The sequence below is a fragment of the Panthera onca genome, chromosome C1 (assembly GCF_046562875.1).
Source record: "Panthera onca isolate mPanOnc1 chromosome C1, mPanOnc1 haplotype 2, whole genome shotgun sequence".
Lineage (NCBI taxonomy): Eukaryota > Metazoa > Chordata > Mammalia > Carnivora > Felidae > Panthera > Panthera onca.
In genome coordinates this window covers 128,229,689-128,300,915 of record NC_138346.1, presented here as the reverse complement: position 1 = coordinate 128,300,915, position 71,227 = coordinate 128,229,689, and the positions used below count along the sequence as shown (strand labels likewise).

The 71,227-nt window shown below is 42.6% G+C and overlaps 2 protein-coding genes and 1 long non-coding RNA gene across 3 annotated transcripts; all 3 read left to right on the top strand.

Moving 5' to 3' along the window:
* The first annotated feature begins 16,297 nt into the window (after positions 1-16,297).
* Positions 16,298-19,776, top strand: LOC132673672 (uncharacterized). Its single transcript, XR_009608151.3, has 3 exons — positions 16,298-16,547; positions 19,239-19,428; positions 19,670-19,776. It is a non-coding gene; the product is annotated as an uncharacterized LOC132673672 (long non-coding RNA).
* A 497-nt stretch (positions 19,777-20,273) lies between these two features.
* GPR61 (G protein-coupled receptor 61) lies at positions 20,274-23,059 on the top strand. The gene is made up of 2 exons (XM_060626432.3): positions 20,274-21,899; positions 22,579-23,059. Exon 1 carries the CDS (start codon positions 20,289-20,291, stop codon positions 21,642-21,644), a length of 1,356 nt encoding a protein of 451 aa, XP_060482415.3. The 5' UTR covers positions 20,274-20,288; the 3' UTR covers positions 21,645-21,899; positions 22,579-23,059.
* A 2,774-nt stretch (positions 23,060-25,833) lies between these two features.
* Positions 25,834-64,555, top strand: GNAI3 (G protein subunit alpha i3). Its single transcript, XM_060626433.2, has 9 exons — positions 25,834-26,093; positions 46,736-46,778; positions 46,891-47,032; positions 52,115-52,272; positions 54,507-54,635; positions 57,742-57,871; positions 58,289-58,442; positions 63,080-63,293; positions 63,383-64,555. Exons 1-8 carry the CDS (start codon positions 25,976-25,978, stop codon positions 63,268-63,270), a joined length of 1,065 nt encoding a protein of 354 aa, XP_060482416.2. The 5' UTR covers positions 25,834-25,975; the 3' UTR covers positions 63,271-63,293; positions 63,383-64,555.
* Positions 64,556-71,227: the final 6,672 nt, after the last annotated feature.

Below are 71,227 nucleotides of genomic sequence, written 5' to 3'. Positions count from 1 at the left end.
CTTGCCTCACTAACAAGGCTGGGCTGGAGTGGTGATGCGGCAGTTGATACTATTCCAAGCATGCTTCTGGGCTCAGGGAAATTTCCATGCCTTTCCAGTCTGGAGACTTTCCCTTCCCAGATACTCTGGGATTCTAAATGGAGATGTTCCCACTCCTGCTTCACTTTGGAATTGAGAGACTCACCCCAGACAGACTGTTTGTGTCAGACCCTGGTGGGTGAGGGGAGCTGGCTTCTGGTAGAAGCAGAGAAAGGCTTTCAGGGAGGCTTGGGGGTTGGCCAAGGTCATGGAGAGATAGGTCCTCGGGGAGCACACTCTCCAGCACTTAGTATCCTAATTACATCTGCTGCTCCAACTGTTAGAACTGAGTGGCTCCCATCAGACCTGCAAGCAGAGAAGGAAAGTACTAAGAGCACTGGCCTGGGACTTGAGAGGTCTGGGTTCTAGTCCTACCCTTGACTACTTCTGTGACCTTGGACCTGCTTCTTAATCACTCTGGTCCTTGATTCCCTCCATATGAAACGAAGGTCAGGAGACCCTTGGGGCTTTGTCTAGCTCTAAATATAACTGTGTGACTCTAACTCTGTAATTTGGACTGTGATATTAGGAAAGCTTCTGATGCTTCGTGTCCACATTTCCAGACTGAGTTTTCCTTTCCCTCGTTTGGTTGCATTGTTCTCCATCTTCTCCTCCCACTATACCTGACTTCTCTCACTCTCCCAAATCTTGAAACCTTGTCTTGCCTAGAGGGAGAAGGGTGAGGAATACCCTTTCTGGGAAGATTTAAATTTCTAGCAGCTTGGGCTGTGTTAACTTGCTGAACCAGTATTATCAGCTTATGAAAAGCCAGGATGTGTATGTGACCAGTAACTGCTGCTGGCCTATTATGTTCAGAGGAAGAAATCAACATGAACCCCTGGGATTTAGGTCTATCCTGAGACTACAGGCCTTGTCACCACCTCCACACCAACCACAGAGTCCACTTGTAGGAAGTAGGACTGTCCCCTTTCCTTGGGGATACTCACCTCTACAGGCTGGGTAAGTCTCTCTCTGCCAGAGATCAGGTGTTAGACAAACCCGATGTTTCCATCTGATAAAGATAAGCCCATGAAAGAGCAAACTCTGGGCCACAGTCCCCTTGGGAAAAGAAAAGGGAGAAGGGGAGGCACTAATATATATCTGGGCAAAGGAGGAAAATGTCACTTTTAGAATAGTGAGACATTCTGAAAGATAGAGTTACAGTGTCCTGAGGTATCAAATGCATGTACATGGTCTTATCTGATGAGAAGAGCCCTCAGGTAGGGCTCATTCAACCTCAGAAGATTTCATTCAACATTATGCTTCATTGCTTTTTTTTTTTTTTAATGTTTATTTATTTTTGAGAGAGAGAGAATATGAGAGAGAGAGAAAGAGAGAGAGCGAGCAAGCAGGGGGAGTGCAAGTGCACAGAGAATCCGAAGCAGGCTCTATGCTGACAGCAGCAAGCCCAGTGTGGGGCTCAAACTCATGAACTGAACTGCAAGATCATGACCTGAGCCAAATTTGGACACTCAATTGAGCCACCCAGGTGCCCCGTTTTTCTTTTAAGTTTTTATTTTTAAGTAATCTCTACACCCAACGTGGGGCTTGAACTTACAACCCTGAGATCAAGAGTCACCCACATTAAGACTGAGCCAGCCAGGCACCTGATACTTCATTGCTTCTAAAGGATAAATTTGGGCAATTCATTTACTCTCTGTATTGGTAGGGTGATCTATCGATGTAACTGACAACCCCCATGTCTCAATGGCTCGTCACAATAGAAGTTGACATTCTCACTCACATGAGAGTTCAATACTGATGTTCAGTTGATGGCCTTCAGTTGATGGGGTGAATCAGGTACCCAGCACTGTCCATCTTGTGGCTCTGCTAACTGCTAGAGGCTTTGAAATCCTTTACAGTATCCCCTATATTCAGTCAGCAGGTGGGGGAAGAGACAGGGAGCCTGCAGAATTGTGTGGAAGGTTTATGGGCCAGGTCTGGAAATGACATTCATCAATTTTGCCCATATTCCACTGTCCAGAATTCTGTCATGTGACCACATCTGACTGCAGGGGAGGCTGGGAAATGTAGTCAAGCTATGTACACAGGAAGTAAAAGAAAATGGTCTGGTAAACAACCAGTCTCCAATATATCTTCTTTGAAGTTTTGTTTCCAAACTTATTGGTAAGGGCAAGGGGCTTCTACATTGTCATCTCCAAAAGTTAGCATGAATATAAAATAGATTATGAGAAGGCTTTAAAAATGCAGAATGAATGAATATATACATATTATAATTTGTCTTTCAGATTAATCTAGAAAAAACTTCATAAATATTGTCTCTATAACTCTATTGGACACATAAACAGTGCTCTACTATTGGAACAGATGTCTCTAGGTTATATGACGAAAATCTGAGTGACTATGAAATTGATTTCATTGTGTGATGAAAACAAACTCTTCAATAAATCTAATCCTTTAAAAAATTATGGAATGTGCTCTTCCTGTCCTCTTTCCCTTTGATCTGTATGGAGACCACATGGATGACCACATGGTCAGCAGAGTTGGGGCCAAGATTTGGCTGAGTCAACTGGCATGTTTGGTGAACTGGGCTAGAGAAGATGGCCTGTGTGGTTAGGGAATTGATTACAAGTAAAGGAATTAAGAAAATAGATAATATATTGAGGATAATGGGCACCATATTTGTCGAGGTTAGTGAAAGGAGTTACATTTATGGAAAGGGAATAAACCCCATGGTATTAGATCAGAATTGGGGTACCTTGTTTCAACTCATGTTTTTAATATAAATAGATGTGTGTGTGTGTGTGTGTGTGTGTGTGCATGTGTGTGTACACACATATATATTTCTAACTCTGTCTGCTGTGAGGTCCTAAAAGCAATGATAACCCAATAGCTGCCAGCACACCAAGCACCCAAATCTTGGTTTCTAAATATCATTTTCCACTAAAAAGAACCAGGACTGATCAGCCTGAAAGTACTAGATGAGCCTGGAGTATCTTGTTATGCTGTAAAGTGAGGAAGGGCTCAAAGAATGATGGGAACATGTCAAAAATATACAGAATCCAGGTGCCTGGGCTTAGTCAGTTGAGCGACGGACTCTCGATTTTGGCTCAGGCCATTATCCATGGTTTGTGGGGTTGAGCCCCACGATGGGCTCTGCACTGACAGCATGGATCCTGCTTGGGATTCGCTCTCTCCCTCTCTCTCTGCCCTGCCCCTGCTTGTGCTCTCTCTCTCAAAATAAATAAACAATAAAACATTTTTTTTCAATATACAGAATCCATGGGGCACTTGGGTAGCTCAGTCGGTTAAGTGTCTGACTCTTGATTTAGGCTCAAGTCATGATCCCAGGGTCATGGGGTTGATCACCACGTTGGACTCCACACTGACAGCATGGAGCCTGCTTGGGATTCTCTCTCTTTCTCTGCCCTTCCCCCACTCACACTCTCTTTCCTAAAAATAAGTAAACTTTAAAAAAATCCTTCATGAATTCTCATTTTGGGGTACCTATGTGGCTCAGTTGGTTAAGAAACCTACTCTTGATTTTGGCTCAAGTCATGATCTCAGGGTTCGTGAGCCCTGTGTCAGGCTCTGTGCTGACAGGATGCTTAGGATTCTCTCTCTCTGCCCCCACCCCCTGCACTCGTGCTCTCCCTTTCCCACTCTTTCTCTCTCTCTCCAAATAAATAAATAAACATTAAAAAATATACAGGGGTACCTGGGTGGCTCAGTCAGTTAAGCTTTCGACTTCAGCTCAGGTCATGATCTCATGGTTTGTGAGTTTAAGCCCCACATTGGGCTCGCTGCTGTCAGCACAGAGCCTTCTTCGGATCCTCTGTCTTCCTTTCTCTCTGCACCTCCCCTGTGGGAAGGCGCTAACTTACGTTAGAATGCCAACTGATAATTTTTTTTTTTTGCCAACTGATAAATTGGAACAGGGTCTCTGTATTAGATGGTAGTTTTGTATCAATGTTACTTTCCTAATTATAATGTGTACTGTAGTCGTGTGGGAGAATATCTTTGTTTTGAGGTACTATGCACTGAAGTGTTAAGAATTAATGGGGCACCAGGCCTGCAACTCACTCTCAAGTGGGTCAGAAATTACACATATATGTACATGAAAGAGGGGGAGGGGAGAGGGCAAAGGACATACTCAAAATGCAGCAAGTGTGGTAAAAGTAAAACAAATCAGGAGACTCAGCAAAAGGTATAGGGGAGTTTTTTGTACCTTTCTTGCAACTTTTCTGTAAGTTTGACATTTCAAAAAAAAGTTAAAAGGATCATAGACTATAATAGTGTGTGGTATACAGCAGGAGTATAGTACACGGAAGATGTGTACCTTCGGTCTCAGGCAGGAGAGACATTTGGTGAGGAGTGGATGTTCAGGGGAGGTGAAAAGCAGGAGAGTCATGGAAAGTAGACAGGAGTTGGGATAAATGACCCAGATTGTCACCTAGTAGTTGGGTGATCTGGGAAAAGGCACTTCACTTCTCTAAGCCTCAGAAAATGGTTTGTCTCACAAGAATGCCATGTGGCTTAAATAATAATATATGTGACAGTCCTTTGAAATTCATAAAATGATCCCAAATATAATCATTAATGGTATCTTCTTTCTCTCAGAAAACTACAGCTGATGAATGCAAAACTGTCCCTCACTGACATCTCTTTCAGTGCTTCATCTGGTTACTATCACAACATTGTTATTCTCAAAAACATTACTCCTTTAATAGTCTGAGAACTGAGGAGGTCTGGCACCTTGGAAGGGGGGCAGCTGATGGCAAAGCCACCAGGGATTGCCATGATGCACGTGTCTGTATCCGTGTGTGTCCACACACATCCTGGAAGCCTGGATTTTAGGTGCCTTCTCTGCAAGCAGAGAGACCCTGTGGGGACTGATGAATGCTGTTATAGATTCATAAACATCTGCTAGTGGGGCCTGGGAAGTCCCTTCTAGAAGGAAAGCTCCTTTGCTTCTGTCACTCCTGACAAAAATGCTTGTGCGCGCGGTGTTATGATACAAACCATTCTCTGGCAGCTTAGGATTCAGAGTCCTAATGCTACACATTGCTGATGAGCTGACAGACAGCAGCATGGGGTAATAAAAATCATCGTTCCTGTTTGTACACTTTCCAAAGCCTCTCACTGATATTCCCTCATGTGGGCCTTAGAGCCACAGCAACCCGTGCAGCAAACTCCTCCCTGTATCTTTTCACAGGTCAGGAAAGGCTGACGGTCCCAGAGGCCGGGACCGGCCCCGGTTCACAGAGCTAATAAATGATACTGATAGGACATCCCGCCGGGACTCCTTCCCATGACACTCTGACTGGAGATCGTCTCTCGCTGGCACCTCTCTCACTCCCTTTTCATGACCCCTTTCCTGCCTCGAGGCGCTGCTTCCTGCTTGCTCTGCTTCTCAGAGCTCTCTAATACAACGGTCCACAGCAAAGCCACCTATGCCAGAAGTTCTTTCTGTCTGGCCACTCCCTCCCCCCTGGTTTTGCTAGAACCAGAAGGATTCGGCGTCTTTGCACCTGCTGTCTAGAGCCAAGAGAGAAGAGAATAAGGATGAGGCTGTCCTGCCAGTGGCTTTGGGTCCCCGGGACCTCACCTAGTGCCCTCTCTGATTCCCAGGCCAGTTGCTGGGTCGTCTTCTGGCCCATGTAGACATCTCTTTCCTCACGGTGCCAGCAGAAGGAGCGATACTTGATTTCTTCTAATTCACTCCATCCCTGTGAATCACGCTGGAGGAAGTTCGAGCAATGCCACGTTATCACTAGGCTCCCTCTGCCCTAAGCACCTTTTGCACCTGTACAGACAGGCAGACAGATTAACATCAGACATAGCAGAGCCCAGCTGGTCTTTGCTTGATCCCATGAGTAGCAGCTGTTGCTGACCTGATGGAGGCTCGTGGGAGAAGAGGCTACTTCTGGTGGCGGTGGTGTGACCAAGGAGCATTCTGACGGGCCCCAGGTCCCCTCTGTGTTCTGAGAGCCCTGTGAGAAAGAGGGTGTGCTCTGGGTTTGTTAGAGATCGATTTGTTGGCTTTGTTTGGACCTGCTGGATGGGTCAAGAGTGACCCACTACATCTTGATCAGTGGCTTTTGGAACTTGTAGCTGAGGTCCTGTGGTGGAATGGGCCAAAACACGGTCAGGAATGGTTTGGGAGTTGGCAAACCTGTCTCAGATTTGCCTTAACCAGCTAGGCGTCCTTGAGCAAATCACTTCTCCCCACTGGGACACAGTTTCCTCATCTGTAATGTGAGGAATACATTTTAAAGGCCCTTTCTGCCCTTTCTGTACCTCTAGTTACTATCAGTCCGCTGGCTCTTCAGGGCTGGAGCCCAGCCAGAAGGAACCCAGGTCTGGAAACCAGACCTTCTGACTCTCATGCTCTATATTCACTGCTGATTCTGGAAACCAAGGCCACGGTGGGAAGTTTAGGGAGCAGAGGGCACTGCCTGACTTCTGTTCAGCAGGGCAGGGGAACTGCCCAGGAGCTCTGCATCTGGACCCAACAGGACTTCCTCCAATTGGTGCTGTTCCCCAAGGTGAGGCTAGGAGCAGGGGTAGAGGCAGGGTGGAGGGGAGTCCAGGGTCCATCAGTCTTCACAACTCTCCTGGTAAGTGAAGCCTTCACCAGTGGCCTGAGGACATGTGCCCAAGAGATCATGGGGCATGTTAGAACTCAGTATAGAACAAACAGGACAGGAACAGAGAAAACTAGGGCCACTTGATGGCAGTCAGCCGGGCATAGTAGAGCTTCAGGCATATTAGAGCTTGCTTGCCCCCTCTGGAGGATGGCTTGGGATATTTTGGAGGTGTCTTCCAGCCTTGACATTTTATGACTCCATAAATAAAAGGCTGGTTCCCTTCACCCTGAACTCTCCTCTGACAGTGGGCCTCCTGGGGACAGGGAGTGTGGGTAGTTTTCCTCCTGCTTGGGTGCCCCCCAGCTGACCTGCCTCCACCCCCCCCACCCCCTCCCTCCCGGCCAGGTAGAGAGAGAGAAAGAGAATGAGAGCTATCACCTCTTTCCTCCCTCCTTCTACCACCTGGAACCCCCAAGGAGCAGAGCATCCCCTGCGATCTCCTCACTCCAGAGGAAACCAAGCCGGTCGGAGCCCAGGGGCACAGAGAGGTGGGCCCAGGGCCAGCACAGGCAGCTGCCTGAGGTGTCCTCTTGCTGTGGGGGTGGAGAGGAGTTGGACTTTGAAGGTCTCCTCTGAGACCAGCGTGGGTAACCTGAACCTCTGTCCTGCCCTGCTCATGCTCTGAGAGAGAAGACTCAGAGGGCCAGGTCAGGGTCAGCCCAGCAACCCCGATTCTGTCCCTCCAGGCTGGAAGGAGTTGAGCTTTTGTTTGAGAACTCCAAGGAGCTCAGCTCCTGGCAGCCCAGCCCCGGAGAGCCGCGGCCCTGTGAGTGCCAAAGGAGGCAGGCACTGGGCTGCTTCCCCCACAGACAGACGGGGTATTGATCCTACTTGCACACCCCCTCCCTCTCTTCACTTCATGGTGCAGCTAATGGTCTGGAAAAAACTGGCCAGCTGTTCCCCAGCTGTGACATAATGAGCTCAGGGACGATCAATGCCCGTTCCGGTGTCTAATTAGGCCTGGGAGCCGGCTGGGGTGAGAGTGCGGCCTGTTTCCTGAGGGCACCACTCCCACCGCAGTCCCCAGCTGCTGTCTGCTGGCAGCCACCTGGGCCCGCGCATCTGCGCCCTGAAGGGGGGGGGGGGGGGGCAGGGCCCTCGAGTGGCCCTGGGGAGTCTTCTGACCCAGAGCTCCTTCTCTACAGCAGAAGGGGGCGGATAGGCTGGTGGGGAGATCCCGGCCTGCAAGGGAAGCTCCTGTGACACCCAGCTTGCTGTGTTGCTGTGACACCTCAGTGTCTGGGCCTGGCCTTGGATTCCAACCCTGCAACACCCTGCCCCTGAGACCCTGCCCAGGACCCTCCCCACCACTGGTCCCAGATGCCGAACCCTGGGACTGTAAGGAAGAGGCTGGGAGCAAGTTGGCTCCTGGCCCGGCCTCCCTCTGCTATTTATACCCTCAGTCCAGGGAAGGATGGATCAGATTCTCAATGTGTTCACTGCAGAGGAGGAAGTGAGGGTGGAGAGAGAGATGGAAAGGGAAAGGTGTTCACTGAGGCAAAGAAACAGAGAGGTGGGCAGCAGAGGCCCATTGTGAAGAGGTCCTGGGGCATGGAGAAGCCTAAGAACTGAGAGTGAATTCTCGAGAGATCAAAGAAGAGAAGCCAAATAAGAGACAGAAAAGTGAGAAATGGGGCCACGGGGAAGAAAGAGGGGATGGGACACAAAAAGTAGGATACACCCTGTGCTGGGTGGTGTCAGGCCCCAGGTGCCAGATCAGATGCCCCAACAGGGTAGGTGCTGGCCAGTGTGTCCAGGGGCCTGGTGTGAAATTATAGGCATTGAGAGAATGGCTGGGGTCAGAGAGGCACAGGGAATCTGGAGTTGGGCAAGGATCTTCCCCTAGAATCCGGGCTGTGAGCTCTGCTTTCTGGGGGTGAGGGCGCGGGTGGGGAACTGGAAGCAGAGGTCAGAGTAATGTGGGGGGGAGGAGAGGAGGCAGCTGCTGGAGAGTCTGGCGTGCAAAGGCCAGAGAGGGAGGGGATCTAGGCTTTCTGCAGTCTCCACGTTAGGCAGCCCAATCTGGCCCTGAGGCTTTTTGGGTAGCCTGGGCCTAGCGGGCGATACCCTTCAGGCAGCCTCCAGCCTTCTTACTGTTCACACAGTCATATACAAGTCAGTCAGATGGAGGCCCTTAGAGGGGTCTTTCTGAGGCCCAGCGGACCCTAGGAGGCCCTTCCTGGGTCTCTTGCCAGTCCTAGCACTGTATTTCTTCCTGACTGTGATTCCCAGAGGCATGACCAGTTTGCAGAGCAGAAGTGCCCTCTGCTATTTCCTGCACCTGCCCTCTGCCCCTGGGGCCCTGAATCTTTCAAGCTGTCAGGGCCCTGGAGAGAGAAGCCACTCAAGGACAACTGCTGACTCAGACTCAAACTCTAAAGCTGCAAAGGACCTTAGAGACATCTACAAGCCTATTCCAAGCCCTCAGTCGACACTGAGGCTCAGAGGAATTAGGAGAGTAGCCCCAAATGCACTGCTCACTTATGCAGATGCAGCCTCTGGACTCCAAGTTCAGTGCTCCTTCCAGGATGCCAGTCTGTCCGTCTCTTCCTAAGCACCTCCTAGGAGCAGGGGGGGGGGGGGGGGGGGTTCTCTTAGAGGCTTGTCCCTCTTGCCTGAACCCCCAGCAGAGATTGTGGGAAGTCAAAGAGGTGAAAAGGTCAGGACTCAGGACAGCAAGTCCCCCAAGAAAGACAAAACGGGTGGGGATTTATTTCCAAGGTAGCAGCAGCCTGTCCCCTTGAGGGTTCAGTCTCTGTGGCCAACACTGCCCTCTTGTGGCTATTGGCCATCAGGGCAGCCTGGGGGAAGTTTCCTCCTTCCCACCCAGGTCCTCACCATCCCAGGACCCCTGCCCCAGTGTGGGGCTGATTTAGAAGACCCTGCAGGGCTACCCTTCCAGGCTAGGCCATCTGAGAGACCGAGCTTTCACCTACCATTCTCTAATATGGTCCTCAGGCTGACCATTGCCACCCTCTGAGGGGCCATCTCTCCAAATCCCTGAGGAGCCCTGGCCTTCCTTGGACTGAAAGGCATAAGAATTGAATTTAGGGAGGGTCCTGTATTTTGGTGGATCAGGAATCCGTGGAGAGGACTTTGTAGAAAAGGAGAATGTCTGGGAAAAAGGCCACAGGGCCTGTATCCCTGTGCCTAGCAGCATCCAGCCTGCAGAAGGAAGGGTCAGGCTGCCTGAGGGTTCGGTGGGGCCGATGGGATCAGGGCCCCTCATTTAGCTGGGACTGACCCAGAAATGTAGAGTAGGGGTGCCCCCCCACCCCAAGTCAGAAAGCAGGCACTGCTAGTGTTCTCTGTGGAGCCCAAGTTGGGAAACCCAGCCTAGCTCTTTGTTCTTAGGCCAGAGCGGAGGACCCAACTGTGAGCTGGCCGTCCAGCACAGGAATGAGCAATGGGAGGTCCAGGGTGCTGTGTCCCTGCACATCAGGTCAGGCAGTTTCTTATGACACCGTGAATCTAGATGGGAGGATTTCCAGGCACTCAAATTATCCTACCGCTCCACATTTTACCTCCTCCGCACGGAATGGACACACAGGTCACTCTGAGAGCCCCACCTGGGGCCATGAATGTCACATGGTCTCATTTCTTCGTCTCTGATCTCCCCTTTCCTCTGAGTTGACTCTGTTGTGTGTTCGAAGACACCATGTCCTTGGTGACCTGTATGTTTTCCCTCCTTCTGGGCCTGAATGACAAGGAAAATTCCCAGCCTTGAGTTCAACCCCTCACTCTGGAACTTGTGAGTTCAGTAAATACTTATTGACTGACTCACTGAAAAGACAGGAGACAGCACATCTGAGGTCCTTCATTTCCCTGTTCAAAACATTTTGCTGTGTTGGCCTTTCAGTCTGGCTTACCCACAGCCTGACCAATCTACCTCTCCATTCTCACTTCTTCCCTTCATGTGAATTATTTTTCAGTCAAACTGAACAAGTCACAGTGCCCTGATATTCCCTAAACTTGTCTGTCCCCATGTTTTTTTTTTTTTTTTCTAGACCAACTCCTTCCTCCTTGACTCTTCTCTTCCTTGACCCCCTTCATTTACTGCCAGTGAAAATTCAATGCTCCCCTTTAAGACCCATGCCACTTCCTTCATGAAGTCTGCCCAGATTTCCTGAGGGAGTGGTTCACTTTTTTTTTTTTTTCCCTTTAAATCTCCACAGCACTCAGATTCTCTCTGGAAGCTTATAACCTGCATCATCCCTATCTTAGATGGTAAGCACCAGAAGGGCAAGTTTTGTTTTCATCATTTTCATTATCATTGCATCATTTTCCTTTCATCCCTCTCACCCCCTACACAGACATTTTCATAGAGTAGGTACTCAATAAACACTTCTTGTATTGGGTGAAAGGGAGCTTGCAGTTTGGGCTGTTGGGAGCTGAAGGGGGTGGGGGGGTGGTGCTCCAAAGCTTTAGGAGACTATAGAGGTGTGTTCAGAATGGAGAGGCCAGGACCTGAGTGTGGAAGTGAGTGGGGAGTCTAGGCATCCTCAAAACCTTGTTGGGGAGAACAGGGGGCTGGGTGGGGTTAAAAGGGCACCGGGTGTTAGGGGAACCACAGGTTGACCTCAGCATCAGGTTTGATGGACCCCAACTGGCTGCATCCTTAATGACAGGCCAAAAACAAAAAGGGAGGTAGGAATCTGGAGGCTTGGATTCTCATCTCCTTCACTGGTCAGCTGGGTAGCCTTGGGCAAGTTACTTCCCCTCTCTGGGCCTATTCATCTATAAAATAGGTACCTGGCCACCTATGACCCTTTGAGTTCTGCTATTCTGATTCCGTGTCAAGGTTCTGAAGTAGAGGGGTGCTGATCAGTGGGGAGTTGTATATGCCCCCTCCCCCCAGGCCTGAGCACCAGGAATGACCCTAACTAGGTCCTGAACAGTGTTTCTCAGAGAAGGTGATAGAGCCCAAGTGGTAGCCTGGCTTAGAGGGCGTGGAGGTGGGTGGCAATAGCAGACGGTGTACCCAGTTCCGAGCAAGTCGAGTGCCCAGTTATCAGACCACAGGGAAGGGTTTTCAAGGATTCCCCTTCCTTTGTTATGCTTCCCTGTCCTCTTCCTTGCCACATCCCCATCCTCAGTAGATACAGATCTGGGATGTGAAGCCCAGCTGCTCAACTGTGTGGCTCTGAGAAAGTCAGTTAACCTCTCTGAGCTTCAGTTTCCACATTTATGAATGGAGTTACTTAAATCTAACTCAGAAGATTGTTGTGGAACTCTGTGAAAGTGCCCAGTACTGTGTCCCTGCTGGATCTCCCTTCCTGAGCCTGGAAAAGGGCAGTTGATACAGATCGCTTCACAGGCCACAGGGAAAATGGGTAATGGTGCCCTGTGGGTGCACTGGGGGTGGGATGGGGCTTTCAGAGGGTAGGCAGATGGTGGGGAGGTTGGATGGGAAGAACAGGGAGAGGGGCATTGCCCAAGCAATCCCTGACTGTTAGGAAGACCCACTCCCCCTGTAGACCTACTTATTGTATAGTTGTCAAGGACCCAGGAACTGTCTGTAGTTTTTCTTTGGGGGTCCAGCCTTGAGCCGCAACTGATGGAAGAAGGGTGGGCCATATGGGGAAGGCTCCCCTGTCTCCTAGCAGGCCTGGCCTGCACATGCACTGTGGGTGTTCCTGCCACTCTTTTGAGCCTGGTTCATCCAAGGCCCCCAGTTTCTAATCTGGTTGGGAAGGATTTATTTTTGGGTCCCTGTAACCTAGCAATGGGCTCACATGACCAGTGGCAGCTGCAGGCTGAATATACCGTTGGATCCTGGCTCCTGGCAGGGGGTGTAGGCCAGACTGTGGGGGGAATAAAGGGAATGGAAAGGCTCTCACTCTGCTTTCCTCTTCAGCCCCTCAGCCTGGCCCCCAGATCGTGGGCACAGGGTGGGTGCCCGGGGAGCAGGCATGGCTGGTGCTGGTACAGGGGATCTGGACAGCCAGCCACGAGCCACGACGGGGAGGTCCCAGCTGTGAGCCTACTGTCTGTGTGGGGAGAGCTGGGTGTCCATGTGGATGTGGGGGGTGCAGAGAGGATCCAATGCTGGCATCCTGGGGGGCAAGCCCAGGCTGGGGAGTGGGCGGCTGAACTGACAGTCCACGTTGTGGGATCTCAGGGACACGCCTGGTCGATGCTGGAATCCCAGCATTCAGCTTCTTCCCTTTGTTCCCTGTTAAATTGTTAATATCCCTGGGAGAGGGAACACATTAGCTGCTATCAGCATGAGTGGATTTATCAGCCTCTTTCCTGAAAGCAGGTTTCAACAGAGGCAGAGAGAACGGAGGAGGGCCGTGGGTGCCACTAAGCAGGTGAGGAGTTACTGGGAGAGAGCTGTAGGCACATAAAAGGTATTTGATAGATATTTATTGACTAGGTGGATGGACAGATGAAAGGTACACTTGGTTCGCTTCCAGGTCTCCTCCTGAGGGAGTAGGAAAGGGCTGGGGGAGGCCGGGGAGCATAGGGTGGATGTGACCCTGTCAAGGGGTGCCCGTGGGCAAGGGTGAGTGGGACAGGGCCGCCCCAAGGAGCAAGTCTGGGATGGAGAAATTAGACCTTAGGACCAGGGAGCCCATCACAATACTGAGGAGAGGGGTGCCGCTGCCCCCAGTGTAACAGGAGCCCATTTCTGGGCCTGCATGCGGCATGGTGGGCAGTGGATTTCTGACGTGGTCTGTGTGACCACCCCAGTTTCTCCACCTTGGTCTGCCCCATCCTCCATTGCGCTAAACTCTAAAAAGAAGGACTGGCAGGATGGGACGGTGGCAGGTAATGTCAATAGCTATTCCAAATGCTGATTTCGATCATTTAACGAGATACAGCATAAGAAGTGCCTCCGCAGGCCGGGCCCTCGAAAAGTGGTATCTCCACCACCATCATCATATCATCACTGTTATTATTGTCATCAGCTGCCCCAGGGCCAGGACAGGAAGTTTTCCCTCCCTCCGTACTCCCAAACCAAAATGGCTTTCAGCAGCTGAGAGGATGCTCCAAGGTCCACTGCCTCCTTGGAACCACCTGTCCTAACAGCTCTCTGGGAGGGGCCTCAGGGCCTGGAGACTCTGCCTGCTGGCTGCCACACCAGTTGTTTGGCTAGCTCCCCCAAGCCTGAAAATAAGGCTGTGTTTGTATTTCAGACTTCCTATCCCTATTCGATAAACTAGGGGTTGGGGGGGGGGGTGTTAAGAATTTGTGCCCATTTTAAACAATTTTTTTTAATGCTTATTTGTTTTTGAGAGAGAGAGAGACAGAGCATGAGTGGGGGAGCGGCACAGAGAAGGAGACACAGAATCGGAAGCAGAATCCAGGCTCTGAGCTGTCAGCACAGAGCCTGATGCGGGGCTCGAACTCATGAACTGTGACATCGTGACCTGAGCCGAAGTCGGACGCTTAACCAACTGAGCCACCCAGGTGCCCCAATTTTTGCCCATTTTATAGATAGAAAAACTAAGGCACAGATGGTCAACTTACAGGCCAAGGTCTTACCACCAACCAATAGAGTAGAGCTCAGCTAGAACCAAGGTTTTCTTCCCGATCCAGTGCTCTTTCTATAATCCTGTTCTGATGAGCCTGAGTCTGCCCTGGTTCTTTCTCAATCCTTCGAAGGGGGCATTGGCTGGGCCCCTGTAGGAAGCATGTGGGTGCTGATTAGGTTTTACCTGATTGATCCCAGAGGGTTTGACTGATCTCAAGATGATCCTGCCAACATGTCAGCACAGGGTTTGATAAAAATCATTTGGCTGTCTACAGGTTTACGTTTGATATTTTAATTTCACTTCCCTGTACTAAGGTATATGTCGTTTTGTTTTAGGCTGTTGCTTGAAAGGTAGTGGCCACTTCTATGGAATAGGCTTTAGGGCTTCAGCCCAGAGTCTCATGTTAGGTCTCCAGAGGGAGCATGGAGGAAAGAGTACATGTCTTGGCTCCAAACAGACCTGGGTTCAAATATTGGCTCTGGCACTTCCTATGTGTATGATCTGCGGAAAGTCACTTAACCTCTGGCGCCCTTTCCTCATCCATAAAGTAAGGGGAATAAAGGCTGCCTCATAGAACTTGTGTGGGGAGTGGAGGTACTGTATGTAAAGGACCTGGCACTTGTAAGAGCTCAAGAAATGGTGGGGGGGATACTGGCGATCACTGCTCCAGCTCTGGGATGGTCAGGGGCCTCTTTGCAGGTGATCTGGGGCCTGGGGCAGCCACCTTGCTCTCTCTGGGTTGTTCTTATGGCTCTGTTGGTTAGGTCTGGTAAACAATTCCAGAACTCTCTTTCTTCCCTTTTGAGGACAAAAAGGAATTTCTGGATAGGCAAGTCTCTGGGCAGAGGGCTCTGGAGTAGCTTATCCTGTCTGAATTCCTGGTCCGATCTCATGTCTCTGCCATGTGTGGCTTTGGACAATCTCTTCACCTCTCTGGGCCTCAGAAACATGGATGCTTTGTCCTGTAGGATGTCTTAGAGCTCTGCAATATTAGGATCCTATCCTTGGGTGTTAGTCATATACCTAAGGGAAGTGATCGCTTCTTCATAGTGGGAAGCCATCCTTCTCCATCTCACCTCCAAAGGTTTAACAACATGGCCTTGGACCCTCCATGGATAATGTACCCCAGCTCAGTCCAGTCCTATAAATCCAGATTAACCTGAGCCTTCCCTAGTCCCTGGTGCCCGCTTTATCTTCAGGGAGAAGCATTGTGGATCCCACCCCCCCCCCCCCCCATCCCCATAAGTTTTCACAGCCCACACCAAAGAAATTTACAATCTAAGAAAACAATGGTAATTTGCCTGTTTGAGGGACAAATGCAGGGTTAGGACAAGGCCTTTAGCTCCCCTTCAAAACTGAATGTCTGGGGCGCCTGGGTGGCTCAGTCGTTTGAGTGTCCGACTTCAGCTTGGGTCATGATCTCATGGTCCGTGAGTTCGAGCCCCCGCATTGGGCTCTGTGCTGAGGGCTCAGAGCCTGGAGCCTGCTTCTGATTCTGTGTCTCCCTCTCTCTCTGCCCCTCCCCTGCTCTTGCTCTGTCTCTCTCTCTCTTTCTCTCAAAAAAAAAAAAAAATTGAAAACAAAATTGAATGTCACTCCTAAACCTATCCTTTGTACATATTTGGTATCTGCCAAAGAAGCCAGACCCTGAAGTCTTGGCCGCTGCCAGGCCTAACCCCGGCACCCTGTGTCTGCACTAACTGGCCTGCTATAAGGGCATCTTTGTTCTAATGTCACACGGAAGCACGGCTGTCAGGAGCCTCAGGATCATCTCTCCTATATTCTCTTTGAACAGATAAGAAATTTATGGCTGGGAATGGCAAGTGACTTGCCCAAGGTCATACAACTAGTAAGTGCCAGAGCCAGGCCTTAAACCTGGATTTTCTATGAGCACTGGGTGTTGTATGCAAGCAATGAATCATGGGAATCAACTCCCGAAGCCAAGAATACACTATAAACACTGTCTGTTAGCTAACTTGACAATAAATTGTATTAAAAAAAATACAAAATGGATTTTTCTGATGCTAAATACCCTTTATACTTCATCAAGCTGGTCAGGAGTGTCTCCCCTGCCTACGGTCACTTAGTCCCACTAGAGTTTTGAGATGCCAGTCCAGCAGCCTGAGAGAAGTGAGGAGGATTGGAACCACCCCTGGGTGTCTTCCCTGGGGGCACTGGTGCCTGGCTCCTTGCTTCAGAAGTGGCTCCAAGGGGCTGGGTGGGAAGCAGGAGGCCATTAGGACCCAGAAGCTCGTGGAGCATCTTGCTCTGCCGGCTGCCTCTCACTGCTCACTGCAGTGGTTCAGGCTTCAGCAGCCTTGGAGAAGCATCAGCTGAGAGGAGCTATCACATGGGAGCCGGGAGCTGCTCAGCAAAGGTAGGAGTTGCCGACTAGGCCAGGAATGGGGGCCGGTCCAATGGCCTGATGGTGAGTGCTGAGGTACTCTGCAGGAGGGTAGCTCTGTGTCCCAGGGACCAGCCCACCCAGCCCACCCTACCTTATGGTGGGCAGTTTTGTCAAGGGATGGGCTCCCAGGTATCTCAAAGGCAGTATTGGGGTGTGGGCATGTCTGAAGCCTAGAGATGGGGGTTGATCTCCTGCCAGCGGGAGTACCCACATCCCACGGGCAGACAGGGTTCCCCATCTGTCTTGCTCCATGTCATAGAGATGGGTACCCCACATCCTTGGAGTGGGTCCCTTGATATCTACGCTCATGGGCAACTCTGTGTCCTGGGCGTGGGCAACTCTGCTGGGGAGAGATGTGGTAGCCCCCTGGAAATCTCCCCTGGCTTACGAGGGGGCATGCTCTTGTCTGAAGAAAGGCTGGGCTCGGGTTCTTGAGGTGGAAGCTCTGTATTTGGGAAACAGGTGCATGCGAATCCCAACGACACCTCTGTGGCCTTGGGCTCGGCACTTATGCACATCTTGCATCCTGAAACAAGGATATTTGTAACTTGACCATGCCCTTGCTGGGAGACCAGACTTTAGCCCCTGTGGTGGCAAAGCCTGCCAGGTACTGAGAGGTGCTGGAGGTGAGGGAGGGCTTGCTGGAAGGAAGCAGTGGGAAGACGAGAGCATGTGAGAAGGCATGATGATGTGAGCTAGGGGTGGAGTGAGGCTCTCTGGGCTTCCCCTCTGACACCGTCATGCACAACCTTCTCATCCCCAACGCCCCCCCCCCCCCCATCAGTGAGAAGGGTGCTGGGGAGCAGGAATGTTGGTCCATCTGTTAGGAGGTAAATTGGAATCCTGGTATTTAGGAGTCAGTGTGGAGATACCGGCAAGGCCGAGGGGGCTATGGAAACGAGAAACGTCCAATACCTTCTTGCCTAGGGCTCCATCATGGCTGTACAGACTCCCCTCCATCTCCACGTGGATACCATGTCTGCTTCCCTCAGTCTGGGACCCTGGGTGCACCTTGCTGGCAGACTCTTGATGTCCATGCAAACACGGGAGGCCTATCCTTCAGCTCCCAAGGCCTCAGAGCCACATCTTCTGGGCCCCACTCCCAGGTGGAAGGGACGAAGAAGTCACGGCCTGGAGAGTAAGGGGCAAGGACACCTCCCCTAGCGTTGCTCTCTGCATTTTTTCCTGTCAGACTGTCTTGTGAGAAGCTGATGTCTCCACTTTTGAGCCCTCTCTTCACCTTCTCTGTAGACCCTGAGCCTATGTGGCCATTTTAATTGTGAAACGAGCTTTCTGTTATCCCCGGGGAAAGGCATCTCTCTAGGCAGTTGTCCAAAGTTAGGGCTGCCCCAAGTCCAGGAGCCCAGGTTACCCTTTCCAAAGCAGAGTCCCCTGGCTGACACATAGTTGATCTACTGAGTGTACTTGGGAGTACGTACTCAGGGGCAGGGATTTAACAGATAAGTTTGAGTTTGATATAATTGACAAAGTTCTATTGAGTACTTATTGCATGCATTAGTGCAAGGTTGGTGGTAATGCCAAAACCCAAGGGTGGTTGTAAGGCTGTAACTATGGAGAGGGAATGGGGCCTGTCTGCCTTACATGGTCCACTTCATTACGGTCAGAGAAATGATGTGTTTTTTTTTTTTTAAGTTTATTTATTTTGAGAGAGAGAGAGAGGGAGGGAGGGAGAGAATCCCAAGCAGGCTCTGCACCATCAGTGCAGAGCCTGATGCAGGGCTCGAAATTACAAACCACGAGATCATGCCCTGAGCCGAAGTCACGACTGAGCCACCCAGATGCCCCACGATGGGTTTTTTAATTGAGCAACCACAAGGCCCTTTATAGCCCAGGAACTCACAGAGTCATTAAGTGTTGTCAGATATGGGAATCTTGGCGGTCGTCCAGTTCAACCTTCCCATTTTACAGATGAAGAAACTGTGATCCATGGAACTTGTGACTTGTCTACAGACAGACCATCAGACTTGGCATGTCCATAGTTTGCCTCTAATTTGCATACCTTCACACATTATACTGAGAGACTGTAAGAATAGGATATGGAAATGAAAATAATTTATAATTGCATTATTATTTCAATTATATGCAAACTTAATATGGATAACGAGACACATAAAACATTTGATCTGCCCTTTGATCAGAAATGAGGGACGCTGAAACCCCAGACTTCGTCCTCTCCCAATTTCCTTCAGTTGCCTTCTCTGCTTTATGCTCCCCTATTTCCATGATAACAGTGACCTAGCCTCTCTCACCCCTGTGCCCCTCTTAGACACCTACTCCTCCCTCCTTACTCTGGATTCTGCTAACAGTCCAGGACCAGGAGGACTCTGGGCCAGGGATGTGCTCCAGTGATCAGAGACCTGGGACCTGGGGAGTGCGAGGTTGGGAGCATTTCCTCTCCCATCTGCAGGGGCACAGTGGCCTTGAGAAGCTAATGAGTGGGTGAGGAAGGGCAGCTGTCAAGTGACTTACCCCTTCTTGCTTGGGGGGCAGTGGAGGCTGGATGAGCTGACATCCCAGCTTCCTTCCAGCTGGGACATTTTGTTTTCACTGTTCCTTTTCAACACTCCCCAAATGGCAACTCTGTGTCTGGGGGGATGGTGATGTCACAGGACACTAAAGCAAGGTCCTTCCCCCTTTCAGGTGATCTCTTCCAAATGGGAGCCCCAGAACACTGACAGACATTTTTAGAGATGGTTCAAGTTCAACGACTATTCATCGAATGCCTACTGCGTTCCAGCCGCCGTGGGGGGCACCGTCTGGTGGGTAGAGTACTGGCCCTGGAGCCCGAGTGCTTGGGTTGCGGGTACACACGCAGACCTTGCCACTTTTGGTAAGTTATTTCCCCTCTCTAGGCCTGTTTCATCAATTGCAAAATGGGGATAAGAATAGCATCTACCTCATAGGTTGTGTGAGGATTAAAATGAGTTTATTTACATACAGTGCTTTAGAACAGGGTTTGGCATGTGGAAAGCACCACGTAAATGTTATGCTTATTGGTAGTATTGTTATGAAGTCTCACCGGACCCTCCAAACACAGTTGTGAAGTAGATATTATTCTCTTCATTTTACAGATGTCTTTGTGAGGAAACTGAAGTTCACAAGAGTCACAGAGTTAGCAATTCCCAGACCTGAAACTGGAAACCAGATCCTGTGTCCCTTCTACTCCCCAACAGCTCCTGCCATTTGGAGAGTCAAGAGATCGGGAAATTTACATAAGCAACTTTAAAACTGGGGCACTATCCTGGAGCTCAGCAGGACCCCGGGAGAGGGAGAAAGAGGATTTAGAATCTCTGGATAACAATCCCTGAGAGGGGAGAAGGGTATGGAGAACAGAGGAAAGGAAAAGAAACAAGGAGCCCGAGACCACTCAGAAGGTGGAGTGTTGAGTGAGTGAGGCTCCAGCATCTCTCACATCTCCTGCTTCTTCGATGTCACCAAAGTGGACCAGAGCCACCATCTTCCAGAAAGGAGAGATGAGCTTCTGAGCCCTCCGTTCTCTATGCACAGTCTGACCTGGGAGGCTGGCGGTAAGAGCCTGTCCAGGAGGCTCCAGCAGGAGGCGCCCTCCCCCCCTATCCCCACACACCAAATTGGGAAGCCTGGGCCTGGGCTGGCCATCCCAGGGTCACTGGACTAGGATGGGGGATGGGCCTGTGACGGGAGGTGCCCTGGGTGTCCTCTTCCGGCCCCATGGAGTCCTCTCCCATCCCCCAGTCATCAGGGAACTCTTCCACTCTGGGGAGGGTCCCTCAAACACCAGGTCCCTCTACTGCCAGTGGGGTCCCAGAGGTGGGGCTGCGGGACGTGGCCTCAGAATCTGTGGCCCTCTTCTTCATGCTCCTGCTGGACTTGATCGCTGTGGCTGGCAACGCCGCTGTGATGGCTGTTATCGCCAAGACACCTGCCCTCCGAAAATTCGTCTTCGTCTTCCACCTGTGCCTGGTGGACCTGTTGGCCGCCCTGACCCTCATGCCCCTGGCCATGCTCTCCAGCTCTGCCCTCTTTGACCATGACCTCTTTGGGGAGGTCGCCTGCCGCCTCTACTTGTTCCTGAGCATATGCTTCGTTAGCCTGGCCATTCTCTCGGTGTCGGCCATCAACGTGGAGCGCTACTATTACGTTGTCCACCCCATGCGCTACGAGGTGCGCATGACGCTGGGGCTGGTGGCCTCTGTGCTGGTGGGTGTGTGGGTGAAAGCCTTGGCCATGGCTTCTGTGCCAGTGTTGGGAAGGGTCTCCCGGGAGGAGGGAGCGCCCAGCACCCCCCCAGGCTGCTCACTCCAATGGAGCCACAGTGCCTACTGCCAGCTTTTCGTGGTGGTCTTTGCTGCCCTTTACTTTTTGTTGCCTCTGCTCCTTATCCTTGTGGTTTACTGCAGCATGTTCCGAGTAGCTCGAGTGGCTGCCATGCAGCACGGACCGCTGCCCACGTGGATGGAGACGCCCCGGCAACGCTCCGAGTCTCTCAGCAGCCGCTCCACCATGGTCACCAGCTCGGGGGCTCCCCAGACCACTCCGCACCGGACGTTCGGGGGAGGGAAGGCTGCGGTGGTCCTCCTAGCTGTGGGGGGACAGTTTCTGCTCTGTTGGTTGCCCTACTTTTCTTTCCACCTCTACGTGGCCCTGAGTGCTCAGCCCATTTCGACCGGGCAGGTGGAGAACGTGGTGACCTGGATCGGCTACTTCTGCTTCACTTCCAACCCTTTCTTCTATGGATGTCTCAACCGGCAGATCCGGGGCGAGCTCAGCAAGCAGTTTGTCTGCTTCTTCAAGCCGGCTCCGGAGGAGGAGCTGAGGCTACCTAGCCGGGAGGGCTCCATTGAGGAGAACTTCCTGCAGTTCCTTCAGGGTACTGGTTGTCCTTCGGAGTCCTGGGTTTCCCGACCCGTACCCAGCCCCAAGCAGGAGCCACCTGCCGTTGACTTTCGAATTCCAGGCCAGATAGCTGAGGAGACCTCGGAGTTCCTGGAGCAACAACTCACCAGCGACATCATCATGTCGGACAGCTACCTCCGGCCCGCCCCCTCACCTCGACTGGAATCCTGATGGGCTTCTGGACACTTGGAGGGAGATGGGGCTGGGGCCATTGACGACTGAAGGAACATCTTGTGGGATCACCTTTTCCCAGCTAGCAGGGGCTGGGGCTGGGGTCTCTGCACACAGCTTTTGCTTAGCGTTTTCTGGGTCAGGAACAATGCCAACAGGATGAATGTGTGGCAAAAGCCTTGGACATGGCTCTGATCCTTGACTACTGGGGGAGGGAACCTGGTGAGATGGTAATGAGAATAAACGGTCACCAAGGTGAGATAATGCCTTTCAACCAGTGAACTTTCCATGCCTCAGGAAGCAGGGAAACTCTCTAAGCGTAGGAGTTGGAGGGTATAGAGCAGCAGGCCAGGTTTGGAGTTAAACTGGGGATCCTTTAGGATATTTCATTTTTCAGTGCAATTGTCCAGGGCAGTAACTCCACTCAGGCAAGGTAAGAAAATGATCTTTGTCTTCTCCTTTCCTTGCTAGGTTTAAGAAGAACGAAATAAAGTACAGCCAAATGTTTCCATTTGAGTTAATGGCTCTTTTTCTAGTTTTAGACCTGAGGGCCAGCTGGATTTATTCCTTTCCTGAGTTTGGCCAGAAGCAAGGGGGAAATAGCAGCCAGGGTACAGAGAGTAGAAGGCAGGAAAGCTGACTGTAGCTCTCTCCCACCCTCGAGGAAGAGCCCTTCTGTTCTATTCTTCTGTCGCTCTACTTCACATGGGAGATCAAACTTGGGGCTTGATCTCAGCAAAGGCAAGGATATGACAGGATGGCTCTTTCTCCTCATTTTTTTAGAATGAAGAAGTGGAAAGATTGGGAGTTGGATGGCTGAAGGTGGGGGTTAGCATTTGAATGGCTAAGATGGTTGGATACAGAGAGGCCAGATAATCACCTTGACCAATAAAACTGTAAATCTTTTTTTTTTTTTTTTTTTTTCCCTTTCTAGGATTGGCCTCCCTGATCTCTCTCCTCATGGCAGTGACCCACCTCCAGCCCCCTGGACAATCGGGTACAAGAGACTAAGGTTGGGAATGGGAAGGGTGGGGTTTCCATGGTCCATTAAATGCCTCCCTTCTCCCATTCATCGCTCTCAAAATTAGCTTCAGTGACAAAAGACTTAAATCTCTCTCCTACCCGAAGCCCTGGGTTGGAGAGAGGGCACAAGAGTTGGGTTCAGCTGTTTACTGATTGAGACTATAGGAACTTGTTGGTTGGTATTGGTGGTGGTATTTTCAAGCAGGGGGAATAGTTGAAAATTGGACAGGACACTCATCTGGGACTACCTGTCCATCCACTTCCCTCTGTTGAATCAAATAACACTAAAGGATTGAGGCAGGACCAGAGGGTGGTTTGATCTGTATTTGAACAAATTCCTGACTCATTGAACATTAAAGGGTAAGATGGGCTGGTGGGAGTGGGCCCTTTGAATGGCCAATAAATAATTTTTATTATAAAAAGTTATACTGATATCAACATTTCCTATTTTAGTCCAATTCAGTACATAATAGTTGAATACCCAGTATTCTCTGGGACCCACACAGAGTCACTGCCTTTGACGAGTTCATAGTCTAATTTGATCAGGCACCTTGTATTTTTACAGAGCATTTATATCTGGTAAAACACTAAAGAATGTTGGAGAAATATATTAAAGAACACATTGCAGTTCAGTCCACTGCAGCAAGATACTTACATGGAAACTTCCTGTGGGCTGTGGAAAGTGTGAAGGTTGTAAATGAAACCCTAGTTGAGGAAAATAATTTACTTACTGAGACTGAGCAAATCTCCCTTTAGATCTAGGAAAATTTACAGGTTTCTGTCTCCCTACCACCAGACTTACTCTAGTCTAGGACCCATTACACTGAGGAAATCCCTTAGATAGTATATATACCAAGGAGAATCTTTTGTGACTGAAAAACAAGTTCTCCTCGCTTTCCTCCCTTTTAAGATAAACCTGTTAAGGGAGGAACTTCATTCCTAGATAACAGGAAAAAACCTCTTCAAACATCATTGATCAGCTAGTAGGCCCTAAGCATTGCCAGCAGGTGGCAGTGTGAGTCCAATGGAAACAGGAAAGGTGTGTGTTGGGGACGGGGGCTGTGGGGAGAGGGAATGGGGAGAGGGGAGGACATTAAACATTGCCTGGCAGCCATTTTGTTAATTTATTTTTCCTTTTCCTTTGACTTTGCCCTCCAACCCTTCCTTCAAATATATCAAAAAAATTTTAAGTGCAAGGATATCTCTAATTCAGGCTGAAATCTCCTGACACTGTGATCTCACTGGCATTTATTACAGAATTTGACACATGCTGGTTCATTTGCCATTTATTTTTCCCTGCTTGAGTGGATCATGAAGGAAACAAAAATTTCTCTTCTATTATGCTGAGAATTCTCCCAACAATTTCTGCCATGACCACCTTCCAGTTGTTTTCTAGTCACCAGGATCGCTTGGTAAAGTTGGCTATTTAATCCTTGACTGTGCAAGCTGTTCCTGGACCAAATTTGACTTCTCTAGTCAGCTCAAGAATCAACAGGTTGAGACAACTTTCCTGTCACTTTTCCTGGACCCCAGTGGTGTTGGGGTAACCCTCAAGCCTAGATGAAAATCTTGTGTCATCAGGGCTCCCCAAGTAACATCTTATAGTGGCATGGTAGAAAAGGGGTGAGTTTGGAGGCAGACATCTACTTACTCACTGTGTGACCTTGGGAAAGATGCTTAATTTCTCTGAGCCTATTTATTCATCTGTAAAATGGGGGTAACATTACCTACCTCACAGGGTTGTTGTGAGGATTAAAAGAGATGACCATGTGGAAGCACCTAGCCATACCTGGCAAATAGGTACTCAATAAATATTGGTTTTTCTTCCCTTTCCTCTTGCCCTATTCCCCCATAAGTATTGATTATGAGAAAGCCATCCCTTTTATTCTAACAGTCATTTGGGAATGAGTAGGAGGCTTTTTAAACTTTGAAGAACCTGTATTACTAAATTATAGTGGATGAAGTTGTTTATTGTGGCTCTCAAGAAATCCCCCCAGTTAATGAATCATCAACACAGAGAGCTTTCTGGTGGGGCCTTATCTTCTGAGGTTTAAATTCTATTCAGGAAATAGTTTTTAATCCCAGGGGAAAGTTTGGGGGACTACGAGAGTTTTCCTCTCTAGAATGTATGATGAGAGTATTTGTGCAGCTATTTGGTAGTAAGGGTGATTTAGGACCACTTTCACGGTAGTACCCAGAATTAGGAGTGAAAGGGCTGAGTCTCCAGCTTTTGCAGTGGATTTATTTTCAGGTGATGAGAGAGCTGAGAAACAAATCTACTAGAACTTCCCTTTTTGTGTGATACTACAACGGGAAATTTTAGTAGGAGTTTCGCAGGATGCACTGGTTTGTTTCGGGGTGTGGGACTGAGGCTAACTGATTTTGGTAGAAGTCCGAAGCCCCTTAACGCAGGATCATCTATCGGCACTAAAACTGGCTTATATTGGAGAAAGGCGGCATGGAAATTTTTTGGAGGAACTACACGCTTACCTTTCAGGTAACAGAATATCTTGGCGATTTCAAGTGGCCTTTTGCCAACATAGTCACTTGGCAACTCGTAGCTAACGGCACAAGGACCAAGGTACATTTTGAGAGCAGGAAGCGGTGGGCCAAAGGAGGGCAGAAAGGGATCGCTAAGGTCCCAGGCATGGTCAGTCTTACAGACCTCAGATTTGAAGCGTGGCCGGGCCCCAGGCTCTGCAGTTTGTTCTCATCCCGTAGATCGGGCTGAGACAACCCTGGCAGAGAAAGTTTCCTACACTTGGGAAGGGGCTCCGGGTCTCCATAGCCAGAGATCAAAGGGGCTTTCCGACCAGTGAGAAATCCCCAGCAGAAATTCCGGCACGGGCTGTGGCCTCTTAATTTGGGACCCTCCCCAACCTCCAATCCAAAGCCTGCTGTGTGACCTCAGGAGGGTGCCACGAACGGGAGAAGCCAGTCCCTGGTTTTCCTCCATTTATCCAAATAAGGCAGCCGAAAAGGAGAAGAGGCACTAAGGTCGAGCGGCGTAACAGAAGCTCGATCAGACCTGGCTACTCCGCGGAAACGCCGCTCTGCCTCACCGGCCCTCTCCCCGTACTTCCGCTTTTCGTTGCTCCTCCTCTACCCCAGCTGGACAGGTTTGAGCAGTAACCGTCGCGGGGCGTTTCCGGAAGTGTCGTAAACGCCGGATATCCGGTTCCTTCGGGCGCTCAGGGAGCTGACGGAGAGGGCCGCCGCCCAGCAGTAGACGCTGTCTCAGCGAGCCGAGTCGCAGTCTCCGCGGTGTGTGAGTGAGCCCGGGCTCTGTCCCTTCTCCCGCCGCCGCCATGGGCTGCACGTTGAGCGCCGAGGACAAGGCGGCGGTGGAGCGGAGCAAGATGATCGACCGCAACTTGCGGGAGGACGGGGAGAAAGCGGCCAAAGAAGTGAAGCTGCTGCTACTCGGTGAGGGGCTGAGGGCGGAGCTGGCAGGGTGCACGGGAGGGCCTAGGCACTCGGGAGCCCTGAGGAGGGTCGGGCCCAGTCGGCGGAAAGGACCCTGAAGGGATCTGGAGGCGTGACGGCCGTGGGGCGGGGTGTTCGTTGGTGGCTGAAGCTCTGGAGGGCGTGATGAGGGGAGGGGGTGGGGTTTGGAGTTGTAGGAATTAGGCTGGAGGGAGGGTGTGACTCCGTGCTGGAATTGCGTTTACTGAAGAGAGCTTGGGAGTGTGGGGCAGTAGGACATTGAGACCCATGTTAGGCGTATGGGAAAGGCTCATAAAGGAAGAGCTGGTATTAGGGAAGGTTTTTCAGAGGGTTAGAGTGTGTTCATAGCAAAGAAGACGGGGTAGAGTTTGTTGGGGTTGTAGAATGGCTTATGAGTTTGGAGCGTGGTGATAACTTACTTTGACAGGATGTAGTTGGGATGCTTGAATGATTAATGTAAATAAAGGGGCAGGGACCGAGTGGTCACATAAGGGCCCTGTCATTTATTAGCGAGTGGACATTTTGAACTGTTGGTAGGGTGAAGGAACCCTGGATTATCCTGGAACGTGAAGATGTGTGGTTGAGATAAAATTATAAGTTCTCAGATATAAAAGAGCTTGGGTACAGAGGCTGTCTATACTTTTCCACCTTTTTCTATCATTTTTACTCCCTTAAGGTTTTATAACTCTTTCCTTTGTTATTATAAAGGGGGGAGGTGGTGTGAGCTGAGGAAATTTAAGGACTGGCTTGTTTGAGGTTTGTGGCAAAAGATACAGCGGACAAAAGATTACATACTTGGGAGCTGCTGAATAGTTGCTAGGGGTGACTGCAGTGGGAATGGAGTTATTTTAGGATAAATTATGGAATTGGACACAGTATAAAAGCTGTGACAAACTTCTGGTGAACTTTTTAATCTTTTTTGGTTTCTTCAAACTAAAAATACTGGCTTCAGAAAACTACTGTTTATTTTACCCGACATTCATTTTGAGCAGTTTTTAGGTACAGTCAGATGCATTTTGCTCCGCACGATTAGTTTAAACATTTTGGAGACTGGCTTTTAGAGACTCAGTAAGTCATAGACCCTGGTATTAGCTTACTGATAAGTTAAGCCATGATTCCTTTACTATTAGTATTTTCTACAATTCTTTTAGAGAAGAGTAAGTAGGAGTATTGGTTTCTGTAAACAAAAGAACTTTTTAAAACAATTGGTTTTTGAGGAAAATGAGTCGCTTTAGGAGAATTGCCAGATTTTCAGGGTGTAAAGCTCCAGAGGGCAGAATGCACCACCATAACCCAAGGCATATTTTGTATTCCAGGATGTGCTGGGTGCCCATGCTAGTCTCTTGATGTTAATGTATCTAGTGGTTTGTCGATTGCAGACGACTGGGAACAGCTCTTTGGGTCTAGGGGGAAAGTTATGCATTGGAGCTTGAGCTTTTGGTTTCAATATCTGACTTTTTAAAACATATGAATTCGAATTGTAGTTCTAGACTGCCACTCTCTATAGAACAGGTATCTTTTGTGGATGAGCATGGTCCATGGCATATAGTAGGTGCTCCTTAAATATTTGCTATTAACTAGCATGAACCAGCTAATGTTGGACATGGCTCTTTGGGGTTTTTTAGACACTTAATATAAACCATTATACCCAAGGCATTAATGTTTTCTGTATTGATTGATTGGTTATGAAATTAAAGGTGTATTTATAAGTTTTGATTTACATTGGCCATCAGAGATCCCCTTAGGACATTAGCCTAGTGTAATACAGTTGTAAACTGTGAGGCTTTCTTCCAAATGGCAGGATTTGGCAGGCAGAATTTAGGCAAGCAAATGTCTGGAAAAATCTTTGTTCAGAACTTTATAAATAGTGCATTTAATTAAAAACAACATTAAATACATGATGACTTAGGGACTTCAAAAGCAGGAAGTAAAAATCAAAGTACTAAAACATTTGCTTTTAATTTTTATCAATTTCATTGTTTTAAGTAAGATTTTTTTATATTCTTGAGCAAGTTAAATCAACAAATTCAAATAGGTTGCAGACACAGATGCTCTTGCTTGAAGCATATCATTATGAGCAGAAGTTAAAGTTTTCCCTTCTTTTCTGTAAGCAGAATGCACTCATCACAGTATGCAGATACCTTTTTTTTTCTTTTTCTGTAGAATACCTCTTTTGATGTAGTCATTTTTACTTCATCACTGTGAAACTGTCAAACTTAATCTAAGTTGAGATATATTTACTTACTTTTGTCTCTCCTGGCATGTAATATGTGTTCATTAAATATTACGGTATTTTCTATCTGGAGGAATGTAGTTTAGTATAGTGATTAACAACCAGGGCTATGAAGTCAAACTGTTTCAAATTCTAGTTCCCATTTACTAATTGTAAGGAAGTTACTTACTCAGTTTCTCTGCCTCTGTTTCCTCATCTGTAAGATGGAGAAAATAGAGCTACTTCATAGGACTGCTATGAGCATTAAATATGATGATAATGTGAAGTGAAACACAGCCTGGCACATAGGATTAGCTCAATGAATATTAGCTATTATTTATTAAAAAAATTTTTTTTAGAGGAGTGTGAGTGCGGAAGAGGGGCAGTGGGAGAGAGAGAGTCTCAAGAGAGCTCCATGCTCAGCCTGGAGCCCAATGTGGGACTGGATCCCTTAAACTGAGTTCATGACCTGAGCCGAAATCAAGAGTTAGACACTTAACCAACTGAGCCACCCAGGCACCCCTAGCTATTATTGTTATTATTAAATCAAAAAGAATGTTACAGATTATAGGTACTATAGAAATTGAAATTAAGAACCTGGTGTGGGCCAAATTAGTAATACTTCAATGGAAGAATTATACTTCAATGGAAGGAATACTTGAATGTTAAAATTTTTTTATTACCTTTGATTTGAATTTCCTTTAGGTGTGTTATTGGGAAGATCTTGATAATGCCAAATTAATCATAATATTCTGTGGAAAGACAAATTATATTATGCAAAGCTTCCCAACCAGAGTGCAGTGCATAGGATGGCATATAAGTGTGCTGTTTGTAAATTTTTTTATAGTTTTGAAACTTTAAGTCATTTTCATAACTTAAAAATTTCACAACAGTTGAAATGATATTTGAACATTTTTAGTATGATTCCTTCTGTAAACTTTGGAAACACGGCACATGAAAATATTTTATTATGCCAATTAGTGTTTAATATCATCTGTAATACTTGGCATTTTATTTTTCATGTCATAAGTGTTTGATCTAAGGAAAATATATATTATTTTCACCAAGCTCCACCAGTTTACCTTAGTAAGGCTTACAAATACAATTTTTAGTGTGTGCCATCATGTGACAAAAGTTAGGAAGCATTAGTGTAAGAATGGGTAAGAGCACTGCTTACAGAGTCACAGAGAACTGAATTCAATTCCCACTTTCATTTCCTAGTTGTGAGACCCAGAGCATATAAGTTAACTATATGAATCTTATTTTTCACATATATAAAGTGGGGATGATGATGCCTGTTTCATAATATGCACTAAGGTAATGTATGTAAAATCCTTAGCAAGCAAGTATTCGATATTGGTAACTTCTGTTTTTTATGGTAATGTCTGTGAAAGCTTATCATTTTAAAATGCTACTTTTTTCAGGGGTGTTTCAGACAGTTAATTTGATTTTTTCAAATACTATGTTTTCAGAGGTCTTCAAGGAATTTTAATAAATAACACTTGTGGTAAAAGAAATTAAATATTATCATTTGGTTTTGTAAGTTATTGAATTATTTAGTTTTGTGTTATCTTTAGATTTTTATTTCTTGATATAAAGAAAGATTTACATTTACATCAAGATCCCTTAGCGGATCTTGAGAAAATAGTTTTATACAAAACGAGATTAATGCTTTGTTCTTTAGGATTTTGCTGGGGGTGGTATGGCAAAAATTAAGTTGCATGCAGAGGATTGGAATCATCTAATTCACTTAAACCTTATACAGTTTATTCACATTTAAATACCTGCATTTACTGCCTGAATATGCTTATTATTGAAAGTAGTGTTTTTTGATGATTAGAGAGTTATAATACTGAACTTTTCCTTTAATTTAGGTTACACTAGCTTCTTAATTTGAATTTCCATAGTACCTATAATCTGTAGCATTCATTTTGCTTTAATAATAACAGTAATACTTTCATAGTTTCATTAGATTCTCATAGGATGGTATTCTTTATAATGTTTGCCATTTTTTTGGCATAAGATTCATAGACCGTTATTTCATTTCTTGTGAGGATGCATCTTGTGTCAGTACAAAAAAAAAAAAAGAAGAAGAAGAAGAAGAAGAAACTGGCATAAAAAATAAAAAGTCCTATTTCAAAAATAGGTTAGTTTTTTATAAGCACTTTTTTGTGTCTCTTGTGTCTTTTATTTAAATGCATTTATCACTTCTTCAGCCTGAAATTATGGTCCTTTTCAGGAGTTACAATATTGTAATCTTCCCTATATATGCTAATTCTGAAGTAAGTACAGAGATAACCTTAGAGTAGGGTCTTAGTACTTAATAGATTTGACAAGGCATGTAACCTTTGAATCATTGCTGCAACTGTCCATGCTGTCTTCTTATGTTTAGTTTAGTTTTATTTTATTGGAGAATGGGGCTTGTCAGGGAAAGTAGAGAGGAAAAGATATTTTAAGTACTCAGGAACTAGAAGATTAGCAGTAAAGTCCAAAAAATAGAAATATGGGTCTCATAAGAAGTGTATAGAGCAGGGGACACTAAATTGGTTCAGATAACTGAAGTTTGTTTCAAAGCTTGTTTTCTAGTCAGCAGAATGTAATAGACTAGCACTAATAAAAGACAGTTCTTTGAACTGGTAACTGAGTTCATAAATAGATGATCCCATGTAGTGTAGGGTTAAAGAACAAAGATACTGAAAATTGGGGATTCATCCTAATCTTTGAGCTTCATTTTACTTTTTCTGTACAATGAGGTCCAATCTTAGGGGTTTCTTGTCTGTGATATTAATATTATCGGCCAGATAAAATATTTTAGTGAGTTATAAGGAGGGCTGTTTTTGTTGTCATTTCTCTTATTCTTGAGTTTGACTGAAATTAGTTTAATGTAATAAAGCTGTTTAGGAAGACATAAATTCATAAAGTGCCCATAATGTAAATCTTCAAGAGAATATTAGGAAAAGCGTTGTAGTGATTGATTTCCCCTCCAGTTTTAATTGTCTTCATTTTGGTAAAATTCTTTTTCAGTGTTTAGCAAGTTAGAGTTATCTTTAAGCCTTTATCTACCTGGGCTATCCTGTTACCTGCTTAGCAGTCGTCTGTATCCTATCTGTAATTCAAGCTGCTTGAACTGTATAACATTGTGTTAGGATCACTGTTTAATTGTCCCAGTTTTTATACAGTGCTCTATGTAAGGGAACTATCCTATTTTTCATGTCTTACTACTATTAAGTTGTAACAGAAATGAATATATCTGATATGAACCAAACAAGAAGGACCAAAAAGACCAAATTTGTTTTGACTTGTTGTACATGACTAATGGCCTGGTTGATCTTACAAACAAGCTTCAGAAGGGTATAGTCTTTACACATGGATTTCTTTTGATTTTCAAGTTAGACTTGGAAGATACTTAAAAGTTTAATAGATTTGTTCAGGGCTAGTAGAGACGTTAGTGTGTTCATTGTTCCGTTACTATTTTGCTGTTATAGGCCTCTTTTTGTCACCAAGTCTAATTCACAAATGGGTAAATATTTTTAATATTAATACAAAAAGACTGAGTTTTTTGGATGATGTTAGTGTTTTATATCTTGAAAAATTTTTGTTGCTTAACTTTGAAGTAGATATTATTCAAAAATTTCTTTAGTTGCTCATATAAATCTACAGCTATACAGTCAGGTGTCTCACCATGATTAAAACATACACTCTTACATTTAAATTGTGCTTGTATCTCCTACTTTTATTTATGTGGCCTGCTGTTAACACTTATTACTCTTGTGATATAGGGACCATTTAAATCAGACTTTTTTTTTTTAATGTTTATTTTTGAGAGAGAGAGTGTGAGAGAGTGAGCAGGGGAGGGTCAGAGAGAGAGAGAGGGAGACAGAGGATCTGAAGCAGGCTTTGCGCTGATAGGGGGCTTGAACTCATGAATGTGGGGCTCAAAGTCACAGACTGGGAGAATGTGATATGAACTGAAGACAGCCGCTTAAGCGACTGAGCCACCCAGGTACCCCTAAATCAGACTTCTTTAAAATTAATTAGCAAGGTAGTTTGATTCTTGTTATCTTATAATTTCCTGTATTGGTTGGATATAAAAAAATTTTTTTAATGTTTATTTATTTTTGAGAGAGAGAGAGAGAGTGGGGTAGGGGCAGAGAGAGACAGAGACACAGAATCCGAAGCAGGTTCCAGGCTCTGAGCTATCAGCACAGAGCCCAACATGGGGCTCAAACCCACAAGCCATGAGATCATGACCTGAGCCAAAGTCAGACGCCTAACTAACTGAACCACCCAGGTGCCCCAGTGGTTGGATTTTAAAATTAAATAGTATTCCAAGAACTTACTATGTTACACTATGTTTGGATTTCTGTTGTAGTCATATATTGATATCTCTAGTTTTTATATTTTTTTATTAAATAGATAGTGTCATATGGAAATGAATTTTGCCCAGGCTCTTGGAAATATGTTTTACAGATTACTGTAAATTACAGAAGGATTGTTTTAAAGTGACACACTTTTGATAGAACATTCCCCCATTTCCTGAAGTTAGAATGTCGGAATCATTAACTTCAAAACAAGGTTCTGTTTGATGTAATGATATAATTACTATCATGATTTTCATAGATAATGTAGTTCTGATGTATGTGTTAGGATAGTGCAGTCTTAAACTTTCCATGGAAGTTATTTCAATGTTGAGTTATGTACTTTTGAAATTAAACACTGAATTACTTCAGTTTAAAAATACCAATCTCTTAGACCATTTTTCAGCATTACTAAATCATCACGTATTTTGGTTCATAACAGGTTGTTAAAAACTAATGTCCTTCCTCCCTCTGCTTCTGAGAAGTATATTTCTCCTTTTATTTTTTTTATTGTGGTTATAACTAAAATCCACATTCACATTCTCATTAATATTTGTACTTTTTTGGATTTTTCTAGATTACTTAAAAGTTTTTTTAATAAACTTTTTATTTTGGAATAATGTCACATTTTATTTCAAAAATTTTTTTTCCTTTATTTTTGAGAGAGAGAGAGAGAGAGACAGAGTGGGAGTGGGGGAGGGACAGAGAGAGAACAAGACACAGAATCTGAAGCAAGCTCCAGGCTCTGAGCTGTCAGCACAGAGCCTGATGCGGGGCTTGAACTCACAGACTGCGAGATCATGACCTGAACTGAAGAAAAGTGCTTAACCGATTGAGCCACCCAGATGCCCCGGAATAATGTCGCATTTATAGGAAAGTTGCAGAGATAGTACCTAGAGTTCTTGTATACTCTTTACCTGGTTCCTGTTAATATTGACATCTTAGATAGCTGTGGTATGTTGGTCAACAATGTATAATATTGGTGCACAATAGTGCATAGTATTGGTGCATTAATGTTAACTAAACTACATAATTATTTAGATTACATCAGTTTTTCCACTCATGTTCTTTTTCTGCTCCAGGATCTAATCTAGGACACTGCATTGCATTTAGTCAAGGCTGCTTTTTATTGAACTTTTTGGTTTTTAGTGTTGCACTATCCAGAGGAGGCTCATTTATGAGCTTATTTATGATTAGGTATCTCAGATCATCTTTTATGTGCACAGGTACTTTTTTAGCCTGGAGATAAATGAGAAATAGAACTCTTAAGTAGCTAAAGTTGTAGAGATATACAAGTAAACCATGGTAATATACGTGGAATGTGGTTACAGAGGGAGTAACCAATTTTGGGAGGAGGAGAAAGAAACATGCCAGGGAAGTCTTCCTAGAGGAGGCGACATTTGAGGTGGACCTTGAAGGATAAATAGGAACTCTTAAGACAAAGACTAGAGGGAAGTGCATCCACACAGAGGGAGTAGTATATACAAAGGCTCAGAAACATGAGTGAGCAACTAGTTAGATTTGCCTGGGATGAAGGGTTGGTATAGGAGGAATGTGGGAGAAAAAGCTGGAAAGGTGTGCAAGGGCTTTGGAGAGGTTGATTCTAAATTTTAGTAGCTGTCTTTTAAGCCATATTTTTATTTTATAGAGGTGAATATAGATATAATTTGGAGGTAAATCATCTAGGGACTTTGCATTCTCCTCCCTCTTAGCTGCCTTTTTTGCCATTCCACTGCTATTCATGCTGTAGCAAAAGGTTAGTAAAAGTAAATATATATATGAACTCCACACTTTTGAGTTTTGACTTTCAGTATTGGTGAACATTTATGTGGTAGAGGAAATTGGAATTGTAGGCATCTTTGTGACCTGACAACTCAGTTGATAGTATTTTACTGTTTGTGAATTAAAAAATTTTTTTTAAATATTTATTTTTGAGAGAGACAGAGCGTGAGCAGGGGAGGGGCAGAGAGAGAAGGAGACACAGAATCTGAAGCAGGCTTCAGGCTCTGAGCTGTCAGCACAGAGCCGATTGGGGCTCAAACCCATGAACCATGAGATCATGACCTGAGCCGAAGTCAGACACTTAACCAACTGAGCTACCCAGGCACCCCTCTATTTGTGAATTTTTTAGATGTGGCATTTATATTTGATTAAATAGACGTGTAGAAAAGTGCTGTATGTGCCATCAATGTTTAGGAGACTTAAGTAGGGATCTGATTCTAACGTTTTTAAATGTAAAATTTTTAAATGTAAAATGTGGGTTTTGATGAATGGATGTGATATTCCAGTTAATTTTGGAGGACATCACTATATATAAAAAATTTTCTGTATGGGTTAAAAATGAGTATTTTACATTTTCTATCTCACAAGAAAAGTTTTGAGGCAGAGCTAGAAAGAAATACACCTTTGCAAAAATAGTTTTCAATCATGTCAGATATACATACCATATAATTTAGCATCAGCACTAAAATGACAATTTTTGCTCTGCTTTAAAATTTTTTTTAATGTTTTTATTTATTTTTTGAAGGAGAGAGAGAGACAGAGCATGAGTGGGGGAGGAGCAGAGAGAGAGGGAGACATAGAATTTGAAGCAGGCTCCAGGCTCTAAACCGTCAGCACAGAGCCCGATGTGGGGCTTGAACTCACGAACTGTGAGATCATGACCTGAGCTGAAGTCAGACGCCCAACCAACTGAGACACCCAGGCGCTCCTGTTGCTCTGCTTTTAAAGAAATAAAAGGAAATTTACTCACCAGGTCCAAAATCAGAACATTGAGGCAGTCATGATAATCCTCCCCTCCTTGCTTACAAATAACTGCTCCCTTAAGCATTCTTTTTATATTCCACAAAAGTGTAGAAGAAACCCCACTTCTCCCCCTTGATTGGCCAGCTGCCCAAAGGGGACACATGATCTTTAGTAACACTCAAGTTACCATTTTCATATTCTAAAGTGAGTGAGCTGCCTCTTTTTTTTTTCCCCCTCATTAATCTAGGATTTTACTTACACATTGTGATCTTATAGTTTAGGATGACTTTTTCTGTATCCTCTAGTGCAGATTCCTCAGATAATCTCATTGGTCCTACTCATCTTTTGGAGCTAGGTCACACAGGGTGTAGGCCATTTGTCAGCCTGTGACTGGGTGATTCCTGTGTCAGGTATTTACTCCTGATCCAATCACATATTGGGGAGTGGCTTAGGTCTTGTAGGCAATTGCCCACTGAGGAAGCTAGGTGGGGATATCTCTAGGGGATATAGGCAGGCATATATTCTGAAATTATGTCTACTATGTCAGTTTAGTTTTATCAGAAACTTCTTAAATGTGCTTTAAGCCTTTTTGGTTGTGGGTATGTGATTGCTTCCTAGAAAAATCTTTTTCACAGATGAGACCCATTATCTCTGTCCCAGTCACAACTTACTGTCATCTCTTACCTTTAAGATATTCATTCATCCATTCACTGAACAAATATTTGAGTACTCACTATGTTCCATGCGCTCTTTTAGATGTTGGGACACAGGATGTTCAGGACATATTCATAGCAGTTTATTTCACTGAAGTGGATGGTGGGTGCAAGGGTGCTGGGGTAGAATTTGAGAGTAAGGTTTAGAGGGGAATAAGAAGAATAGAAGCCTTGTGGGTGAGTCCATATTTATTGTCAGGTATACTTGTGGGGTGAGAGTTGAAGGCCTAGCCAGGCATGGGTGTAGGGCTGAGTAAAGATAGCAAAGGAACGGAAATCTTCTGTTAACTGCCCACATTGAAAATTCCATCCATTGCAGCTGGCATTTACAAAATGTGATTAGGCAACTACTGAATCTCACAGAAACTCAAGCCATTCATCCCACAGCTATTATGTGCCTACTCTGTCCTAGATGGGGTGGGGGAGTAGAAACACAAAAAGAAGGAAGGCACTGTTTTGTGCTTTCTAGGAGTGTGCTTTTGAGTTTAGGACTAATGGAGTCCTAAACAGGTTCAAACCCAAGTAATTACAGTAGTTTGACCAAATATTAGTGTTATGGTGTTTGACACTAAGCCGTAGGGCCAGGTTGAGCGTCGTTGCATGCCCTTAAGGGAGAAGTACATAGATGTGGAAGGGTTTTCAGATCCTACTAGAAAGAGTTTCATTACCATTTTAATCAAAATCAAGAAAACCAATTAGCAGTTTATGAAAAGCAAGGAGATTAGGAGTTGGAAAGACAAGCAAATAATTTTTTTTAGAGTAGACAGACTTGGCTAGAGATAATGAGGTGAAGTGGCTTAGAATGATAGTTTGGGACTTAGTTTTGGAAATTAACCTCTGGGACTCATGCCGAAAGGGTAGAATCTGTGTCAGCCATCAGAGTGGGAGTAGTAACTCCGTGGAGAGGGAATGAAGACGGCTTCAGCAGAGAGCTGTAGTTTGAATTGAGTAGGTTTTCAACGGTGTTCATATGTAGAGGCATGGCTTGCTTGGAGGGACAGGGGCTGGGTGAAGTGATTATTCTGATATTTTAGGCTATGGAAACTTACTAATTTCATAAGAAAAATAGATCTAACTTTTCCATGAGACCACACATTCCTTTTTTGTATTTGAAGTCTCTGTGTCCACCAGTTCCAGGCACATTTGAGAGAATGTTTGTTTAAAAAAAAAAAAAAGAATGAATAACAATCTTTATTTGCTACATAATGTTTTTCCTGTCTGTAATTCTGCTAACCTTTTCTTTTACTGATTCGGGAGCAACTGGTTTTTGTATTAAGTATGGTACTTTGAAAAGCATTTTGAACGAATGTCATTTTTAACTTTAATCTGAATTTTCATTTTGTTAGTTACTTATGCCTGTTAATAAAAAGAAATCAATGGGAGCAGTAGATAAGTTTATTATTAGAAACAGCATGGACTGCTGCTGTGATCTTTAGTTAGAGGTACTCATATTTTTTTTTTTTTTTAAGAAAAGCAATGTAACTTGAATTGCTAACTTGAATGTTCTGTTAGTTTGAGCCTATGTAATTATAGAATACCCTGAAAAACAAATATAGAAGGTTGGCTGCCAGATAACTCTTACTTCTTTACATTGCTGCACTCTTTAATTCTTTGTACTTTTTGTCCAGTCTTGAGCAGGAGTGGGTGATTGGAGAGCATGCTGATCACTGTATTATGGCAGCTATTTTGAATGGTTGGGTTAAATAGGAAGATGTGGATAATAGGAAGATGTGGATCTGTGGTTTGATCTGAAGCCTCTGTGTGTCAGAAGTAGAGTTTTAATCTACTTTTAGCATTATAATAATTGTAGTCATAGAATGTTAGAGTGCAATCTAGGCCAAAGCCCTTCACATTTTATGTATAAGGAGATAGACAGGCATTGTGAAGTTAGGTGACTTGCCCAAGGTCACACAGCTAGTCATTGTAGAGCTAGCACTAAAATCTGCTTTTCCACTGAATTTATTACGACATGGTATCATTGACTAAAAAAATCTTTTTAAGTGAAGTTAGAAAAATCAAATATATTTGCTGATCAGGCTTTCAGCCTATTGTGGGTGGGAGGCTGTCTATGCGTGATCTAGTCGTATGCTCCCATGTGTCTGGAAGGGGTGGAAGGGAGAGCATGGGTGGGCTGTAGAAAGACCAAGAAGAGTATCTTGGTTTAGCACTGGCTAGAAGATTGTCTAAAAATAGTGCCATATTGGGACTTAGCTATGCAGACCTCTAGAAAGGGGGCTATGCCCTACTTAAAATGCTGAACTTCTAGGAGTTCAAGATTTCTCCACAAAGGAAAAAGGAAAAGGAGATGTTTGGGTTGCTATTGGAATAACTGCTAGTACCCATGATAGTGGTACAAAAACCTTTGAGGAACGTTCAAAGAAAAGCTGTAAGAAGTGCAGATGGGTGAGAAGTGTGGGAGGAGAGGTAGTTAGGAGTATCTAAGGGCTGAAAATATATTTAAAGAAGAGAGTGTTTTTGTTCCTCATGGTAGGGTGGAGAAAATGATTAATGCTTTGACACAGTTTGCTGTGGCATTTAGGCTCTAAGTTTCGGTTGTAGTGTGAGAATCCAGCCTCCATCTAGGGTTTTATTATTGTGAAATAGCTGCTAAGTAGTTTTACCATTTCTGCTGGATTTTGAACCAACATACACTATCTAGGGAGTTTTTATTAAATTAAACTTTTGGGGACTTAATATTACTTGGTAGTATTCCAAACAGTGAAAACAGCATTCACAAATAATAGCTGGTTAACATTTATTGAGTGCCTACTATGTACCAGGTACTGTTCTGAACATCTCCTATTGACCCTTGTTTTACAGATAAGGAAATTCATTGTGCCTGAAGGCACAGGAGTATAAAAAAGCATAATATACTCCGGTACCTTGCTTGGACTGGCTGTAAGGTTTCTTTTAGTCAAAATGAAAGAAGAAAGAGAAGGCATCGAGTGACTGTGTTTTTGAATATCAACCATCTTTTAGGGTTAATTTCTTTAAAATTTTTTTTTTATTTTATTTTTTTTTTAAAGAATTGTTTTTTCAACGTTTATTTATTTTTGAGACAGAGAGAGACAGAGCATGAACAGGGGAGGGTCAGAGAGAGGGAGACACAGAATCCGAAACAGGCTCCAGGCTCCGAGCTGTCAGCACAGAGCCCGACGCGGGGCTTGAACTCACGGACCGTGAGATCATGACCTGAGCTGAAGTCGGCCGCTTAACCGACTGAGCCACCCAGGCGCCCCTCTTTAAAATTTTTTTTTAAGTTTATTTTGAGAGAGATTGAGAGTGGGGGAAGGACAGAGGGAGAGAGGGAGAGAGGGAGAGAGGAAGAGAGGAAGAGAGGAAGAGAGGGAGAGAGGGAGAGAGAGAGAGAGGGAGAGAGAGAATCCCAAGCAGGTCCTGTGCTGCCAGCACAGAGCCTGATGTGGGGCCTGAACCCACAAACTTTGAGATCATGACCTGAGCCAAAGTCGGATACCCAACTGACTGAGCCACCCAGGTGCCCTAGGGTTAATTAATTTTTTAAAATCAGTGCGTATGTAAGTTGAATGTATTTGCTCATGATAATTATTTACTTATATTAGCACTTCACTGGCCTTTAAAAGTTTTGCAAAGACATTGTCACCGTCTCTCATTTTTCATGCCCATAATTTATGTTATGGGAAGAAATAGGGGGAACATGTGATGGTGTCTCCTCACCAGGAGCTCCTTAAGAATGAAATGTGGGATGTATTTAGGTAAATATAATGATTTTATGGTAGAGTATATACTGGTGAATTGTTTTTCATCTGACCTTGTTCTATTTGATTGTTTATAAGATTTTCTAAATTAATTCTACCCCTTTATCCTCTGCAGATTGCCTTCCTTTTATTGTGAGTAAGACCATCTAATTTGGCTCCTTTTCTCCTTTTTCTCTCAAAAATCTCCATACTTCCCTCCCCTCCCCAATCCTTTCTTCCTCTTTATAGGAGATGTCCTTTAGATACATACTGTTTTAAGGATGAGTCTTCTAAGTCGAAATGATTCCATTCCCTCCTGACTTTTCTCCCCTCTGTATCCTATACCCTGACCATTTCCATCCCTCCTGCCTACAGAGTCTTCTTTACTTCCTCCCTCTCCAAGCTATAGGTTGTATCTTTGCAGTTCCTTTGTATCTATTCCATTCTTTGTTTCTTTAATATTTTTACTGTGGTAGATTGAAGATGGGAAAATGAATATCTGCTTAAATTTGTGAATTCTTTTTAAGTTTATTTATTTTGAGGGACAGAGAGAGAGAGAATGAGAAGGGGACAGAGGATCCAAAGTGGGCTCTGTTCTGACAGTAGAGAGCCTGATGTGGGGCTTGAACTCATGAACCATGAGATTGTGACCGAGCCGAAGTGAACTGCTTAACCATCTGAGCCACCCAAGCGCTCCAAATTTGTGATGAATTTTAAAGGAAGATAGATTAAAAAAAAAAAAAAAAGTGAATAAAATTAGGAAAGTTCCAAACATCATGTAATACGTATTGGGGGAGGGAGATGAGACATGGGAAGCAGTTTTGGGAAGGCCTAAGAGCAAGATGTTATTAGAGAGGAAACTTACTACCAAAGCAATGGAAAACAAGAGGATTGAGGTAAAAATTAAGAGTTCAGACCTAATAAGAAAGGGTTATAGAAAATGTTAGAAGAATTTAGAGAGTTATTAGTGCCATTTGGAAATGATAAGAAAGAGGGGCTTTGAGCTACAAGTTTGAGAAATTTCAGCAGTAACATAATAGTAACACTGTCAGGCTCAGCCCTGTGAGGAGTAGAAAGGATTCATTTGAGAAATGCATAAGAAGAGAGATTTTGTTACAGCTTGATGTAAGGAGAGAAGAGTGAGTGGGTTCCAGATGATTCTTAGATTTCGTACTTGGAAGACAGGTAAGATGGTGGCACTTTTCTTGCTGATCTAGAAGCTGAATGGTCAAAGACTTTTGGTATAAAGCAATTCATTCTTTGCACAAAATGCCCTGGAACACCCAATAAAATACATCTTCTATTTAGTTCTGTGGTCAGTAAGAGGTGCCTTTAAGAGGTGGAACTGAATGCCTAGTAAAAGCTTGGGTGAATATATGTAGTGTGATAGTAAAGAGAAGAACAAACTGACATTTTATCAGGGAACCTTGGAAACATGAGAAGCAGGGCAACATACTTTTTTAAAATCGTCACCTTCAGGGGTGCCTGGATTCAGTTGGTTAAGCGTCTCTTTGTTTCGGCTCAGGTCATGGTCTCACGGTTTGTGAGTTCAAGCCCCCCATTGGGCTCTGTGCTAGCAGTACAGAGTTGGCTTGGGATTCTCTCTCTCCTCTCTCTCTGCCTCTCCCCTACTTGTGCTGTCTCTGTCTCTCTCAAAAATAAAATAAAGCTTTAAAAAATAAATAAAATCACCACCTTCATAGGGTGGAACTTAATGAGATGGGTAGAAATTGGTTCTGAGAATAATAGACTCATTGATTATTTCATTCAGTCCAACATAAATGATAGAAATCCTGCTTTCAATATATTAAAAAATGTGCACATTACTTCATTTATTTCTATTTTTCCTAGTTAATTTAGTAGCTGTTGCTAACATGGGGTCATCTAGGAATTCTGTGTTTTAAACTAGTATTTAAAATATACCTGGTATGCTTTTGTATTCTCTTCTCCAGAATTGAATCATTTAAAAATTTTTTTAAATTTTCTTAAGTTCATTTATTTATTTTGAGAGAGACAGAGTTCAGGCAGGGGAGGGGCAGGGAGAGGGAGAATCCCAGGCTCTTACACAAGAGTTCGAAGTCCTGAAGCCATGAGATCATGACCTGAGCAGAAATCAAGAGTTGGATGCTTAATTGACTGATCCACCCAGGTGCCTCAGGTTTTTTTTTAGATATCTATCGGAGAAAGCACTTTTTTCTAACAGTGTCATTAAAGAAACAGAACAGATGAACATAGGGGAAGGGAAGCAAAAATAATATAAAAACGAGGGGGCAAAACATGAGAGACTCTTAAATATTGGAGAACAAACAGAGGGTTACTGGAGAGGTTGTGGGAGGGGAGATGGGCTAAATGGGTAAGGGGCTCTAAGGAATCTACTCCTGAAATCATTGTTGGACTGTATGCTAACTAATTTGGATGTAAATTAAAAAAATAAAATAAAAAATTCTTTGTGTTATATGAATATTTAGTGCTACCCCTAATATCTCTGCTATGATAAGAGCAGAGATAAAGTCGGACAGAAATGTCCTTTTTGAGTATGTAAAAATGTAGATTCCTGGAATTTTCAAATTAATTTGAATTTTGTTTTAACTAACAGTTTTGGTTGGTAGAGTTGAGAAATATTTAGTAAAGGATTGTGCTTATTAAGCATTAGTAATTTATCTGTTCCAGAATATTTATTTGTTAGCCAATTTATGTCATGACCAGTTCTAGGTCCTGGAAATACAGAGATGACTAAACCTTCATGGGGTTTATAGTCTAGTGAGATAGGAAATGAACAAATCTGTGATGTGAAGAACTGATCAGTGCTTTGAAAAAATATAACCTAGAGTAAGAGAGAGAGTGATGGGGTGGGGACTGTTTAGATGGATTAATCAGGGAAGGCTGTTCTGAGGGAAGAAGAAACTCTTGCAAAGACTTTCCAGTCAGAGGGAATAGTAAATGCCAGGGAGCATGAGTCAGGATCTAGCTCACTGAGGACCAGTTTGGTATGTTGGAAGAAGAGCAAGAAAGCTGGTCTGACAAGAGCAGAGAGAACAAAGTGGAGAATGATAGGAATTGAGGGTAAAGTGGTAGGCAGGGACCAGAGCTTGTTTTCCCTTCTTGCCCATGGATTTTTTTAAAATTAAAGTTATTTAGGGGCGCCTGGGTGGCTCAGTCAGTTGGGCGTCTGACTTCGGCTCAGGTCACGATCTCGCGGTATGTGGGTTCAAGCCCCGCGTCGGGCTCTGTGCTGACTGCTCAGAGCCTGGAGCCTGTTTCGGATTCTGTGTCTCCCTCTCTCTCTGCCCCTCCTCCGTTCATGCTCTGTCTCTCTTTGTCTCAAAAATAAATAAACGTTTAAAAAAAATTTTTTTTTAATTAAAGTTATTTATTTATTTAGACAGAGACAGTACAAATTGGGGAGGGGCAGAGAGAGACAGAGAGAGAGAGAGAGAGAGAGAGGGAGGGAGGGAGACTCCCAAGCAGGCTCCATGATGCCACAGCGTGGAGCCTGATGTGGGGCTTGAACTCACGAAACCCTGAGATCATGACCTGAGCTGAAACCAAGAGTCAGATGCTTAACCGAGCCACCCAGGTGCCCCTGCCCATGGATTTTAATTTGAGTGTACAGTTGACCCTTGAATGACATGGCATAGGGGTACTAATACCCCCACCCCACCCTGCATACTGAAAAACCTGTGTATAACTTTTTGACTCCCCCAAAACTTAACTACTAAAAGCCTACTATTTTTTTAAATTTATTTACTTATTTATCTTGAGAGAGAGCAAGAGCAGGGAAGGGATATAGAGAGAGGGATACAGAGAATCCCAAGCAGGCTCTGCACTGTCAGCATATAGCCTGATGTGGGACTTGAACTCCCAAACTGTGAGATCATGACCTGAGCTGAAACCAAGAGTCCCATACTCAATTGACCAAGCCACCCAGGCACTCCCTAGTAGCCTACCATTGACTGGAAGTCTTACCAGTAACAAATAATAAACACATTTTTTGTGTTATGTGTATTATTTTCTGTATTCTTACAATAAAGTAAATTAGAGAAAAGAAAATGTTATTAAAATATTACAGTACTGGGGCGCCTGGGTGGCTCAGTCGGTTAAGCGGCCGACTCAGGTCATGATCTCGCAGTCCGTGAGTTTGAGCCCCACGTCGGGCTCTGTGCTGACAGCTCAGAATCTGGAGCCTGTTTCAGATTCTGTGTCTCCCTCTCTCTGACCCTCTCCCATTCATGCTCTCTCTCTGTCTCAAAAAATAAATAAACGTTAACAAAAATTTTTAAATATTACAGTACTGTATTGCATTTATTGAAAAAAAATGTGTATAAATGGACCTGTGTAGTCCAAACCTGTGTTATTCAAGGGTCAGCTGTAATTGGAGACCATAGGAGTTTTGGGGCAGATTTGCGACATGATTTGATTTACCTTTTGAAAGTTCATTCCAGCTACTGAGTGGAAAACTGACCATAGGAAAGGCAAGGTCTCAGGCATTGGACCATTTAGGAAGCTTTTATAGTGATCCAGGCCTTGTGGTTTCCAATGTGCTTATGATAATCTATGTGGTATAAGAAGAAACTGTTACAACTATATATTTATTTTTCAAAAATTAAGCTTTACTAATATTTGATATACATGTTGGTACTGGTACCTACATTCCATCTGTGTATTAGTTCCATGTGACCTACCATTTTTGGCCTGAGCAACCGGGCAAGTGCTAGTATTTACTAAGATGAGAACAGGGTGGAGCAGGGTTTGTTTGGAGGTAAGGGTAAGAAAGCAGGAACTCACTTTTGGGCATCTTAAGTTTGAGGTGCCTATTCAACATCTAATGAGATTTATCAGGTAGGTGGTTTAGATGTATGACTCTGGAGCCAAGGTTAGAGATATAAATTTGGAAATCATTAGCATAGAAGCAGTATCCAACAACTGGAGCCTAATTGTGTGAATACAGATTTCAGCTTTGCCACTTACTGGCTTTAATTGTGGACAAGTTAACTTGGCATCTCTCTGCTTCATTTACCTCATCTATAAAATGGAGAAAATAAGTGTCTGCCTCACTGGGTTATTGTGAGGATTAAACGAGTTAATAAAAGCAAAGTGCTTAGAACAGCGTCTGGCACGCAGTGTACCCTAGATATTAACTATTGCTATCGATTTATAAATGGTGTTTAAGACCAGGGGATTTGATGAAATAACCTAAAGAATGAATGTAGGTAGAGAAAAGGGCCCAAGGAAGAAGTGCTGAAACACTATAACCTTTCGGATTCAGAGACCAGAGGGAGGAGACTGAGGAGTGGGTTAGGGGTCAAACGAGGAGGATATGGGGTCTGGAAGCCTGCCTAGTGAAGAAAATATTTCAAGGGGAGAAGTCATCATTGGACAAATTCTGTGCAAGAGGTTGGGTAAGATGAGGACCTAGAATTGACCATTGGGTTTGTTAAAATGGAAGCTGTTAGACACCATGAGAAGTGGTTTCAGTAGAGTGGTAGATATGAACATCTGGTTGGGGTGGCTTAAGGAGAGAATTGGAAGTACAGAACCGGAGAACATGGATATAGACAACTCAGAAAAAGAGAATATGGAGTAGTAGTTAGAGGAATATGTGCAGAGTCCAGGAAAGGCTGGAATGGGGGTGTGTGTTGATTTAAAATGGAAGATACTACAGCAAGTTTGTATACTGATGAGAGTGTCCCAGTGGGAAGAGAGAACTTCACATATGAGTGACATGGGATAATTGCAGTAGCCAAGACTGTCAATAGGTAAAATCAGGTGGTTTAGGGCACAATTGGAGGGATTAGTCTTAGACATTAGCAGAGACCGTTCATCCATTGATGAAGATAGAGAATATTAGTAGGGGTACAGGTAGATTGGTGGATTTGGTTATGGGATTTGGTTATGAACTAGTTTCTTGAGTGCTTTAATTTTTCCAAGAAGGGAGAGGAAAGATCATCACCAGAGAGTCAGAAGTGGGAAAGAGTTTGTAAGGTTTGAGAGAGAGAAGAGGTGGTATGATATAGGCATATTGGAAGGTGGGAGAATTAATTAATTAATTAATTAAAAAGGTGGGAAATGCAGGTGAAATAACAAGTTCAGAGGACTCATCTGACATTGGTGATCATTAAAGTGATTCCAGCTTGCAGACGGGGGAAATGTGGTTTTGAGAGCATATATAGAGAAAAAAAGCAGTGGAGGTGACGGCTCCTGTGTTTCTATTTTGAACTCTAGTCACATGGCTGAGAGGATTGCTCTTGGAACATTCCTCAGATCCATGGATGTTGACAGAGGAATTAATAGGCCAATTACTAATAGGCCAAAAACTAATCATTTCATTTTTACCTGTGTTTATTTTCTACATCATGATGTTTTGTGTAGAGGATGAGTTCCTAGAGGTGTTTACGTTGCCCTATCTCCTTGAGCATGCCTACTTTACACAAATGATATCAAATAGGTCCTGGGATTACTTTCAGTGATTATATTTGGTTGCTGAGTTATGCTAAGAAAGTAAAAAACTCTAATAGGACAGTTTAGTAGTTTTCTTTTTTTTTTTTTTAATGTTTATTTTGAGAGAGAGAGACAGCATGAACAGGGGAGAGAGGGAGACACAGAATCTGAAACAGGCTCTAGGCTCCAAGCTGTCAGCTCTAATAGAGCCTGACGTGGGGTTTGAACCCTTGAGCCGGGAGATCATGACCTGAGTGGAAGTGGCTTAACTGACTGAGCCACCCAGGCACCCCAGTTTAGTAGTTTTTCTTGACAGAAAGCCTCACCTAAGTTTGCCCTAGGACCTGTGGTTTCCATTAGTCTAGAATTATCCCTCGTGTCGATTTCATACTTTGTTCAATTACAAGTGAATTCAAAGTCTGGTTTTTGTTTCTTTCAGGTGCTGGAGAATCTGGTAAAAGCACCATCGTGAAACAGATGAAGTAAGTTGGAACATGGCCTTTTGTAAAACTACACTTCCTCATAATGCATGGAAGTCTGTAGTATCTTTTTATTTTATGTCCGTGGTAATGATCTATGGTTTTCTTTTTAAAGAATCATTCATGAGGATGGCTATTCGGAGGAAGAATGTAAACAATATAAAGTAGTTGTCTACAGCAATACCATACAGTCCATCATTGCAATCATAAGAGCCATGGGACGGCTAAAGATTGACTTTGGGGAAGCTGCCAGAGCAGTAAGTGTTTCTCATTTCCTCTTCACTTGCTCCCTTTGAGTAGATGCAGTTAGGCAAAATTTGCTTCATGTTTTAGGGAAATGAACGTAAGCAACAAGATAAGATGTAGCAAAATACGGTTGCTCATTTGAGAAGTATTAGCAACCAGCTTTAGAAGATATTAGATTACCGCCACAAAGAGGAGTCAAGGAAATGGGATTCTGTGGGTATACTGTAGGTTTCTGTGATAACTCTTTTATTCACTTCTTTTATAGCACTGATTACTTTTATTTTATAGTATTAAATGCTAATAAGTTGAAATAATCTAAAAGAGGTGCCTCTGACTTCTGAGGTGTAAAGATAAAAGACAAAATCAGTCTCCCAAAGTAAACTTGATAAGGACATGGACACTAAGTCAAAATTTTAGGGGCGATTTTTAGGTATTCAAAGGTACTATATCCCTATACTACATTGGACTACAGCCTATAGAATTGGATGATACGACGTCCTATGATGATAATTACACATGTCAGATATTCAAAAGTTATGTTGATTAATTATAACACTTCGTGTACTATGTAATTCTTGTTTGTCAATTAGAGTGTTTGGTGCAGTGGGGAGAGGGCTAAAATGAAGGTAGGAGATCTTTTATATAGTCCAAGTCTATATTGTCTAAGAGAAGGCTTGTAAAGTATAGAATGATTCCCTAGACCTAAGGCAGACATTCGCTGTGTTCAGAGTGTTATTCCTAGGCGCTATGGACAATAAAAGGAGGCTCTGCCTGGAAAAGCAAAGCCTCTGTGTCTGTGAACTAGCTTAGGAATTCTTATCTACTCTCAACTTATCAAATAATAAGTTATTAATGCAGATTAATATTCAGTAAATAAGTGGGGAAATTGTTGATGGGAGAAATTACAAAAGGATGGTCATAATTGGATGGTATTTGACTAGGAATCTTAGAAGTGGAGTAAGGGAAGAGGAGCCAGGGAAAAGGTTGTAAAATGATTGGAGACAAGAGTAGCAAAAGAGGGGATGAGGAAATGTGTGAGGCACGACTTTTATGTTTTGTAAAAAGGTGCCATATTACAAAAATTGAAGACTTTGTTTCTCTAAGCATCTGAGAGGGAAAAGTATGCTAGTGAATGCAAGAGTAAACAAAGCATTTTTGTCTTACATCTTTCCATCCCTTCTCTACCTCCTGCTTTTCATTTCTTTTCCTTTCTTTCCTCTTCCCCCCAGCTCTCCCCAGTGTTCTTATTTTTTCCCTCCCTTTTGTCATCCCTTCCTGTCACCTAACTCTCCATCTCTGTCATGTTTTCCATATCCGATAACTGGTCAGTACTACTGTGTTTAGTCCCTTCCCTCTCTTTGTTGGCTTTTACTCCATCTCAGTTATTTACTCCTTCTCTTTGTTTCTTCCTTTATCTATCACCATCTGTCCTTTATATCTCTTAATCATCCTTCCTCCTTTCTTTTCTTTCCATTGTCAAATTAGCTGTTATTAATGTTTGTGTCCTCACACTGCTTTGTCACCAGATACAGTTGATGATTTGTGTCTTAGTCCAATTGCGCTGCTGTAACAAAATACAGACTGAGTAGCTTATAGACAACAGATATTTATCACACACACTTCTGGAGGCTGGAGGTGTGAGATCAGAGTGCCAGCGTGGTCAGGTGAGGGCCCTCTTCAGTTGCAGACTTCACTGTGTCCTCACATGGCAGAAGAAGAAGGAAACTACTTGGCATCCCTTTAATAAGGACACTAATCCCATTCATGGGGCCTCCACCCTCATGACCGAGGTACCTCCCAAAGGCCCCAACTCCTAATACTATGACATTGGGCGTTAAGTTTTCAACACATGAATTTTGGAGGGACACAGACATTCAGACCATAGTTTAAATGACCTCCTTTCATTTCTTTCCTTTGTCAGATCTGTGTCATTAATCTTTTGGTCCTAACACTCCTGTGTCACCAGACGTAGTCGACATCTTAATGCCTGTTAAGGCTTCCTGAATCACCTAGCTTTCCAGCATACACCCATCCTAATCAACAACCCTACATAATTTTTTTGAAGTTTCTCTTTTTCTTCCATATGTAAAGGTTTATATTTATAATTCCTCACTTATCCTTGTCCAGTTTCTTTGGTTGGTTAGAGAGTGAATGGACAAGAATAGAGCTGGATGGCGGGTAGGTTGCTTTTTCATATCTGCTTAAGGGTAGAGATATGAAGTTCATTGTAAAGAGAGGCCTCTTTAAAAAAAAATTTTTTTTTTGATCTTTTTATTTATTTTTGAGATAGAAAGCCTGAGCTGGGGAGGAGCAGAGAGGGAGACAGGAACCAAAGTGGGCTACATGCTGACAGCAGAGAACCCGATGTGGGGCTCGAACTCAGGAGCTGTGAGATCATGACTCGAGCTGAAGTTGGATGCCCAACCGACTGAGCCACTCAGGTGCCCCAAGAGAGGTCTCCTTAAAGTCCTATAAAGAGGGTTTATTGTGGGGAAGCAAGAGTAGGTCAGTGGAAGAGATCAAGTGGTAAGGAAAAAGTGTTGCTTCTTAAAGCAGTGTTTACAAAGTCAGGACAGCAAAAATATGTAGCTATAGTGTTCGCTGTCTCTCTGTTAATAAAGTTTCTAAAGCTAGAATTGTAGTATTTTAAAAAAAAGTAATGCTTATTGATCTTTTTGAATACCTGCATGAGTATAGTTCAAATTTCAGAATAGACTATAAAGTCTTCACATGTTAAATAAAGCACAATACTATATATACGTAGAAGGACATGCTCAGTATTATGTTTGCCAATCAGTGTACTTTTTCAACTTCCCTCAGTCATTTGTTTCTTTAAATTTTTTTCCTAAGTTTATTTATTTTGAGACAGAGCACAAGCAGGGGAGGGGTAGGGGGAGAGAGAGAGAGGGAGGGAGGGAGGGAGGGAGACAGAGAGAGAGAGAGAGAGAGAGAGAGAGAGAGAGAGAATCCCAAGCAGGCTAATGGGGCTTGAACTCATGAACCATGAGATCCTGACCTGAGTGGAAATCAAGAGTTGGACGCTTAACTGACTGAGCCACCCAGGCTCCCCAAAGATAAAAATTTTAAATAAATGGGGTGCCTTTATTTCTCTGATAGCACAGAGCCTGCTTGGGATTCTCTGTCTCCTCTCTCTGCCCCTCCCCTGCTCCCTCGCTCTCTCTCTCAAAAAGAAATCAACCTAAAAAAAAATAAAATTTTTATCTTTGAAAAGAGAGGAGGGGAATATACATGTTAGATGAAGTTTCTTAGGGATGGGCCTAAAGTATTACTGAAAGAATGCAGGAAAGCATCTTCTAGAGGAAGGCTGTTACTTGGCAAAAGTTTTTAAGGCTGAAGATCCCAAATTTGGCATGGTTGGTTTTGTTTTGTTTTGCTTAGGTGGGTGCATGAGTTTTGGGAACACAGAGGTCTTAGGAGTTTGGGTGGGGTTGTGATTTCACCTGTGGTCTGAAATGCTTTTTTGCTTGCTAGTTTATTTTCATAATGACTACTTATTGATACAATTGATTGCTCCTCTTCCCCCTTTATTTTTTCTTTAACCAGTATATGTGTTCTTTAGTATCTGATTTTAATAGTTATTTGGAAATCTCTTGAGGAAGATAAATGTGAGATTTGAGGTGGGAAAAGCATCCCATGAGACCTGGGTTTATTTATTTAAGATTTAATTTTATCTCTTAAGTACTCTACACTCAATATGGGGCTTGAACTCATAACCCCGAGATCAAGAGTTGCATGGTCTACTGATGGAGCCAGCCAGGCACTCCACAAATTCTTCTTTTTAATCTTTTTTTTTTTTTTTTTTTTAAAGATTGAGACCTTAGTTTAGTGTTAAACTTAGTTGAGTTTTTTTTTTTTTTTTTTAATTTTATTTATTTTTGAGACAGAGAGAGACAGAGCATGAACCGGGGAGGGTCAGAGAGAGAAGGAGACACAGAATCGGAAGCAGGCTCCAGGCTCTGAGCCATCAGCCCAGAGCCCGACGCGGGGCTCGAACTCACGGACCGCGAGATCGTGACCTGAGCCGAAGTCGGACGCTTAACCGACTGAGCCACCTAGGCGCCCCTAAACTTAGTTGAGTTTTAAACAAGTAAGGGTGGGTAGAATCAAGCAAAAACAATCAAGAGTTCTCATAGCCCTTTTCTGTCTTCTCTACAGCTCACATGTTTCAGGTTTAAAAACTATAACCACTTACAAAGCTCTGTCTTTGACTCATGAGTTTTGATCAGATCTCTTTGTAACTTTTTTTTCCCCTCTTTATTTTTTTTCCCCTTTCTCTCAGAGGATTATTACTCCTTGGGGAATCTAGAAACTGAATTTTTCTCTGAGGGATTTATTTCCCCCACTAGGCTTCCAGACTTCTTAACTATCTCAATTTCCTCTTCTTCCTGTTCTTCTGTCTGAGCCGGAGGGGAAGAGAACACTTTTTCCTTAAATGCAATTAATGTTTTACTTGCTCTGACGTGTTTAGACTTTACCTCTTACATGTTAGTTTATTCATTTCTGTTTTTATTGTAGGCTTCCTTTAACAGAATGGGAATATGTTCTATGTGCCCATCTCACAGACCAGTTTTTTCTGTGAAAAATCATGATTAACCAGGGTGATTTGTAGGGTAGTCAGAAGATCTTTTCAGGGGATGGTGGTATGTGGTAGAGGGACTGAAATAATTCCTCAGCTTAGCTCTGCACCTCTAACTATAGTGGAGTGAATAGGGGGAATGACTTCATTGTAAATTCTCTCAGACTGCCCTGCCTGGAAAGGTCTCTTTAATACCTCTCTTAAAATAACGTAACATACTGTGTGTGTGTGTGTGTGTGTGTGTGTGTGTGTGTGTGTGTGTGTGTGTTTTTGAGAGAGAGTGAGCAAGCAGGTAAGGGGCAGAGAGAGAGGGAGACAGAGGATCTGAAGAGGGCTTGAACTCACAGACCATGAGATCATGACCTGAGCTGAATCAGACGCTTAACCGCTGGGCCACCCAAGCAGCCCTGTGTATGTGTGTGTTTTACAGAGACTCTTGTCAGATCTTTAAGAAATGGAGAATCATTTGTCTCTCTTTCTTAATTGCTTTTTTCAGGATGATGCTCGACAATTATTTGTTTTGGCTGGCAGTGCTGAAGAAGGAGTCATGACTCCAGAACTAGCAGGAGTGATTAAACGGTTATGGCGAGATGTTGGGGTGCAAGCTTGCTTCAGCAGATCCAGGGAGTATCAGCTTAATGATTCTGCTTCATAGTAAGTAATTTTTCCCTGTGAAACTATAACAGAAAATAATTTGGTGACCCTAACAAAGTTCATTGTTCATAAGGAAACATTTAAGTAACAGACACTCTTAGAAGTCTATAGTATCCCTTGTAAAGATGGTTTCAGTTTAGGGCTATATAGCCCGTGGTCATTTTGTATGACTTGGAGAAAAATGTTTCCTCTTGAAATGTAAATGGGAGAATTGGCACGATGAAAAGTAACTCCATGGTAGTTTATAATAAGTAAATGAAATAGAGAAATCTTTTGCAGCTGGATCTGGGATCTCTTCCAATGCAGTTTAAGTTCCCTCTGCATAAGGACTTTGCCAGCTAGTGAGGGAAATTAGAATAGTGATATCCCTTTTTATGCACCCAGCTCTGTGACTGGGCTGCACTATGGATTTCTCTGGTACTAGTCATCACTTATAAATCTTTTGCCAGATCACAATAGTAGACTTTGTACAGAAAGAGAATGTTGAGTCTTGGAAGGAAGTCAAAGCGTCTATTTGTCAAGGAAATTCTCTTAAATGTTACATATTTAGAGAATTTGTAATTGTTACTTATGCTAGGCTATTACATGCTATCCTATTTTGCTTCTTTTACGTTTATTTATACGACCTGTATCCAGAATGTATTTTTTGAATGTGCCTTTTGGGGGCTTGGTGAGTTCTTGGTACCTGTATGCATTTCTGTATTAATTGAAGGCACTTCTGAGCATTAAGATATTTTCTTCAATAATCTGTTTTCATATTTTTCTAATTTGTTCTAGAAAGAAGTTAAATTAAAAATTTTTTAATGTTTATTTTTGAGAAAATGAGAGAGGCACAGAGTGTGAGTTGGGGAGGGACAGAGAGAGAGGGAGACAGAATCTGAAGCAGGCTCCAGGCTGTGAGCTGTCAGCCCAGAGCCTGACACCGGGCTCGAACCCACAAACTGAGATCATGACCTGAGCTGAAGTTGGACCCTTAACTGACTGAGCCACCCAGGCACCCTGAAAGAAGTTAAATTATATTTGAAAAACTTAGTTATTATTTAAATGAAAACTTAACTTTAGAAACAAGGATCTTTTAATATGTTTTAGTTGCAAATGTTGGTAGTTTCAATAATTCTCCCAATAGTCATGAAAGGTAGATTGTAATTATTACCTTTTTTTAAAAAAAAATCATACTTCATTGAGCTCTGAATCGTCTAACTACACCAGAGAACATGTGATTTATAGAGTTTTCTCCCCCTGAGTTTTGGTTGAGGCTTGACTGAGTCCTTAACATTAATAGTAGTACTTAGTTTTATAGAAGCTCGTTAATGATTCACTTATAATGGTGCCACCTGTTCTTCAGTTTTCTAGCCAAAAAAATCTTAAAATGTTTTTTCAATGTTTATTTTTATTTGAGAGACAGAGAGAGAGTGTGCGAGCTGGAGAGGGGCAGGGAGAGAGGGAAAGAGAATTCCAAGCAGGCTCCAGGCTCTGTGCTGACAGCTTGTGCAAGCCTGTGCAAGCCTGATGTGGGGCTTGAACTCACGAGCCATGTGTGAGATCATGACCTGAGCTGAAGTCGGATGCTTAACCAACTGAGCCACCCAGGCGCCCCTAGCCAAAAAATCTTTAGAAACCCTGAAATTACCAGAATTTTAATTTAGCTTTGAAGCAGTCTTTTAATTATTTCACTGAATACTTACAATTTGTTTTTGGACTTAGATTTTTAAGAAAACCACAAGTTTTCCATTTCATGAATGAAAACAGGAAATATGGAAAAATGGAAAATAGTTCTCATTTTAAGTTTAGTAATGTAGACACCATTCTCTAATGTCCTATCAAACATCAGAGCCTACAAATGACCCATTGACTGTAAATGTCTGAGGGCTTTTGTTTTGGTTTTGTTTTCGTGCTGTGCAATGCACAGTTGATTCAGTATTTAGCATTAAATTTCAGGAATCTTTCTTTAATAAGAATAACATCTCGATATTTGTTTTTAATTGGCCCTCATAGTTTTGGTAGAATTAAAACCACTTTTGTGTGGTATGTATAGAACTTTAATTGTTCTGTGCTAGGTTCATGCTTTTTCTCATGATGATTTCTGTGATACTGCAGGTCTGATTTTGTTCTGCCACTTTAGTGACAAGTTCAGAATCTACTTTTGGTAAGGAACGAGTTTATAGTTTAGTCTGTTGACTTGCTGTGCACGTGGTTGGCTTCACCAGGTAAAAATAAATGTATTTTTTATTTAGTTACCTAAATGATTTGGATAGAATATCCCAAACCAACTACATTCCAACTCAGCAAGATGTCCTGCGGACAAGAGTGAAGACCACAGGCATCGTGGAAACGCACTTCACCTTCAAAGACCTATACTTCAAGTAAGTCCTCAATTCGCCTTTTTGCTAGATGTGCCAAAGACAGATATCTTTCCTTTAGTTAATCTCTTAATCAGGGTAAAATTTCTCTAGGCAATATTCTTTGGTTTAAAAACCTACCGTCATGTTCGTCAGCCAGTATTTGAATGTTTTAACTGAATGGGGGCCCAAACCTTTCTTCTTTGTCCAGATAACATCAAATATTTTTGTCCATTTGGAGGAATTTAAATTCAAAATTAAAGTGTAAATATCAATAAAAGTAATCATATGGTTATCGGTTTATTTTATTTTTATTCTTTTCAGCTGCTTTTTTGTTGGAATCATCAAAACAGGTATTGAACGTTTGTCGTTTAGAAAGGTAACAACAATACTAAGGCTAGAAAACTAGTTTTTTGGCTTAGTCGTGTGGCTTTGTTCTGCCATTTTGATATTAAAATAGAAATGCTTTACTCACCCATGTCAATCCTTCCTTACTGGAGTGCATTTCCCTTTAAGTTTAATGGAATGGAGCTGATACTGTCATGGCTCTTGGACTGCATTGTGCACAGTATCATGCACAACTGAGTTTTTAATGTAGTATAGAATGGAAAATCAATCTGGAGATAGAGGTATTTTGGGGAACTATGATGATATAGAAAAAGTGGTTGTTTTAGAGAGAGAGAGAATTCTAGAATATGAATACAAAGGACTTTCTCATTAGCATTAGTTATTCTAAAATAGGCTTCAGCTTATCTGTGTGTTAATGGTCTTTTGTAAATACTAGAACTGTCTTTTTGGTTCCCACTTTCTGCTTTTGTGACCTTTGAGATTAGGAGTAAGGTTTTCCCCTTCACTATATGATGTTCTTTCCAGTTGCTTCATTATGCTTGTATGTAGCCTGTGATACTCCGCAGTGTCAAACGCAAATGTAACTTCTAGCTAGGAGCTTCTCAGTTTTTTTCTCTCTGAAAATATTTGCTTCGCAGGATTTGTGAAATCCACACGGAGTTTAGGTATTACTAGATTCCAGTGGAGGTCTTGAAATCTTAATAAACCAAAACAGGTTTGAAACATGGTGCAAAAAAATAGTAGTTCAGCTGAATATTGGTAGAATAGGAGAGGTACTTCTCTTTAGCACTGATGAATTTATCTAACTAGAGTAGCAAAGACCATATGGATTTATCTATCACCCATGAAGCCATAAGAATGAGATGCCTTTTGTGTACAGTAAGATTAGTAATCCATTTATAATTAAATGCGGTGAACCTTATTTAGTGCGGGAAACATTCTTGTTGATGTCATGGATTGATCTTTAGTTGGGTAAATCCTGTTGGTCTTCTTACGTCAGGATCAGTAGCCAGGCTTCGTTAAGGTGCTGTACCCACTTAATTGTTGGCATGTAGATATCTTGTTATGAAGTACTATCACTTCTTCCTTTTCCTCTTCTCTCTAGGCAAAACCACTATCCATTCATTCAAACATTTATTGAGCATCTGCTATATGCAAGGCATTGTGTAATTGCTTACTTGCCTCTCAGTTATGAGGTAATGTTTATAAAATGTTCATCTGTTAGTAAATTATATTGTAAATGTTAATATGTGCTAAAAGCCCACCTTGGGGACATCTTAATATTCTTCCAGTTTCATGGACTTTGTAGAAGAAAATGAAGGGGTAAGCTGAAATTATTGGTGTACCAGTGTGTGTCTCCCCTTGAGAGACTTTTATGGTGATATATATGATGTCCACTTTCCTCAAACCTATAATATGACCCTGTATCAAAGCCAGCTTGTGATTGTATCATTCCAGTTGTCATGACCAAAGGCTGGAAAAACAAACAAACGAAAAAAAGGTGCTAAATCAACCAAAAGAAAAGGCTGAGTCATGAAGAGATAATATGATTGTTCTTTTCAAATGTACATTGAGAAATTACTCAGTGATGTCTTATTTCTCTCAATTTCTCGGGGAAAATTCTTTGGAAATAGACCCCTCGTCACCACTGTCGATCTTGACATACCAAACCTACCTGCATACCTCCTCAGACACTGGTACCAACTAACAGACAAAGCACTGCAGGTGTTCCCCTTACTGTAGGAAGTAGATGAGGATGCTGTTGACAGAAGTACAGCAGTTGAGCCAGGATATTAAGTAAGCCCCCCAAAAGGGAGTGATGGACTGAAACTCATCTGGAGTGGAACATAAAGTTTGTCAACAGCTGAGTTAGCTTTAGATGAGACCTAAGAGTTCGGAAACACTGGCTAAATAAGTTTGGTTTTTAGATATTGGGTTCTTAGAGTCCTACCCTGAAATACAATTTGCCTTCTCCATAATTAATCTCTAAAATATTTTTTCCTTAAAATAAGGAACCTCAGCTTTAAAAAACCTCAGCTTTAAACCTTGGCTTTAAAAAAGGAAGAATTTTTTTTTTTACAAAGTAAGGGAAAGAAACATTTTGGAAGCAGAATGCAAGTTGGAGATTTCTAGTTTTTCAGTGTTCTCTTTAAAGAGTAAACCATTTCGAGAGGTAGAGTGGTGGTGTGGGTAAGAGCCAGGGCGCTGGAGTTAGAGTGCCTGGGTTCAGAGCCCCAGTCCCCATTTGTTAGTAGTGTGCCCTTGGGCAAATTACTTAACATAGCTGTGCACTGGAGATGATAATTGTACTTATAGGAGTGTTGTGAGGGTCAAATGAGTTAATGTACTTAAGATGTTTAGGATTGTATCTGGCACCATGGTAAATGGTAAATATTAGTTATTCTTGCTGTTATCTTAAGTTATATTATTCAGCTCTTCATTTTTCCTGTCTTTTTTTTCCCCGTCTTCCTTTAATCCATTTCAGTGCTTATTCTGCTGATTTTTGAGATATAATTTCATCTGATAGAAGCTTTGATAGAGAAGGCTCAGCTAGTTATTTACAATGAGAATTTTGATTATCCCTAGATTTTATTTGCTCATGTTATTCTCTTTTGACCATGGATTATTAGTTCGACTACATTTTATCTGCTGCTTGTTTGTCTTTTCTGTTATAAATGGGGTGTTCCACACGCAATAGTGGGAGGTTCCCTAAACATTTCAGTTTAGGGAGAGGTGTGTTTGTGACCTTGCTGAATTTGTGCTTTCTTTCCCTTTACTTCAGGATGTTTGATGTAGGTGGCCAGAGATCAGAACGCAAAAAGTGGATTCACTGTTTTGAGGGAGTGACAGCAATTATCTTCTGTGTGGCCCTCAGTGATTATGACCTTGTTCTGGCTGAGGATGAGGAGATGGTATGTTGGGTTTTCTGGTAAAAAGGCAGTCTAATGCAGCCAGGAAATGGAAAATAACTTAGGAAGATTCAGTGCATACATTTGCTCTTTGGACCAAAACTTGATTCCTTAATTTTTTTCCCTGTCAGTGGGTTTAGAATTTTAAAATACTGATCCATGCTCTATTAATTCTTAAGAGATATGACAGCACACTGAGTATGTGGGCAGGATTAAGTGCTCTTGGTAGCCATTCTTCTTCCCATCTCCCAACCTCCAAGAATTACAAAAATGAGGACTGGATTAACTTTTGAGTTGTCAGTCTCTGGTTTATTTCCATGAATGCCATTCAGTGCTTTTAAAACTTGTTGGTCTGTTTTTTCATTAACAGTTAATCCACTTTTGCTTTCTGTTACTGACATCCTTTTTTTCCCCCCTCAGAACCGAATGCATGAAAGCATGAAACTGTTTGACAGCATTTGTAACAACAAATGGTTTACAGACACTTCAATCATTCTCTTCCTCAACAAGAAAGATCTTTTTGAGGAAAAAATAAAGAGGAGTCCATTAACTATCTGTTATCCAGAATACACGGGTAAGAGATCATGAACGATTTTGTTCACACTTCAGTGGCATTCCTATACCTGCCTTTTTATTTTAAACAATGCATGTATAACCTTATGGAGTGTTCACTGGTAGTGGTATTAACATTAAGCATGTGATTAAGACCAGTTAAGTCTAAAGTGCTGTTCCTGACATAATTGAGTTTACTGTGTTTATTTTATATTTCTGTCTTCCTCACTGTTTGAGGAAAATAGAGAAAAATAAAAATCAAAATTTGGTGTAAGTATGTTAAAAAAATACGAGAAGATGCAGTCATTGCACTCAAGACACAGTAGTTGTAGAGAGAGGGGCACACATAAAGAATTTCATTATAGTATGAAATGCTCATTAACAGAAGACGTGGTTACTGCTGTGGGTTCAGTGTCCTCTTTTTGCCAGAGGAAATGACACTTGGAGTGAGATAACGAGAGGATGAATTAGAAATGACGAGGTAGACTGAGGAATAAAAGCATTTTAGGAAGAAGGAATAACCTGTAGGAAAATAATGGAGGTTTAAAAAAAAAAAAAAAAAAAACAAAAAACAAACATGATGCATTTTGGAACCTAGAAGGAATTTGGTATTGTCAGAGCTTAAAGTGATGGGAGGGAGTTGTTGAAGTGATGGGTGGGATGCTCACGGAGGGCTTTGTATTTCATACTGAGATAGGGGCAAGCTGTCCAAGGATTTTGATTCGGATACATGATATAGGAGAAACTGCTTTAGAAAGATGATACAAGGGAGCCTGGATGGCTCAGTTGGTTAAGCATCTGACTTCGGCTCAGGTCATGATCTCACGGTTCGTGGGTTTGAGCCCCACATCGGGCTCTGTGCTGACAGCTCAGAGCCTGGAGCCTGCTTTGTATTCTGTGTCTCCCTCTCTCTCTGCCCCTCCCCACTCTCACTCTGTCTCTCAAAAGTAAACATTAAAAAATTTTTTTTAATTTAAAAAGAATAAAGCATAAAAAATATGAAAAAGAAAAGAAAGATGATATAATAAATGGCAATAAAGATGGATAGTAGGGGAGTTGAATTAGTAAGGAGTCACTTAGGATACAAATAAAAACTTCAGGTGAAGATACAGGGATATATCATAGAAGCCAAGGGCAAGAACGCAGACATATCTTAAGAATGCATTTAGAACTAGGAAATAGAAAAGTGTCAGGGATCCTGGAAGTACTTCTTTCCCCATCTCTTCTCTCCTTCTGTATATCTTCTTTATTTTTCTCTGCTTACCAACTTTCTGTGCTACTCAGTTTATGTGATATAAGATGGCCCTGCCATGGTCTTTCTCCTGCAGTTAGGTAGGTAGGTAGGTAGGTAGGTAGGTATGTAGGTATGTATGTATGTATGTATGTTTATTTTGAGAGAGAGACACACACAGAAAGAGAGAGGGAATACCAAGCAGGATCCATGGTCAGCGTGGAGCCGACATGGGGCTTGATCCCACCACCACCATAAGATCATGACCTGAGCCAATTTCAGGAGTCAGGCACTTAACCATCTGAACTACTACCCAGGCACCCTTTTCTCCTGCATTTAAAAGGTAAGGCTCGGGCACATGGCTGGCTCATTTGGTAGAGCATGTGACTTTTGATCTCAAGGTTGTAAGTTTGACCCCATGTTGGGTGGAGAGATTACTTAGAAATAAAATCTTAAAAACAATTTTTTTTTTTTAAATAAAAGACCAGGCTAAACTGATAATGGTTGGCCCCATGTTCAAATTCCTAGGGGACAGATTCTGGCCAAGGTTAAGCCAGGTAAAAATACTTAGCCCAGTTAATGTCAGGGATGCAAACACGAAATGCCAGGGCTGCACCACTATAACCTTTAGATCAGAATTGGATATTTTCAGGGAAGGAGAACTTTTTTTTAGCTGTGCAGACACTGTAAATGCTTTCTGTAATAAAGTGAAGAGGGTAGCTAAGGTAAAGAAGCCAGAAGAGTCAAAGGTACTCCCAGAATTCTGTCTTGATTGGCTGCTGGTGCTGTGGTCTCTAATTGATATTTAGGAATATTGATTTTGAAGTATCTGAAGAACATCCAGATGGCGGTATCTAATAGGCAGGTGTATATGTGGCCTTGGAGTTCTGGGAGAGATTGGGGGTTAGATATATTGATTTGAGATCATGTATAAATACAGCATGGAAATGGATCAGATGACATGGGGTGATGATATAGAATGAAAACAGAAAAGGACCATGGATAGAATGAGAGAGAATTTCAGACTTTTTTGGCAGGAGAGAAAGAAAGGTTTGTATTAGGTATAAAGACGAGAACCAGGAGAGCCAAGGTATCAAAAGCTAGGAGTTTAAGAAGTGAGTGAGGGGTGGTCAGCAATGTTGTGTACAAAGTAAGATACACATTGAAAAATGGCCTCTGGAGTTAGCGATCCAGGAGATCGTGAGTGTTACTGAGAGCAGTGTCAGTAAGAGTAGAGCCAGGACAGTGAGTTACTGAGTGGGAAGTGGAGAAATGAAGATAGGTATAGCCTACTGTAACTTGGATTACAGGGGAAGGAAAGATTTAAGAATGTTCATAAGCTTGGAGGTAAGATTTTATAGCAGAAGTTGTAAAAATTGGATGTAATTGATGGAGCAAGATTTGTAAGCAGGTGGGAAAGGAAGGAATCAAGGAATTCCGTACAATGGAATTATTATTATTATTATTATTATTATTATTATTATTATTATTCAGCCATAAAAAGGAAGGAAGTACTGATACATGCTACAACTTATACGAACCTCATAAACATTATGCCAAGTGAAAGGAACCAAACACAACAGGTCACATTTGTGTGATTGTTTTGTGTGATATTCCCCAAATAGACAAATCCATAGAGACAACAGATTGGTTGGTGGTTACCAGGAGATGGGGGGAGGTACTGTGGGGAGAATGAGGAATGATTACTTACTGGGAATGGGTTGTTTTTCTGGGTTGGTGAAGACGTTTTGAAACTAGAGAGAGAAGGTGGTTGCATAACATTGTGAATACATTATGCCACTGTATTGTGCACTTGTATGTTATGTAAATTTCACCTCAACTTAAAAGTCTTGGTAGAGCAGTTAAATTTTGAACCAGAAGGGAGACCTCTCTAAGACCAAAGGTATAAATAAGTGGAGATACAGGTAACTTTTTAAGTGAGGTGGTGGGCTAAAAAGTTGAGATGTAGCGTAAGCCCTCTGGCCTTTCTTTGGGAATTTGCAAATGTAGTCAGAATCAGGAGAGAGGTGAGTAGAAAAGTAGCCAGGTTTTAAGGTGGAGAGAAATCTTAAGTCGAAGGATTGACAGTGTTCTAGCTGAAAATCTTCCACATAGCAAAGAGCCCTCAATATCATAGCTTTTTTTTTTTTTTTTTTGTGGTGAACTTGTAAGCCTGTCTTGCACTGGGTTCGTTCTTCTTAAGAAGTCTCACGGTCCTCATTTCCCAAGTGTCAGTATCTGTTCTACCAGCCAGAATTCGCTTTTCAGTCCCCCTCTCTCCTTTAATATACAGAAGTTCTGCAGAGCTCATGAAACCTATTTCAAGCACCTACCAAGCTGTCTTCCTTTATTTCTTTAAATATTCTGCTTAAATAACATTCCTTTCTTGTTGGTATTTGTTGCTGTTTCTTTTTTTTTTTTTTTTTCAACGTTTTTTTTTTTTTTTTTTTTTTTTATTTTTGGGACAGAGAGAGACAGAGCATGAACGGGGGAGGGGCAGAGAGAGAGGGAGACACAGAATCGGAAACAGGCTCCAGGCTCCGAGCCATCAGCCCAGAGCCTGACGCGGGGCTCGAACTCACGGACCGCGAGATCGTGACCTGGCTGAAGTCGGACGCTTAACCGACTGCGCCATCCAGGCGCCCCTTTGTTGCTGTTTCTAACGTCACTTAATTTCACAAATGTTATTTGTGGAAAACAGCCTCTGGTTTACAAGAATAAAGTATTGTGTTTTTGTTGTTGAGTTTTTCCGGTTCTGTAGTCAGTTTCTAGGGCAATTCTAAAGGCTCACAGGCAGTTAAGATGGTGTAGAAGCGTGTGGGTAAGTGTTAAGAGTTGAAAATAAGGTTTTCTTTTGAGCCCCCTCCCCTTTAAAAAGTGACAGCTTAACTGAGATAAGTTAATAATTTATATGCCACAGAAACACATTTTAAAGGGCATAATTCAGGCCCCTTTCCCTTTCACATGTACTAGTTTACCTTTCATTAAATTATTGCCATAAGGCTCTGAAGCTAAGCTTCCTTAAAACTGGTATGATTTTGAAAAGAAGCATGACTAACTCTTTTGAATTGTTTATGTCCAGATCACTCCAAGGAGCACAGGCTCTCTGACCTTTTCAACAGTTGTGTCCTAGCAACGCATCTTCCTACTTCCCTAGTTTCCTTTTATACATTTTTGGTTTTTTAGCTGAAAAGTCTAAATGAAAGGGGAAAAAGGAAAAGGCTCGTTTCCCTAGATCTTTTCGTGTGATGATTTTGTTTTACTTAGAGTCTGCTCTCAAGAAAGCCTAATGATTATAGAATTAAAGAAATCTGTCTATATTCATTTGGGTTATTCCCTCTCTTCATCAGTCAGTGGGGATGGCCTGACTTAGTTGAGTGCAGGCAGCTATTATAATTTAAACTGAGAATATTGAGTGTCTGCTTCAGGTTCCAATACATATGAAGAAGCAGCTGCTTATATTCAGTGCCAGTTTGAAGATCTGAACAGAAGAAAAGACACCAAGGAGATCTATACTCACTTCACCTGTGCCACAGACACCAAGAATGTGCAGTTTGTTTTTGATGCTGTTACGGATGTCATCATTAAAAACAACTTAAAGGAATGTGGACTTTACTGAAGAGGGTTGGAGATTAATGAAAGGTAAAACTTCAGACAATTTAGTTATAGTGCTCTAGTGATGTCCCTGGACTTTGTAAACTATTCTAATTAAGAATGTTCTTCTTTTCTAGTTATTACAGTGTGGAGTGTTGAGACCAGACTTCTTTTGCTGTCTCATTGGGCAGCTGCAAGCATGAACGGGACCAGGGAATGGCAGCAGCATGCAGAATCTTAGCACTCTTTAGCACAATCTTCTGTATTAGGGAACTCTTAATTGACATGAGATGCTAAAGTCAGACATTGGAATTGGAACGACTGTATAAAGTATGATTCGATCATTAAGACATCACTTGGATTTCATAATCTCAAATGTTTAGGGCCGATGTGAAGTTGAGGTGCTGCATTCCAGAACTTTAATATGTAGCTTACTCTTTTTTTTCCTTCTTAACAAACCACCAGTTCATTTTTAAAGTTTTTTTTTCATCAAGAGAATAATGTTACTAAATTTTATTTCTTTGTTTGCAAGAGAATCTTTATTAAAACACAATCTTAACTATGCACATGATGTGACCAGATCATCTTGAAAATACTCCTCTTAGTAGGAGCTCTTTGTTTTTAACTTTTGGTATGGTCAGAACATCATATTTCCATAATTACTTAATTCTTTATGGTTATTGGGGCTATGACTATAGCTTTTTTGGATGAAATTTATGTTACTCTCCTGCTCAAAGTACCATCATGGTTTTTAAGTGGTAATTACATTGGAGAGTTCTGTAATAAGATTCTCACTCTCTAACTTTTGTTTAAGTTTATGGTTTAAAGTTAACCTGGTTTATGCTGATTACCAAATTACTAGGTAAATGCTGATGTAGGATGTAAAGTTAGTTTCTTGGATACGGACACACCCAGGGCAGCTGTCAATTAGAAATGCAAATTGCAAAATTCCAAATGGAAACCGTGACTTTGCTGCTACATATCTACTAAATTGACCACTTTGGTTCTTGCTTGTTTGTCTCAGTCATAGGGAGTTCTGTAAAAGATGCCCCTTGTTTTCCATCTTCCATGGCCTTTTCTGTTGGGAAACATCTAAAGTGTATTAACAGTGCATGCTTTTACTTTGTAAATGTGGTGCCAAATCCCTGTTTGCCATTGTTTTTATTGTAGCAATGTTAATTGTAGTAATCCTTAGTCAGTACCTTCTTTTGCCGAAACTCCTGCATTTTGGGACTTTTTCCACTATGTTGTATGTACAGATTTTAATCTGTTATAGTTGGCAGCAGTATTAAAATGGTGAGTAAAGAGTCCAGGTTTGTTCCTGTTTGTAATTAGTCCTTTCTGGAAATATTTTCTTCTGTTTCTTTTTGTTCCTGCTGAATGTGCTTTGGCCTTTGTCTGAGAGTGGGTTTAGGTAGAGGGTTCCCTGAAGGTCTAGTCTTTTGGTGTAGTAGTATTGTTTTATTTTGGCCTGACTGAGGGTCTTATGTCATATCTGTGTCAGTGACATGCAGTCATAATCCATTTTCCGGGTTTACATTTTGGTTTTGTGGAGAGCTTTATTCACCTCGGCCTGTAGGTCCTTTTGTATAATGTACAGCAAATGTCTTTAAATATCGAATGGGCCTTTGGGGGAAGGCAGATGAAGAGAATGTATTGTGAGCATTCCAAATCAGCAGTTTGAGCAGTGCCTTTGGGGTCCAGTCTTTTCAGATTGGATTCTATGTCATCTTTTGATGTGACCTTTTACTAGTTTAAAAAAAAAAAGAAAAAGGAATGATGGTCAGCAAAGCTAATTCAGAAAGCAAGCCACAGCACAGCACTTCAGTGCCTTTATTGGAATTTTTTTTCTTACTCTTTTTGGAAAAGTATAACTATGCAGATGCTATAACGGTACTATCTAAACAATTTCTTTAGGGCTGGGAAAACTGCATCTAAAAGAAAGAAAAAATGATCAGCTTCGATTGGTGATTAGTTTATGCCCACAATGTAGATAGGACTGATAGTTCCTGTTCATTTTGAATAATCTTTTCCTTATTGTATTTTGTGATCTAGAATCATCTGGAAATGAGAACTCATGGAATATTGTTTTAACTGTAGTCTTTCTATAGTCAGGGCTAATGGGATGGTGTTGATGATAATCCAAAATAACAAATAATCTGAATGCGTTAATTTTACTTTGAAATGCACCTTGTATTTTCATTTGAATATGTCTATCTGATATGTTCATTTTTTAGCTTTTCTGTTAATGAAAAAATAGTAATTCTCTGATTTTTTTGCCCCCATGCCATTTACATTTTTCTTTATCTACATGAAGATCACCCCCTACCCTACCATCCCAAGTAATTTGTCTAAATGCACATTCCTGGAGGACACAGGGACACAATTCAAGTCATTGTTTTTCAGATATGCCTTAAGTCAAAATCACCTGGATCCATTTCAGAGATTGACTCTTGGCTGGTGGGCCTAGTGATCTATCATTTTAAAAAGGTGATTCTTACCAGCTTTGCAAATCACTGTTGTGTTTTGAAATAAAAGATCTTTTCTAATAGCAGAGCCAGAGTGTGGGGGTGAAACATCATGTGTACTAGCCTGGAGAAAAAAGGATTGGTATTTGTAATCAAAGAAACTAAAAGTTGCCTTGTGTCTTTTCTGTGGAGAATGCTGGAGGTTTGTGATGGACTGCATTTCAGTATTCATGTGGCCAGGCTTTGGACCATCTGAGAAACCAGCACATCTAAGAAAATTAAATTTTAATGAATAAAGAACAGTAAATAGACCCTAGTAGGAAGGACTGGAACAATAGCTTTATTTTGCTGTTCATTTTGTTCCATCTTCACCTGATTAAAACCTTGGGCTGTAGAAATGCCATTCATTAGGCTCTATTTAAAGAGGATATAGTCTCCTTAAAGGCCAGTCTTGCCCGACCTTACAAACTCAGCCTTGCAGCAGATTTCACCTCCTGGCACAAAAATTCCAAAAACTTTTACAGTTATTCATAAGTGGATCTTGGGATGACATTTCATCTTGGACAGTTTAAATTCTAAGTCTCTAGTTCAGTGTGTCATTTTATTATTGTTTCCAATGACGGATTGTTATTTTTTATAAAGTGCTGCATTCTAAGAATAGATGGACCAAATTTTAAAAACTATTTTCTTGCCTTGTTTCTTCTTCTTTTATGTGTTCTATTTGTGTTTTATTATATACACATTTTAGAGCATTTAAAAATAACTGCTGGTTCTTCTAATTCATTTGCCCACCTTATATTCTTATATCCTAGCCACTGTCCTATTTGTAGCTGTGACTTTCTTTGTACATTGCTTGTCTAGCCTGACTAGTTGTTTCATATATTTATACATTTGTTTAGCATAGCTCTGGAGAATCGCGTTGCACAGCTTGTTGCTGTATTGGCAGTTACATATAAGGTAGTCTTTCATTCCCATTAAAAACCTCCCTTTGGTTGATCTTTTTTACCCCTTTCAGATGTTCAAATGTTTATTTATTTTGAGAGAGAGAGCGCGAGTGTGCGCGTGTGTAAGGGGCAGAGAGAGAGAGAGACCCAAGCAGGCTCCACGTGTTAGCACAGAGCCCAATGCAGGGCTCGATCTCATGAGTCATGAGATCAGGATCTGAGCCAAAATCAAGAGTAGGACGCTTAACCAACTGAGCCACCCAGGTGCCCGTCGCCTTCCAGATGTTCAAATAAACCACAGTCCTTTACTCATTTAAATACAACTAAACCAGCACTAATTTTCTTCACTCTTACCACTTATGAAATCTTTCATATCTTATACTGACTTCAATTTTTTTTTAATGTTTATTTTTGAGAGAGAGAGCATGCGTGCGCATGAGTTGGGGAGGGGGCAGAGAGAGAGGGAGACATAGAACCTGGAACAGCTCCAGGCTTTGAGCTGTCCGCACAGAACCTGATGTGGGACTTGACTCCACAAACCGTGAGATCACAACCTGATCTGAAGTTGAACGCTCAACTGACTGAGCCACCCAGGTGTTCCTCTTATACTAACTTGAAGAACAAGGTTATTTCAGTTTCCTAGTACTGCCAGCTCATTCTCCAGGCTTCACAGTACAAGTCAGAGATCTGACCTGGACCAGCCACAACTCTCCACATAGCTTTATGGCTGTCTAAGCACAAGAGAAAACCAGGCTGCTTAGGGGACTGAAATCAAAAGTTGATCTTGTTAGCAGTTAGTTAGCTTGTTAGGAGCTAGTTAGCAGGAAGTAAAAGATTTAGGTGAGGTACAAGGAATGAACTTCCTGGATGGTCAAGATCTGTGTTCCTTTACCTTTGTGTAAGTTTTAACCCCCACCCCCATTTTCTCATAACTTATATGAATTACTTCTGCTAGGAGAACATACTCCAGAACAAGTCGGGACAGGACAGTTTTTTTCTGATACTATGTCAGGCTTACATACCTGGCTCAACTCCAGTCTTCTAAGGAGTGAGAGATAATAAAGAAGGTTATATGGTAGTAGATACCTGAGGTGCAAGATTAACATACAGATTCCCTGGCTAAACTCTACTAAATTAAGTCTACAGGTCTTGGGAACATGTATTTTTAAATACATTTCTCAGGTGGTTCTGATGAAGCTAACCTGGGCCAACATTTGGGGGATAACTGAATGGGACCCAATGTTAAAGATCAACACAAACAGTAGACAGATTTAACCTTAAAAAAATCACTAGTAAACGACTGAGGCATTTTTTATTTGCCAAGAAATCAGAAGCACCTTTTGTATGTGACTTAGAGTGCCGTCCACCAAAAAAATTAGTATGAGAACTGTTAAGTCAAAGAACATTCTTACACTTTTGATAGAGTATTTAATCTTTATACATAATTAAGACAAAACACTTGAAGTTTCCAAACATTGGTTTAATTTTTTTTTTTACTGCATTTATTCAGTGAAAATGGAAAGCTACCTCAAAGTAAAGACAAAATCCTGTGACAGAGGTCTAACTATATATATGAAATAACATGAATATTCATTTACAGTTGGTGGATAAAGAGCAAAGCTAGCTAGCTCTAAATTACAGACTGGAAAGTCCTTTTGAAACAAGGCTAGGGAAAAGATAAATAAGAGGACTGTTTGAGCAGCCCAATAGAAGACTCTTATGTATGTTTGCTGCTAACCCCGTGTTCTCTTCCTGAAAGCTAGTGGAAATCAACAAGGTAGCAGAAATAATCCAATATTAGCAAATAACACTGCTGGGATACACCGTCTCAATGTATTAGCATTCAGATGTAAGATCTTTGACAGCTGGAATATTAAATTTTGTACAATGTGGCTTATCTCCTATCCTCTACTACCCCCCACCCCACCAACCTCGTCTCCTGCCCCCATACTCCTTTCAGTTATCCAAACATTTTTACCTAGAGGCTTGTTTAAATGTAAGAGAGATTCCCAGTAGACATAACAAATCACAAGAAATTACCTGTTCTTTCTGTTCTTCCTAAACTGTTCATCTGTGCTCATGGAGGATAAAGGTCCTGAGATCTCTCAGAATCTTATGGAGAGTTGTTTGTCACTCTGGGTTCTGGTCTTTTCCCTGCTTCCAATCATTTATGAAATCTCTGTCTTAACATCTCTCATCTGTTACTTAAAGTTGGACTAAATTATTCCTTTCAGCTATGACATTCTGTAATCCTGAGGCAATCGAAATAACATTTAAAAGTGCTTTTGTAAATATTCTTTATGATACTCAAGATTATACTATACTGCAAAACAAGTAATCTTATAAGGCAGTCCCAACAGTTGTATTCATTGTAGCTGGCCGTCTTTTCTCAGCATCACTTTTCCCATATTCATTTTGAACACCTGAAATGAAGTTCAACTGTAAATTTCTCTAAAATTTGTGCAGCTGGGTAAAAACAAAGGTCTTTGTTTTGCATTTAAATTCAGTTCTTTATTTCTGTTCATACTAGTGCTTGCCTTTTCATGGCCAGATGGCAGAAAAGTTCCCTTTTGCAGTCTGCACTATGTCTGTCTGACCTCACAGAAATGTCTTCATGCTTTTACCTAGCAGGATCACCAGAAGCTCTGGCACACTTGCAATCCCTGGGCCAACACTGAAGCCTGCTGGAATCTGTGCTCCGGGGGCTGTGCCGGGTAGAGAGGGCAGTGGGAGGTAAGAGCTCTTCACCCTTCACCACCTTCTCCACCCAGCATGGCCAGCACACTTTGGTCTACGGCACATCTCCAGTTATAGAGTGGGTTCTCAATGCTGTTATTTCTTACCTCGGGAATGGGGCTACCCTGATTTGGACTATTTGGGGTACATGTTGCGTGAATTTTTTTTTTATCAGAGTAGGAAGTGTTACAAGTAAATGTGTCTTTTATATTGCTTTTAAGACTGAATTTTTGTGCTGCTTTTATCCACAGAACGTAAAAGCACAGTTCCGATTCTGTTGTATTCTTTCCATTATATTTTTATTGTGGTAAACTATACATAACATAAACTTTACCATCTTAATCATTTTTAAGTACATAGTTCGGTGGCACTAAGCACATTCACATTGTTGTGCAAATTGTCACCACTGCCCATCTCCAGAACTTTTTCATCTTCCCAAACTGAAACTCTGTATCCATTAAACACTAACTCCCCGTTCCCATCTCCTCCCAGCCCCTGGGAATGTAAGTACAATCGTATAGTATTTGTCCTTTTGTGTTAATTGTACTGTATTTTTGTAAAAAAGATAAAGAAAAGCAACTGTCATCAGATCTACAAGAAATGGAACATACTTCACATTTGGCTTACTGTCATCAGTGGCTAAATGCGCTGCAAGGGAACTACATTAAGATCTCTGCCCTCTAAGGATATGAACGGGATATTAATTACACCTTCAACGAACAAACTTAAAGTTATTTATATTTTTGTTATTTTATGCTAATTTCACATTCCACTTTGAGACTGATTTGTATTCAGTTTGGAGATGATTTTGTTAAATATGGTTTAGAGATGGCATAATTTAAAAATAACCAAGAATTTGGGAGTGGGAGGAGCTTAGGGAAATGAGAAAATTGAATAGTGTGGTGTATAGTGGGCTTTCAGTAGCATGGTACATATATAGAATGCTGGCTTGGGATTCAGGAGACCTATTTTGGAGTTCTAGTTCTGCTACTTCCTAGCAGTTTGATCTTGATGAAGACACTCCTTCTCCCTGGGCCTCAGTTTCTTATCTATAAATTACTAGTGATGGGCCTGGACTATTTTAAACTTCCTTCTAGCTTTACCATTTTAAGAATTAAGATTGCGGTTCATGAAAATCAGGTCGAATTGTTTCTGACCTACCTTGTTACAAGAAAGAATTTCTGATGATAAAATTCAACATTATAGTGTAAATTTAAAAGGATGCAAAAGAAGACAAAGACAGCAGAGTGAGTAGAGTACCAGAAGACCAGGCCCATTGGCTATTTTCATGCTTGGACTATAGGGCCGGTTCTATATGAACATCCGTAACCAAGAAGCCTAGGGTAGGCTTTTATAGTTTGGCCTCTAACCAAGTCCTGCTTAGAGTCAAAGAGCAAGGAGAAGATAATAAAAGAAGTAAACAATCTGATACAATTTGTGGGGAAGTTGGGCTACCCTATCTGAAGATGGGATAAGTGAGATAAATTAGATTTGGGGCCTGAATAGACAAGATCTTAGCTGGAGTGAGGATTCTTAACCTGGGACTTCAGGGCTCCAAAGGTAGAATTTATTCCTAGTATGTTGGTTTCCCTTATAATTTTATGCATTTTTAAATATTCTGAGAAGAGGTCTATAGGTTTCATCAGACTGTTGGAGGGATCCATCATGCAAAAAAAGGCTCATAACCCCTGTATATGGAGTTAAAGCAAAACAGGTTAGTGATAGTTGGAATATGCCATTTAGAAACAGTCCCTGAACAGAGCTCTTGGATGCATGAAGTCTTGCCCAGGTTTTTTTTATGTGGTAAAGTTTTATAATTGGCAATAGTCAGAGT

What these genes read in the sequence shown, in the direction of transcription:
- GNAI3 (XM_060626433.2), top strand. Translation starts at nt 25,976, where the DNA reads ATGGGCTGCACGTTGAGCGCCGAGGACAAGGCGGCGGTGGAGCGGAGC. An exon ending in TGGCTGAGGATGAGGAGATG is followed by an intron (nt 57,872 to 58,288) that starts GTATGTTGGGTT and finishes TTCCCCCCTCAG; the next exon opens with AACCGAATGCATGAAAGCAT. An exon ending in CTGTTATCCAGAATACACGG is followed by an intron (nt 58,443 to 63,079) that starts GTAAGAGATCAT and finishes TGTCTGCTTCAG; the next exon opens with GTTCCAATACATATGAAGAA.
- GPR61 (XM_060626432.3), top strand. Translation starts at nt 20,289, where the DNA reads ATGGAGTCCTCTCCCATCCCCCAGTCATCAGGGAACTCTTCCACTCTG.